Source organism: Leiobunum rupestre, chromosome 10, assembly GCF_980474605.1.
Source record: "Leiobunum rupestre chromosome 10, qqLeiRupe1.1.hap1, whole genome shotgun sequence".
Taxonomy (NCBI): Eukaryota; Metazoa; Arthropoda; class Arachnida; order Opiliones; family Sclerosomatidae; genus Leiobunum; species Leiobunum rupestre.
Genome location: NC_143393.1, coordinates 28,101,030 through 28,173,118, shown reverse-complemented (window position 1 = coordinate 28,173,118; position 72,089 = coordinate 28,101,030). Strand labels below are relative to the sequence as shown.

The window sequence follows — 72,089 nt, the reverse complement described above, 5'->3', positions numbered from 1 at the left end:
GGGTGATTCAATGGTCAGTACAGAAATTTCTGGTGGTTGTAGGGGATGAGCTGAGAATTATGTTTGTTTCAGTCGCGATTCTCTGCGACGAGTTTAAAGAGCGCTAGAGGGCTTCCAAGTTTGGCCTACTAACCCCTGGAAGTAGGCTGCCGTAAGCACTGACCCACGAAGCAGCCTGTATATTTCAATCTATTATTGTTTGCAATATTTTTGCCTTTTTAATTGGTGGTCAAATTACGCTTGTGGTGTGCAAATGGGTGATCTTTTCAGTAAACGGCCATGTCAAACTTAAAAGTGTTTATCTCTAAAAGATAATAAAATCCTATAATACAAAAAAATTACTATAAGCATGGCGATTTCAACCTTTAAAAAGGCTTCCTTTGGGATCACAAACTTGGTCACCGCTGTATTAGACTATAATTTTAAACATCTACTTACCGAATAAAAGTTTTGTGCCTAATTCTTTTTGGCGATGTAAAATACACCCTCGACGCATTCGAAACTGTGATAAGACTCGAGATGAATAAATTTATGTTTGTTCAATTAACTGGTGAAATTAGGTTTAAAAGAATGAAAAAAATAAATCTTAAAAAAATTCTAGAACTACATATTTTTTCGTAGTTTAAGTGATATTTCCTAATTTAATTATCATTGACGTGTTTCACAAATTATGTAACGCCCAAAAATCCCATTCCCCGCCATTGAAAAGGGAACATTAACAACCCGGAAGACTCACATTGGTCGAAAGTTTTTATGAAAGACGAAACAAAGGTCGCGAAATATAAATCAGTGAATGCAGTTTTTAGGAATGCGACATTTGGGTGGAGGACAATTGTTTGTTTAGTTTTTATACGGAAGAAACATGGATATAAGGTTAATTTTAAAGGCATTGAAAGTCTCTAGATGACTTGGACCTAAGGTGGTGCTTTGGAAATTAGCCTAACTACTTATTATTATTATTAGTATACACTGAAACTTCGTTGACCGTAAACTCAACAACCCTAACCATCCTTCTTCAACGTGTTGCATTCGTCAAAGAAACACCGAAACGTTGTGTTCGGTTCGCCTTTCATAAAATCTTTCGATCAATTTGAGTCTTCCTGGTGGTGATTATTCCCTTCTTTTCAATGGCGGGGAATGGGATTTTTGGGCGTTACAAAATTTGTGAAACACGTCAATGATAATTAAATTAGGAAATATCACTTGAACTACGATAAAATATGTAGTTCTAGAATTTTTTTAATTTTTTTTTCATTCTTTTAAACCTAATTACACCAGTTAATTGAACAAACATAAATTTATTCATCTCTAGGGAGTCTTATCACAGTATCGAATGCGTCGAAGGTGTATTTTACATCGCCAAAAAGAATTAGGCACAAAACTTTTGTTCGGTAAGTAGATGTTTAAAATTATAGTCTAATACAGCGGTGACCAAGTTTGTGATCCCAAAGGAAGCCTTTTTAAAGGTTGAAATCGCCATGCTTATAGTAATTTTTTTGTATTATAGGATTTTATTATCTTTTAGAGATAAACACTTAAGTTTGACATGGCCGTTTACTGAAAAGATCACCCATTTGCGCACCACTGGCATAGTTTGACCACCAATTAAAAAATCAAAAATAATGCAAACAATAATAGACTTACTCATCAACATTGTAATTTAAAAAATAAATTATTCCAGAGTTGCGGAGGGATGGGGAAGCACCCCACATAACAAAACCAGTAGCTATGGATGAAAGAAAAAATGGACGAAGCGTTATATTGGAATGTTCCATAGGTAAAATATTTTCGAAAAGATAAATGTACACTCTATATAGATAGATAGATAGATAGATAGATAGAAATATATAATTACAAAGAGAGGGAGAGAGATAAATATTAATAAAGATATAAAGATCAAATCAAATCAAAATCAAATCAAATTGTTTTTATTTACAAATTTGATGAAGATTTAGAGCTTTATATAGATAAATAAAGATTTAGAAAGATAGTTAGAAATAGATATATATAGATAGAAACAATTATAACTTGATAGATAGATAAATAAATTCAGTTATAAAATAAACAACAACAGTTTTAAATAGATATATAGATAAAGCTGAAGATAAATAAAGTTAAAGAAATATTTTTTTCAGATATAATACTACTACCAAATTTCCAAAAAAAATGGTTTTCCAAGTTTGTAAACAAAATGTTTTTAATCAATATAAATAATACACGGTAGCGAAAGTATGCCTTTTAAAAAAAATCGAATCGGCTCTAATATAGTTTAAATTAACGTTAAAATTGAATAATGTTCATTCATTCAATAGTGCAACCTAGATTTCCTTCTCGAGACGCGTATCAACTCACTATCCAAACTCTCAACGCTCATTTCCTGCCACGTCGTCACACCACATATGAGGTGTTCAATTTCCGCCAGGCTAATCAAGGTGCGTCTGAAACTATCGATGAATTCCAAACACTTCTGCGTACTCTTTCAAAAACGTGCGATTTCGCCGACGTCGACATGGAAATAATGCGTCATATTATTCGAACCTGCAATTCGTCCCAATTGCGTCGACAAGCTCTTTGAAACACTAATATAACACTTCATGAACTTTTAGCTATAGAAAGATCTTACGAACAAGCTGATCTTCAGGCTAAAACGATGGAAAACCGGGATAGGCAAGAAACTGCAAGCCTTAATGCTCTAAAAAATGCCTACGTCCCTATTCCTTCCCGTCAACCAACATTTTCGCAGAACCTAGCAACCAAACGATTTTTCAACAGCACCCCTGCGGCTCAAATTCAACAGACACCATCGTCTGGGCAATACTACCCGTCGTCGTCGTCGTTGCATTGCGTTGCGTTAGTTATACTTAACGTTTTTTGTAATTGTCTCTATCATTCTACCGTTGCGCCCGGTTTGTCGTGCTGTAAACCTCAACACATTTTTCAATGGTTTTTTAACTAATTAAAGGCTTTTTGAACACTTAAAAATGACATAGTAACACCAATAAAATTGTTATTGAGCTTTTATAGGTGCAATGTACCTTTCAAAAAGGCATTATCTTACCAAGAGTATTTACACCTTTAAAAGTGTTATTTTACACCTTTAAAAGCGTAATTTTGCACCTTTAAAAAAGTGACTTGGCACCTTTAAAAGCGTGACTTGGCACCTTTAAAAGCGTGACTTGGCACCTTTAAAAGCGTGCTTTTGCACCTTCAAAAGTGTTATTTCACACCTTTAAAAGAACCTATTTACACTTCTAGAGGTATGATTCAACTGTCATCAGATGTAATTTTTATCTTTTAAAGTATGCATTTACACCTTTAAAAGTGTGATTTTATTCTATAAAAATGGCTTATTTACACCTTAAGGTTATATTTAACTCTTACCAGGTACACTCTCACTTTTTAAAGTGCACATTTACACCTTTAAAAGTGTAATTTTAATACTTAAAGGTGTTATATAACTCTTTGAAAGGGCTTGGAACTCCTTCACGGGTGTGATTTTACTCTTGAAAGGTGTGATTTATCGCTTACAAGGTGCAAAATGACTCTTTAAAGGTGTGTTATTACACGGTTATTGAAAATATTTTGTGTCACAAACAAAGAGTGTTTAAATAGTGTGGAAAAGGAGTTATAAATATCATTTTTTACACCGTATTTTTAAGAGATAAATTTTGTGAAGGTGTTAACACCGAAAAGTGGGTAATAAAACACCCCGAACAGTGTCAAATTTCGACTCTTGAAAACGTGTACAAATAGTGTTAAAACGGTTTGAAACAACACCCCAATTTCTTAAGAGTGTAGGAATGTAAAATCTACCATATTATTTTATATCACTCTTTTTATATCTTCATTTAAAAGGAGCTGCCTATAAAATTATAGGAACGAGGAATTGGTTTTTAAAAAGAAAAGGCAGTTAGCCAAAATGTCGGAAGCAAAACGGTTTCAATAAATTTTCGTCATTTTGAATTCTGCATTCTTTAATAAACTTTCCCCACAACAACACTAAATATGGGAGGTAGGACACTGGTAGGCCCTTTCTTAAAAAGCCAAAATTCGTTTAAAACTGTAAAATAATCTATTAACGGGAGGTAGGCCCTTTCTCAAATAGCGAAAATTCGTTTAAAATGATAAAAAAAATCTATTAAAGGGAGGTAGGCCACTGGTAGGCCCTTTCTAAAATAGCGAAAATTCGTTTAAAATGGTAAAAAAATCTATTAAAGGGAGATAGGACACTGGTAGGCCCTTTCTTAAAAAGCGAAAATTCGTTTAAAATGGTAAAATAATCTATTCACGGGAGGTAGGACGCTGGTAGGCCCTTTCTCAAATAGCGAAAATTCGTTTAAAATGGTAAAATAATCTATTCACAAGAGGTAGGCCACTGGTAGGCCCTTTCTCAAATAGCGAAAATTCGTTTAAAATGGTAAAATAATCTATTCACGGGAGGTAGGCCACTGGTAGGCCCTTTTTCAAATAGCGAAAATTCGTTTAAAATGGTAAAATAATCTATTCATGGGAGGTAGGCCGCTGGTAGGCCCTTTCTCAGATAGCGAAAATTCGTTTAAAATGGTAAAATAATCAATTCACGGGAGGTAGGCCACTGGTAGGCCCTTTCTCAAATAGCGAAAATTCGTTTAAAATGGTAAAATAATCTAATAACGGGAGGTAGGCCACTGGTAGGCCCTTTCTTAAAAAGCCAAAATTCGTTTAAAACGGTAAAATAATCTATTAACGGGAGGTAGGCCCTTTCTTAAAAAGCCAAAATTCGTTTAAAATGTTAAATTAATCTATTAACGGGAGGTATGACACTGGTATACCATTTCTTAAATAGTGAAAATTCGTTTAAAATGGTGAAATAATCTATTCACGGGAGGTAGGACGCTGGTAGGCCCTTTCTCAAATAGCGAAAATTCGTTTAAAATGGTAAAATAATCTATTCACGGGAGGTAGGCACTGGTAGGCCCTTTCTCAAATAGCGAAAATTCGTTTAAAATGGTAAAATAATCTATTCACGGGAGGTAGGCCACTGGTAGGCCCTTTTTCAAATAGCGAAAATTCGTTTAAAATGGTAAAATAATCTATTCATGGGAGGTAGGCCGCTGGTAGGCCCTTTCTCAGATAGCGAAAATTCGTTTAAAATGGTAAAATAATCAATTCACGGGAGGTAGGCCACTGGTAGGCCCTTTCTCAAATAGCGAAAATTCGTTTAAAATGGTAAAATAATCTAATAACGGGAGGTAGGCCACTGGTAGGCCCTTTCTTAAAAAGCCAAAATTCGTTTAAAACGGTAAAATAATCTATTAACGGGAGGTAGGCCCTTTCTTAAAAAGCCAAAATTCGTTTAAAATGTTAAATTAATCTATTAACGGGAGGTATGCCACTGGTATACCCTTTCTTAAATAGTGAAAATTCGTTTAAAATGGTGAAATAATCTATTCACGGGAGGTAGGCCACTGGTAGGCCCTTTCTCAAATAGCGAAAATTCGTTTAAAATGGTAAAATAATCTATTCACAAGAGGTAGGCCACTGGTAGGCCCTTTCTCAAATAGCGAAAATTCGTTTAAAATGGTAAAATAATCAATTCACGGGAGGTAGGCCACTGGTAGGCCCTTTCTCAAATAGCGAAAATTCGTTTAAAATGATAAAAAAATCTATTAAAGGGAGGTAGGCCACTGGTAGGCCCTTTCTAAAATAGCGAAAATTCTTTAAAATGGTAAAAAAATCTATTAAAGGGAGATAGGACACTGGTAGGCCCTTTCTTAAAAAGTGAAAATTCGTTTAAAATGGTAAAATAATCTATTCACGGGAGGTAGGACGCTGGTAGGCCCTTTCTCAAATAGCGAAAATTCGTTTAAAATGGTAAAATAATCTATTCACAAGAGGTAGGCCACTGGTAGGCCCTTTCTCAAATAGCGAAAATTCGTTTAAAATGGTAAAATAATCTATTCACGGGAGGTAGGCACTGGTAGGCCCTTTCTCAAATAGCGAAAATTCGTTTAAAATGGTAAAATAATCTATTCACGGGAGGTAGGCCACTGGTAGGCCCTTTTTCAAATAGCGAAAATTCGTTTAAAATGGTAAAATAATCTATTCATGGGAGGTAGGCCGCTGGTAGGCCCTTTCTCAGATAGCGAAAATTCGTTTAAAATGGTAAAATAATCAATTCACGGGAGGTAGGCCACTGGTAGGCCCTTTCTCAAATAGCGAAAATTCGTTTAAAATGGTAAAATAATCTAATAACGGGAGGTAGGCCACTGGTAGGCCCTTTCTTAAAAAGCCAAAATTCGTTTAAAACGGTAAAATAATCTATTAACGGGAGGTAGGCCCTTTCTTAAAAAGCCAAAATTCGTTTAAAATGTTAAATTAATCTATTAACGGGAGGTATGACACTGGTATACCATTTCTTAAATAGTGAAAATTCGTTTAAAATGGTGAAATAATCTATTCACGGGAGGTAGGACGCTGGTAGGCCCTTTCTCAAATAGCGAAAATTCGTTTAAAATGGTAAAATAATCTATTCACGGGAGGTAGGCACTGGTAGGCCCTTTCTCAAATAGCGAAAATTCGTTTAAAATGGTAAAATAATCTAATAACGGGAGGTAGGCCACTGGTAGGCCCTTTCTTAAAAAGCCAAAATTCGTTTAAAACGGTAAAATAATCTATTAACGGGAGGTAGGCCCTTTCTTAAAAAGCCAAAATTCGTTTAAAATGTTAAATTAATCTATTAACGGGAGGTATGACACTGGTATACCATTTCTTAAATAGTGAAAATTCGTTTAAAATGGTGAAATAATCTATTCACGGGAGGTAGGACGCTGGTAGGCCCTTTCTCAAATAGCGAAAATTCGTTTAAAATGGTAAAATAATCTATTCACGGGAGGTAGGCACTGGTAGGCCCTTTCTCAAATAGCGAAAATTCGTTTAAAATGGTAAAATAATCTATTCACGGGAGGTAGGCCACTGGTAGGCCCTTTTTCAAATAGCGAAAATTCGTTTAAAATGGTAAAATAATCTATTCATGGGAGGTAGGCCGCTGGTAGGCCCTTTCTCAGATAGCGAAAATTCGTTTAAAATGGTAAAATAATCAATTCACGGGAGGTAGGCCACTGGTAGGCCCTTTCTCAAATAGCGAAAATTCGTTTAAAATGGTCAAATAATCTAATAACGGGAGGTAGGCCCTTTCTTAAAAAGCCAAAATTCGTTTAAAATGTTAAATTAATCTATTAACGGGTGGTATGCCACTGGTATACCCTTTCTTAAATAGTGAAAATTCGTTTAAAATGGTGAAATAATCTATTCACGGGAGGTAGGACGCTGGTAGGCCCTTTCTCAAATAGCGAAAATTCGTTTAAAATGGTAAAATAATCTATTCACAAGAGGTAGGCCACTGGTAGGCCCTTTCTCAAATAGCGAAAATTCGTTTAAAATGGTAAAATAATCAATTCACGGGAGGTAGGCCACTGGTAGGCCCTTTCTCAAATAGCGAAAATTCGTTTAAAATGGTAAAATAATCTAATAACGGGAGGTAGGCCACTGGTAGGCCCTTTCTTAAAAAGCCAAAATTCGTTTAAAACGGTAAAATAATCTATTAACGGGAGGTAGGCCCTTTCTTAAAAAGCCAAAATTCGTTTAAAATGTTAAATTAATCTATTAACGGGAGGTATGCCACTGGTATACCCTTTCTTAAATAGTGAAAATTCGTTTAAAATGGTGAAATAATCTATTAACGGGAGGTAGGCCACTGGTAGGCCCTTTCTTAAAAAGCGAAAATTCGTTTAAAATGGTAAAATAATCTATTAACGGAAGGTAGGCCACTGATGGTAGGCCCTTTCTTAACAAGCCATAATTCGTTTAAAATGGTAAAATAATCTATTAACGGGAGGTAGGCCACTGGTAGGCCCTTTCTTAAAAAGCCAAAATTCGTTTAAAATGGTAAAATAATCTATTATTGGGAGGTAGGCCACTGGTAGGCCCTTTCTAAAATAGCGAAAATTCGTTTAAAATGGTAAAAAAATCTATTAAAGGGAGATAGGACACTGGTAGGCCCTTTCTTAAAAAGCCAAAATTCGTTTAAAACGGTAAAATAATCTATTAACGGGAGGTAGGCCACTGGTAGGCCCTTTCTTAAAAAGCCAAAATTCGTTTAAAATGGTAAAATAATCTATTATTGGGAGGTAGGCACTGGTAGGCCCTTTCTCAAATAGCGAAAATTCGTTTAAAATGGTAAAAAAATCTATTAACGGGAGGTAGGCCACTGGTAGGCCCTTTCTTAAAAAGCCAAAATTCGTTTAAAATGGTAAAATAATCTATTATTGGGAGGTAGGCCACTGGTAGGCCCTTTCTAAAATAGCGAAAATTCGTTTAAAATGGTAAAAAAATCTATTAAAGGGAGATAGGACACTGGTAGGCCCTTTCTTAAAAAGCCAAAATTCGTTTAAAACGGTAAAATAATCTATTAACGGGAGGTAGGCCACTGGTAGGCCCTTTCTTAAAAAGCCAAAATTCGTTTAAAATGGTAAAATAATCTATTATTGGGAGGTAGGCACTGGTAGGCCCTTTCTCAAATAGCGAAAATTCGTTTAAAATGGTAAAAAAATCTATTAAAGGGAGATAGGACACTGGTAGGCCCTTTCTTAACAAGCCATAATTCGTTTAAAATGGTAAAATAATCTATTAACGGGAGGTAGGCCACTGGTAGGCCCTTTCTTAAAAAGCCAAAATTCGTTTAAAATGGTAAAATAATCTATTATTGGGAGGTAGGCCACTGGTAGGCCCTTTCTAAAATAGCGAAAATTCGTTTAAAATGGTAAAAAAATCTATTAAAGGGAGATAGGACACTGGTAGGCCCTTTCTTAAAAAGCCAAAATTCGTTTAAAACGGTAAAATAATCTATTAACGGGAGGTAGGCCACTGGTAGGCCCTTTCTTAAAAAGCCAAAATTCGTTTAAAATGGTAAAATAATCTATTATTGGGAGGTAGGCACTGGTAGGCCCTTTCTCAAATAGCGAAAATTCGTTTAAAATGGTAAAAAAATCTATTAAAGGGAGATAGGACACTGGTAGGCCCTTTCTTAACAAGCCATAATTCGTTTAAAATGGTAAAATAATCTATTAACGGGAGGTAGGCCACTGGTAGGCCCTTTCTTAAAAAGCCAAAATTCGTTTAAAATGGTAAAATAATCTATTATTGGGAGGTAGGCACTGGTAGGCCCTTTCTCAAATAGCGAAAATTCATTTAAAATGGGAAAATAATCTATTCACGGGAGGTAGGCCACTGGTAGGCCCTTTTTCAAATAGCGAAAATTCGTTTAAAATGGTAAAATAATCTATTCATGGGAGGTAGGCCACTGGTAGGCCCTTTCTTAAATAGCGAAAATTCGTTTAAAATGGGAAAATAATCAATTCACGGGAGGTAGGCCACTGGTAGGCCCTTTCTCAAATAGCGAAAATTCGTTTAAAATGGTAAAATAATCTAATAACGGGAGGTAGGCCACTGGTAGGCCCTTTCTTAACAAGCCATAATTCGTTTAAAATGGTAAAATAATCTATTAACGGGAGGTAGGCCACTGGTAGGCCCTTTCTTAAAAAGCCAAAATTCGTTTAAAATGGTAAAATAATCTATTATTGGGAGGTAGGCACTGGTAGGCCCTTTCTCAAATAGCGAAAATTCGTTTAAAATGGGAAAATAATCTATTCACGGGAGGTAGGCCACTGGTAGGCCCTTTTTCAAATAGCGAAAATTCGTTTAAAATGGGAAAATAATCTATTAACGGGAGGTAGGCCACTGGTAGGCCCTTTCTTAAAAAGCCAAAATTCGTTTAAAATGGTAAAATAATCTATTATTGGGAGGTAGGCACTGGTAGGCCCTTTCTCAAATAGCGAAAATTCGTTTAAAATGGAAAAATAATCTATTCACCGGAGGCAGGCCACTCGTAGGACATTTTTTAAATAGCGAAAATTCGTTTAAAATGCAAAAATAATCTATTCATGGGAGGCATGCCACTGGTAGGCCCTTTCTCAAATAGCGAAAATTCGTTTAATATGGTAAAATAAAATACTCACGGGAGGTAGGCCACTGGTAGGCCCTTTCTCAAATAGCGAAAATTCGTTTAAAATGGGAAAATAATCTATTCACGGGAGGTAGGCCACTGGTAGGCCATTTCTTAAATAGCGAAAATTCGTTTAAAATGGGAAAATAATATATTCACGGGAGGTAGGCCACTGGTAGGCCCTTTCTTAAATAGCGAAAATTCGTTTAAAATGGGAAAATAATCAATTCACGGGAGGTAGGCCACTGGTAGGCCCTTTCTCAAATAGCGAAAATTCGTTTAAAATGGTAAAATAATCTAATAACGGGAGGTAGGCCACTGGTAGGCCCTTTCTTAAAAAGCCAAAATTCGTTTAAAACGGTAAAATAATCTATTAACGGGAGGTAGGCCCTTTCTTAAAAAGACAAAATTCGTTTAAAATGTTAAATTAATATATTAACGGGAGGTATGCCACTGGTATACCCTTTCTTAAATAGTGAAAATTCGTTTAAAATGGTGAAATAATCTATTAACGGGAGGTGGGCCACTGGTAGGCCCTTTCTTAAAAAGCGAAAATTCGTTTAAAATGGTAAAATAATCTATTAACGGAAGGTAGGCTACTGATGGTAGGCCCTTTCTTAACAAGCCATAATTCGTTTAAAATGGTAAAATAATCTATTAACGGGAGGTAGGCCACTGGTAGGCCCTTTCTTAAAAAGCCAAAATTCGTTTAAAATGGTAAAATAATCTATTATTGGGAGGTAGGCCACTGGTAGGCCCTTTCTAAAATAGCGAAAATTCGTTTAAAATGGTAAAAAAATCTATTAAAGGGAGATAGGACACTGGTAGGCCCTTTCTTAACAAGCCATAATTCGTTTAAAATGGTAAAATAATCTATTAACGGGAGGTAGGCCACTGGTAGGCCCTTTCTTAAAAAGCCAAAATTCGTTTAAAATGGTAAAATAATCTATTATTGGGCGGTAGGCCACTGGTAGGCCATTTCTTAAATAGCGAAAAGTCGTTTAAAATGGTAAATTAATCGATTAACGGGAGGTTTTATGGATAAATTTTACGAATTGTTGACCAAGGAAAATGTACCCAAATCACTTGTAAAAAATAAATTTCCCTTTGAATCCCCCATTGATAACGTACCTATTATTTCTAACGATTCACCAGAGAAGGTATACGATAATTTATTTTCCCCCAAGTCCCGAATCAATGTACGGTAATGGATTATTGAGTTGGATAAATTTGAAATAAAGAATATAACCATATATCAAGTTTCAATTCTTTCATTCACGAATTACACCTCAACATGGAAGGTGGCATCGATCCTATTCCGTCTGGGTTGATAACCTCTTTATTTGTTTCTTATTTAAAATCACCTAAAGTTATAACGGCGTTTTTGTTATTATTTATTATTATCGTTTTGGAGCTATTTGAGTTCGCGTACTGGTATAACGAACGGAAACTGAACTGTACGATGAATGGATAGGCTTGAAGAAATATACTTTAGTGTAAAGGACCCCGGAAGTTATGGTGAAATACACGGTCTTTATCGGGCTATCAGAGCAAAGGGTCTTAAAGTTTCCATAAATGACGTTCAGGAATTTCTAAAACGTTAGGATACGTATACTTTACACAAGCCGATAAAACATAAATTCAGAATAAACAAGACAATCGTATATGGAATAGACGAACAATGGCAACTCGACCTGGCAGACCTGCAAGATATCAAAAACCACAATAGTGGATATCGATACCTATTATGTTGTATAGACGTATTTAGCAAATACGCTTTCGCTGTAGCTTCCAAGGATAAGAAAGGAACGACCATCAATCTTGTAATCAGGTCAAAAACCAAAGATTGTACAATCAGACCACGGGAACGAATTCCTTTGCAAAGAGGTACAACGGGAATTAAAACGTAGAGGAATCAAGTTTTTCGCAACGCACTCCGAAGTAAAATCAAGTACTATCTTATAAACCGTCTGGACAAAATTGACTAATTTTCTGAAGTGCTGAATTTCTAGACCCGAAAATTTTACTTTATTTTCAAACCGTCTGGAAAAATTTACTAATTTGCTGAAGTGCTGAATTTCTGGACCGAAAAGTATTACTTTATTTTCGAATACTTAAGTAAAATTTTCGGGTCCAGAAATTCTGCACTTCAGCAAATTAGTCAATTTGGTCCAGACTGTTTGACAATTATAGAAACTATTCGAAAATAAAGCAAAATTTTTCGGTCCAGAAATTCAGCACTTCAGCAAATTAGTCAATTTTTTCCAGACGGTTTGAAAATAAAGTAAAATTTTCGGGTCTAGAAATTCAGCACTTCAGAAAATTAGTCAATTTTTTCCAGACGGTTTGAAAATAAAGTAAAATTTTCGGGTCTAGAAATTCAGCACTTCAGAAAATTAGTCAATTTTGTCCAGACGGTTTATAAGATAGTAGCTTCTATGTAGGATGAATCCTTCAAAATTCAGCGGTGCAGACGTCCAGAAATTCAGCAAATTAGACAATCCCATATTTTATGCATTAAAATTTTAAAATATGGAATCTTGAAATAGCCCATTTATATTATCTAGGAATATAATACGGATTTTTTGTACAAGTTGAAACACCAATATTCTACCTGGATTCTACGAAACTATTTTCGGAGATGTTTATTTAATTTGAAGACAAAATAAATAAATCTTTAACACGATTTTGGAACCGGCACGCATTTCTAAGCAAGTCCCAACGAACACGCGGATGAAATTTTGACTACGGTGTCCGCTAGGTGTCTCTAGTACCTTATGTCCGAATTCCCCATATTGCCAGGCCTATGAAACCCATATTTCCCCTCCAGTATTTCCATCCTCCTAGATATTATGGGTCTATAAATTCTTTAAAGAGAGACAACCGCCCGTCCATAGATATAGGAAACGTATATAAAGGCAAGGAGGGTAGGAAGGGAGGCGAAGTACATGCATGCATCAGATTTATAGCCCGGTGTACCGGTAAGATTGAAACCACACCATCGGAGGTCCATCATAAAATGCCCTACGCCAGCGTCCACACGCCCGGACAGGTGACAAAACCAGCATGAGTAGCAGAACCCTACTACTAATGGTCGCACCCTCGATGCAAGCCGCTCAACCCAGCAGAAGGTGCAGCAATGGGCCGACCAACGCGCCACTCCGCACACATCAGTGGGAATGAGAGCGGATGCTCTGGCAACGCCAGCCGACACCCCACCTAGAAAGGTAGAGAGCCAAGCCCTTTAGAGAGAGCGCCTAAAGGGGAACGGTGGGCACACAGCAGCCCGCATAACCCGGCACAGCTGGAACCGGATATCCCAGTGGAACCCCAAAAGGCCGAGAGATGGGTCCGCCGTGCCCTCATACGGAGGCCCGCTGCCCCACAGCAGGCAACTCAATCCGCCGAGACGGCCAGTTTGCCCGGCCCCTCTCCGTTAGCCTGGGCCAAAGCCCAGTTACCAGCCCACACCGGACCGAAGTCGGAGGCGAAGTAGGAGGGATGAAGGCGCCAGCATCCTTGTAAGAAGCTTAGCGCGCGCTTGGCGGGAAAATTTCGGAAAAATGGCGGCAAGATTGCGGCCGCTACGCTAGTGTTTGCCGCCATTTTTCCGAAATTTTCCCGCCGAGCGCGCGCTAAGCTTCTTACAAGGATCCTGGCGCGCTCATCCCTCCTACTTCACCTCCCTTCCTATCCTCCTTGATAAAGGTCTAGATAAAATATTTCAAAGGGAGTGAATACGGAGGTGACAGCCAGCTAAACGCGTAATTTCTGCAGGCTATCCTTATAAGGCGCTATCTATCGGTAAGATGGACTAATCTACTTATTCGCTAATTATATAATCCTTTACAATGCAGTCCATCGGTGGTTCCTTTTAACTTAACATTGCGTATATACTAAATATCTCCACCACTCTCCCCCTATTCGGCTTTCCATGGAAACCATGTTTTATTGCGCTCCGTGTTTTTAAAGTATTTCGACAGTTAAAAGTGCCTAAGGGCGGCGATTTTTATATTATTTTGCAGCTTGAACTATCCTGCTATTGAATTTGATAGTTATTTTTCCGGTTCGACCGATATTTTTGGTTTTATAACCATTTTTCGGTTTCCCGAAAATCAGTTTTTTCGTTTTTTTAGGCCCGAGTGCCTTTTGAAACTTTTCATTTTAATTCCGCTTGCGCGCGCGTGAATTAAAATTTCAAATCTCGCGCCATGGATTTGTTCCTTCTTCGGGAGCGCAAGAGGAAACTTCATCCCAGCCTACTCTCACTTTTGCGTTTACTACTGTAAACACTTCTACAGCTACTTCAACTTCTCAAAGCGATGCCACCACCGCAGCTACTATCGATGCTACAGTTCCTTCTTCGGAAGAACAGCCTGCTAGTACATCATGGGCTGACGTCACTGCCTCGTCGGAAACCTCTAATTCCGAGCGTATTACGAGGGAGAGATTTCAACTGCCTCATACGTATTCGTTCAACCGACAAGCGAATCCAAACGACAGAGGTATTTCTATCCGTTCAGCCGTAATAAAGTTTTTCGCCTATAAAGCTTAGTTTTCTCCCCTACTTATTGGTCTCTTTACTTGTTCGCGTTTTTACTCCTCTCTCTCTAGACCATTGGTGGTTCTCGTGTTTTTGCTTTATCCGCTCTATTCATCGAAACGCTACTATTGAAGATTATTTAGTGGCCATCTCCAAAGTCCTGCCTTCGAAAAATATCACTGATGTTTTTCGTAATAACGGATTTATTTACGTCTATTTCTCCGATGCTACCTGGGCTCGTCAACTGATTGCTGACGGCCTTGACTTCCGTAACGAGTGCCTGGAGTGTCTCCCTATTGGCATAGCGCCGAAAAGGGTACTCCTCTCTAATGTTTCACCCGCAATCGACGACTCCATGATTGTTTCAATCATGTCGCGTTTCGGTGCCGTGCAGGGAAAGGTACGCACCCTACCTGTCTTTTATCACGTGCCCTCCTTGGCGCCACGCAGTTCAGGTGTGTCAATCGCGATTCATCCTCCTCTTCGTCCTTATATAAATTATTTTTATTCTTTCCGCGATGTTTGCTTATATATGAAATTTAACGCGGGGATTTTCTCTTCGGAGAGCCCAATTCATCTTTTTTGTGTTTACATTTCGTCTTCAAATAATAATATCGCGATTGACACCCTGAACTATATTCAGAATATCGTTGACAAAATTGATCCTGTTGACACTGTAATTCTTTTCCGCGATTTCATTTGTTGTTTATCCCCTATCGATCGTAATAATTGTAATGAGTATCGATTTCCCCTTTATCAAAATTTAAACGATCTCGTTACTGATTTCGATTTAATTGACGCTTTTCGTCATCTAAATTCAGACACCCAAAGTTTCACCTGGCGTGCTAAAAATCACCAAAAACTACTCTCCGCTCGTTTAGACCGAATGTACGTTCGTTCCAATTTCCGCCTAAAAACGTTCGTCATATCCCGTCATTTTTTTCGGACCACGACGCGATTTCGTGTCAATTTTTTGACACTTTCACGATGCCCCGGTCGCCACCGTTTTGGCGTATGAACCAGCGGTGCTTAAAAGACCACGTTTTTCTTTCGCAGTCTCGCGATATGCTTTTGGGCCTTCTTCGTGCTAAGCCGCTCACGGAGTCTTGGACCTCGTGGTGGTTTCGCGTCCTGAAGCCCGAAATTAAGTCCTTCTCCATGTTGTTTTGGCACCGTCGCAATGTTCGCGATACGGCTGCCATTCACCACCACGAAGCAATGGTGACCGCTTGTCCTCCCGGTTCTCCCGAGCACCAGGAACATAGCGAGAGTCTCAAATCTTTTTTATTAGACCGCTCCACGAGAGAATAGTTTTTCAATTGTATAGATACCCCTTCCCGCGACTTCTATAAGCTTGAAAAAACGCTAACGCCGTCAATGTTATCCCTCCCGTTTACGACCCACGTGGTATCACCGTCTCGGACCCTGATACTATCCGCGAAGTAGTCGCTAACTATCACGAGAGCCTTTATACAAAGCCAACCGATATTCGCGACTCTACCATCGATAACTACCTTTCGGGCAGCTTGCCAGCCCTTGAGGCTGATGACGCTACCACCATTTCTGGTACTTTCTCCCTCTCGGAGATTACCAGCGCCTTAAAAGGGTTATCTCGCGGAAAGGCCAGCGGTCTCGACGAGATCCCTGTTAAGTATTACATCGTGTTTTCGGACCTTCTCGGGCCCATTTTAATCGATGTATTTAACGGTCTTCTAACTTGTCCCAATTTTTGGAAAAAATTGTCATGCTCCGTCGTCTCCCTCCTTCCGAAGACGGGAGACCTTATGAACCTTGCTAACTGGCGCCCTATTTCCCTAACAAATTCTGATTATAAGCTATAAGCCAAAGTTTTAGCAAACCGTCTAAATTCTGTCATTTCGAAGTTAATTCACCCTTCCCACACTTATTCAATTCCTGGGAGGTGTATTTATCACTCGCTCACGGTTTTGCGTGACCTTATTAGTCTCGCAAAGTTGAAAAATGAGAAACTTGCAATTGTTAACGTTGATTTTCGCAAGGCTTTCGACCGCATTAATCACGTGTACCTGTTTAAGACGCTCGCTCTAATTTCATTAATTTTCTGAATGTGGTTTACACGGACCCTATCTTTCGCGTTCACGTTAATAACACACTCACCCGTGAAATTCCATTCGCGAGAGGCATTCGACAAGGCTGCCCTCTTTCCGGGCTGCTTTTCATTTTATCTCTTGAGCCGCTCTTATGCCACCTGCGCGCTGCTCGTAGGCCTTCTGGCCCTGGTTATTTTGACATCACCAATACCACTTTCGCTGATCACCTTAATGGTCTTGGTCGCTGGCTTCATTTTAAACACCTTTGTTCCATCAGCTCGCTTCCTCTATTCTTTGGCATCGGCTCAAAATTATCTCACCCCCTCCTTCTTTTATTCACGATTGGCAGTCTAAATTAGTGAATTTCCTTTGGGCGGGAACCCACTGGGTTTCATCACATTATTTGTACCCCCAGGCTATCGCCGGTGGTATTGGTCTCGTCAATATTAACCTTAAAATTCAGGCTTTCAGAGTCCAGCAAACCTCCGATTTTCTGAATTCAACCGATCGTGACTCTCCGAACATTAAGTGTTCTACCGCCACTTTTGATCATTTCCTCCCAGGTCTCCCGTCTCCGGAAGCTATCCTCTCGGACGCTTCTACTCAAAATGCTGATATTCCTTTTTATTCTTCGGCCCTTTCGTCTTGGTTTCGTATGCCGCTTCGTATTCAGACCAACCTCTCTTCCCGTTCCAAATTCTTAAATGTTCCATTCGTAAATTCGCCTTTTCTCAAAACCGTCGACGGTGCGATGCTTCATTATGACGACGTTTCAGTCCTCGCGAACGTTGGCTTTAAACGATTCTCCGCCTTTCTCGATCCCAGAGAACGTTGGCTTCCCCAACACTCTCTCTCTCCGATTCGCTCTCCATCTCGCCTTTTCGTTCAGCAGCGTGGCAAAATAATTAAAACTTTGATTCGTTATTTCCCCGAAACTTTCGACGCTACCGGCATTAAGGACAGCGCGGAGTTTAGCAATGATGACATTTTAACAATCTCAACGGAATATCGTACCGGTCCCAAGATCAGCCGTTTTTGCTTACCGATAACCCTTCTACCCGCGAAATCTATCTATGTCGCGTCAGCAGCTCCTTTCCTGGTAGGCCTCCCGCTGTTCCAGCGTGTGACCCCACTCTAGTTTCACGTGTTACCTGGCTTGGAAAAAAAACTTTCGCCGATCAGCTCAAGGGCCGATCTCTCCTTTCAATGGAGAGCTCTGCATCTCGCGCTTCCCTCTCCGGCTCGACTCTTCCATATTGTGGAAAGTTTGGATTCTCTTTTTTTGCCCTTTCTGTCCAGCGAAGGGCACGGTTAGCCATTGTTACTTCAACTGCCCCTTCGCCAGGAGCGTTGGTGAGAGGGTTTTGGAGAGCGTTTTTCTTTCAACCGGCCATCAGCACTCGTCGACAAACGTTTGGACGTTAGCGAGCGGCGACAACCATAACTTCTGTAATTTCGCTTTCGCGCCATTCAAAGCCGCTTTGGCTGAAATGTACGGCGAGCTCTCCAAAATCTCTCTCTCAACTAACGCTTTTGGCGATTACGTAGATCGAGTACACCGAACGATCGGTAACAGAGTAATCGCTCGCTACCGGACTCAGCGTAAAACCGCCGTAACAGGTGAAACTTTGGATGCCTTTAACGCCCTATGGGGCATTAATCGTGAACCCCAGTGGTTTTAAGTTGTAAATATTTTTCATTTCTCTATTTATTTATTTAATTTTTTTTCTTTATAAAACACTTGTAAATATCGCTTTAATCTCTAAAACTTGTATATAACATATTGCTTTTATATCTAAAATTTGTAAACTTGTAACTTAAGCATTTACGTTATTAAAGCTAGTATATTTCAAAAACTCTCCCCCTATTCGGCTTTCCGTTGCTATGCAACTCGTTTTGAAGTTTTTAATATTTAGCTTAGTTTCCCTATTGGGTGTTATAGTCGCGAGCCAGATTTCCCGCACGTCTTTTTGTTCGCTCGAAGACCTATCGGTACGAGCTATTAGTAAGTTTTTAAATTTCTTCAAATTTGTTTAGGATTTAGCTTTATTATCCCTTTTCATAATGGACTAATCTACTTATTCGCTAATTATATAATCCTTTACAATGCAGTTCATAGGTGGTTCCTTTTAACTTAACATTTCTTATAACTATGGTTATAAGACGACAAAATATCCCCTGGCGGGAAAAATGAAGACTTGCAAAATTTAGGCGATTGGGATGGCCGCTATGGCGCGACAGCGAGCGACAATCAAAGTTGGCCGTGGCTCGAGTTACTGGAATCCAATGACGTCACTATCGCGGGAGAAAAGCTTTACGCTAATTTTCCCCAGCCACGGCCCCCTGCACGCGCTTACGCTGCTCGCGACGATAGCGGCCCCGGAAAAGAATTTCCTCCCCATGTATTTTCGCGACAGCGATTTTCCGTCGCTTGGAGCGCTGGTGTAACAACCGGAATCTATCAAAGAGGCGGGAAGTTCAACATATGTTTCAATGGCGATGAATTTGCATTAGTGAAGTTTTTTTTTTTCAACTGTTTTATCAAATTTGGAGAAGTTTGCGACAAACAATAAATAATAATAAATAAATATTCGATATTTTCAGTGGTAACATTTTATTGCTAAGCCTAACCATAAATGGTTCAAGTTTTGTATTGGCAATGAGTTTTCAAGTTATTAAAACTGTATTTTGTAGTTGTTTAAGACTATAATTATGATAATTACTCATAATTTTTGTCATATTCTCCAAACTTAGTTGTTCTTTATAATTTACATAAGGGTGATCGTACGGAAATGGAAAACTTTAGACGGGTCTCTGTCTTACCAGTGCTTTCAAAACCTATCGAACATTTTGCGCTTCGGCAAATATATGAATACTTCGAAAGAAATAATCACCTTTATAGACTACAATCGGGCTTCAGACCAGGATACTCAACAATAACAAGTATTCTTTATTTAGTTGAAACCATAATAAAATAACTTAACAAAGGCCATTACGTTGGTGTAATTTTCGCTGATCTTAGCAAAGCATTTGACACAGTGGACCATGAAATACTTCTATAATTTCTACATCAGAAAAACTTGACAAAGATATCACTAAATTGGTTTGAATCCTATCTTACAAGCCGTTGCTATAGGTGGCGAAATATCCGGAGATAAAACTGTAAAGAGATGTGTACAGCAAGGTATACTAGGTCCAACCTTGTTCAATACATACACGAGTGATATTAATCAACACTTGCCCCTAAGTATGTCAAAGGAATATGCCGCTGATAATGCACTCTTAAATTCTAGAGCAAACATCGAGGACCCAATGAATGATCTACAGTGTGAAGCAAAAAGCCTCAAATCTATTTTCACTTCTAGGACACTAACATAAAATGAAAAAAACAGAGTTCATGATCTTGTTCTCGAATGGAAAATCATTTAATCAAGATGACTATCCCAAGATAAATGGAACTAAAATTAAGAGAGTTAGTCACTATACACTCTCATGGCATAAATATATTAACCACATCATCAAGAAAACTAACAGCAGACTCGGCATCCTTAGACCGCTATATACGTCCTTAGATTCTGACACCTTAAGTTTATTATACTAAAGGCCTTTTCACACGAGCCAACTTTTTGATCCAACTAGATGAGGCAACTTGAGTTGAGTAAACTAGTTGGTTCGTGTGAATAAAAGTTCGATGAGTTGATCCACCAAAAAAGAACGCGAGAAAAAAATGGATCACTGATCCATTTTTGCAGCCTCAGCATTTTGATTTGAAAAGTTGGCTCGTGTGAAAAGGCCTTTACAATGATACAACCATTTTTTTCGTATGGTGATATCTTTTATAACTCAGCAAAGGAGTCTGATTTAAAGAGACTTCAGGTGGCGCATAATAATGGTGCCCGCTTTGTGGCTAAAAAGAAAAAGCATTCATCAGCCACAGAGGCACGAGAACAATGGTTAACATTAAAGCAACAATATCATTTAAACATTCTCACGCTCATGTGCAAAATTTATCATAATAATTGCCCGGAGTACCTCTTCGATCACTTTAAAAAACCATCCGATGTGCATAAATATCAAACCCGCGGTGCAAATCAAAATATTTATGTTGAAAATCCAAAAGCCTCCTTGCACACAAAAAGTACAAAAACTCATGGTATAAATTTATGGAACAACTTGACCTCTGAATTAAAACAAATAAATAATTATAAAAAATTTAGAGATGATCTTAGAAAATATGTTGCAGCAATGAACCAAATACAAATTAATCATGCAGTTTAATTTAATTTAAGTGTAGGACCTCTTTGTAAATCCGCTGTGCTATAAGAGATATCCGAATAAAAGCCTTCAATTATTATAATTATTATTATTATAAAACATTAATACTTTGCTCAAAAAATGCTATTACCTTGGCTGTGTTACATCCGGTTTTTTTCAATAAGTGAAAATTACCCAATTAAAAAAATGCCAGCAAATTGTTCTGTTCCATTGTGTTCATCTACTTTTAAGAAGACCCAAGTGTCATTTCATCGGTTTCCAGCTGATGAAAATGTATGCAAACTGGATTAAGAGCATCTTTTTTAAAGGATTTTGGAGTCAACGAAGCATACACTTCACATGGAAGAGTGCTTTGTGGTTTGCATTTTAAGGAATCAGGAAGGTAAAGTATTAAGGCAACAACTTAAATGTATTTTTAGTATATGAGACTGTAGCTTTCTTTGGTGACCAGAATGAGTTAAGGGGTACTTCACATGCACAAGTTTTTTATTCACATGAGGTTTTCTCATACATAGATTTTCAACATTGTCCGACTTTGTTAACTGTAAAAATAATATTTTAGTTTTATAATCTGCATTACATTTACTACTTATTTACTTAAATTGAAATCAACTTTGTAAATAAGAAAACAACTTAATATCAAAGAACTGTAATCGAGCAAGTTGGCAAGCCAAAATATACCTCTCCACCTGTACACAAATATACTGTGAAAAAATAAACTCAAACTCAAACTCAAACTCAGAATTGTCCCTAGTGGTATTAATTTCTCGAGACGACCCTTAAAGATATGTCCACAATTCAGAGTTATTTACTAAAAACGTAATCCCGGTTCAATGCCGCCCGGTATAAAATTTTAATTTTAATTAAAATAACTGAGACGAAACAACCGAGTTTTATTTATTCAGAATAATATAAATTAAGTAGTTACAACAGCGAGTTAGACGTACTAAAACAATGCACAATTGAATTTAACCCTATTTACAGAACAAGTTTATCAGTTAAATATAATACGAAGCAAATATTAATGAAAGAAATATCTACAGAGGGTATTTGTATTTTTCTCGCTTACGAAATACTTGCCGCATCTTTAACGCTCATTTTATTTCAACACTCGCCCTTGATTCGACATCTGGTAGTGGACGACTCGTAGACTTCCTGTTGACGTTGTGACACATACCGCATGAAAAAGACCAATACTGGCCAATTTCTAATATCATATAATGACTCGCACACCCAGGAAGTCAATGACTGCATTAGGAATCGTAGATGTCCAAATATCCACACCAATTAACAATGTATTAACAAGAAGCGAAAAACTTACCATTCATAAAGCACTCAAAGCCACTTGACTAAACGACAGCTCGTATATCAATAAATTACCGTAGATGGAATAGTTAGGGCTCTTTATAAATAAAAACAAACGAACCCAATTGATGAACTGCATTAAACATCTTAATCAGTCGAGAAAACGTTTAAAATAAATTACGAAGTAATGACGACCCAGTTAAAAACCAGACCAACATAAGTGTAAGAGTACGATGTATACAACTCGATATTTTCTTCATAAATGAACTATTACGCTTGAAAACTAATACGCCAAACACACAATAGATAACAAGTTGGCAAGCCAAAATATACCTCTCCTAAAACTAACAAAGTGGACCACCCACAGGTTCTACCCTTTAACCCTCTTATCTCTGCTGACTGCGCTAAAACAAGATTTTACCTTTAAAATTTCATACGTAAAAACATAAGCTGAGTTTATAATTTTCAAAGAAGCGTAACATCTATCGGTGGTTCTGTGGTTGAACATTCGACTGTCATGCAGAAGGTCTCGGGCTCGGAACCTGGGCGGCGCCTTCGTTTTTAATCAACAGAGAAGACGCTACATTAGAATATCTTCGATGCAATAATTCAAATGGAACACGAAATTTCGCTCTATTTTAATAAAAACCGAAATTTAATACTCTGTTAATTTGTAATAAACGCTTGCGATAAAGCTGAAGGTCTATTTTTCGATAAAGCGTAATCACTGTCGGTGGTTCTGTGGTAGAACGTCCGCCTGTCATGAATCCCACCCGATGCGATCGCAAATTGATACTAAGGCGAATACCGTAAACATTTAGACGTTTATCGTAACCCTCAGCACTCGGTCCGTCCCAAACGTCAATAAGAAGAAGTCGGAGAGAAAACACCCATACATACTAAACGCATACACAACAAACTCATCACCCACAACCGCCATGACACCAACTCAACATTCCCACACTACACATAAAAATTACAAAAAACAAACTTTCCAATAAAACGGAGTTGAAACCGTCGTCGAAAAAAAACAACCGCACCCAACCCAACCGCAAAATCTACCGTTAACGCTCACCGTCACACGGTGGTTTGGCCTCCCTTTAAACTGCAAACCTGGTTTTTGACTTTGCCCCGGTAACGCGTTCGCAGCACACAGATAGATAGACACGGTGATTGTAAAACCCCTCCTAGAGGACATAGCCCCAGAGGTGGGCATATATTGTGAGCGAATTCTGAAATGAGCGGTCAGACCTTTTTAATTTGAGTGATCCAGTAAGCTAGTGCTCAACACTGGTGATGCTATTTTCCCGTTCAGTCCCATCCAAAGGGGGATGAAATGCGGGAGGGTCGAAACCAAAATGGGGCTATGAAAGTTTTCGAGGGTCGTGCGGGTCCGAGCGAAGGGGGACCCCTGTAGAGATAATCCTTTTCTTAGTTCGCTGGACCGAACAAAGGGCAACTCTTCACTCGTTTAATTTTTTAAACTGGCTAGAATGCGTCCGAAAATACAGTATTGATATCTACATTTGACCTACTGTTTATAAAAACATCGTTGAAATAAGAGGCAATTTTTTGCATATTCTGTGTTATAGAGATTATCAAAAAACTACAAATTTTAAATAAATTCTTCATTTCCTATAAATTATTGGAATTTATTCTGATAGTTTTCGAAAAGCTATAGTTTTGCGTAGTATATATAAATATATTTATTTTTATAGATATTTATATGTGTTTATATTTTATTTATTTATATTTATTTATATATAAAATAATACGGGTCACCTTTCGCTTTTATTTGATTTTAGATCCAAATAAAGTAAATTATATAATTGTAAATATAATAATAATCAGCTAGGCTAATACCCAAGGCACCACCCTAGGCCTAAGTCATCAAGCGACTTTTGAAGCCATTAATTAAGGTGGCCGGGTTACAATGCGTAGGAGGGTGGTGGCAAGCCCTGCATTCCCGTTCGTACTTTGTAAGCTGCATTTCTATTTGACGAGTAATGGTGAAAAAGGTTCATAACATGCTTAGATACTTTCTATATATTTTCGCAAAAAAACGCCACAAAATGCAACTACAAACGGTATTGTTACATCGCAAATAGAAAATTACCTGTAGTATATTTATTGATGCTAAATTTTGTCAAGTTAATAAATCTAACATACGGGTAATTTGATTGTAAATTCCTCCATTACCTAGTTTTTTTAATGGAATATTTACAAAATAACTTTATTATTATAAATTAAAACCACTATATGTATAATACGACCGGTTTTCTTTTACAGGCGGTGGTTTAAATTTATAATAATAAAGTAATTTACGTATAGGTATTTTCTATTTATTTTCGGAACGCGGTTTTAGACTGACGCAAAAGGCTCCTAAGAATAAGTAGGCATTATTTGGTGGTATATCTTAGATTGCTCGCGTTTATTGTCCTCCGTCTAATAATGTAATTTTTATGTGCCTCACTACAAAACAATCAAAGTATTGTAACTTACATCAAGCAAATTGATACAGATAGGAATAAAAATGAAAGTTTTATTGCGTTACGTACAAACTATGCCCACTTGTGCCCCAAATATGGGACATCTGGTGGATTTGGATACTGTCTTCTTACTTTTTCGACATCGCAAACTGGTAAAATGTCTCTTTTGTGCGTTGCGTAGTAAGCGACATTTTGCTGTACACCAGCAAATTTTTTAGCGCGATAACGTGGATCTCTCCATAGCCCTAAATTGGCCAAACATCCCCAAAACTGCTTATATTTATTTTTCCTAATATTGGCGTTGGCGCGATGGGCCGGCTGGCCACGACCTTCCCATTCAAAATTCCTTTCTGTAATGCATGGCACTTGAAAACAATGGGGACATTCTGCGTCTCGAACAGTTTGGATGGGTGGCTCACTTCCCCCTGGAAAATCGTCAATCGGACATCCTAATTTATACGACGAAGTTTCAAACCTTAGCCTAAATTATATTCAATTGAAAGTATTCGAGTAACGAACTTACTGTATTCAATAGACCATCCGTTTTCGAGAAATAATTTCTTTATGGCGTCTTCTTGCTCTACGGTCACTTTTATTGACAACGTTTTTTTGCTCATTATCAAAGTTACTTAGGTACTAAAATTGATTTCTAACCGCTTGTGGAAATTTACCCTCTTTCGTCCACTGGTTCTAACGAAGAATAAAACCTACTACGAAAGCCTCGAGAACGTTACAAAGAATCCGTTGGATTTAGGTTTTTTTGGGGTTCAGCAAAAAGGGGTGGAAAATATTTTTGAAGAGATTCCGGGAAAAACCATAGCGATGTCAAGATTCCGGGAAAAACCAAAGCAATGTCATTTGCAATAACTAAGCGTATTGTACAGCGAAACGGGTTTACACACCTTGCCTCTACTTCACCTCTACGCGAGTCATTCATTTTGTGTTCCGCGAGTTTGAAATTTATTTTAGCGTAATTACCAATCGAATATGTTTTCTAACGCACTAGACGACGTTTCGAATCAAATCAGTCCCGGGAAAACCGTACCTAAATGTAAGAAACGCTTATCCGATGGCAAAATTAAAGAATACACGTATAACCGAAAGGCTCAATTTCGAAAATCGTTATCCTTGTATTTTTCATCTAGCGAAGAAAAATCGAACTTTGCCGAAAAACTGAAGATAGCCAAGGAAAAATACGCGACAATTTCTTTGGCAGGTATTTTTACGAAAGCTGTGATTTATTTGTGTAATTTGACGGAGCCCGTCACTGGTATTGATATTGAAGAAAATTATCCCAACGCAACAACAATCAACGTTATCAAAACTCAAGTTACGTCAACACTTAGTGATGGAACGGTAAAGAAATATGTTTATACGAGAAAAGCACAAGCTCAGAAATCCGTTAGCTTGTTTTTCGAAACCTTGGAAGAAAAGATCTGTTTTGAAGAAAAGTACGAGCAAGCTAAACGAAAACATTTCGGGATAGCCGTTGGCATTTTGTTTACGAAAGCGGTGGAACAACTAAACAATACGGAAGAAAATGACGCCCCGAATACTTCGATTTCATTCGAAAGCTCTTTTCATACGGAACCGAATTATTTTGTACAGGGTGAAGATATCGAAATTGAGAATTCGGAATTGAGAAATGACGAACCGACGGCTATTTCCGAAAATTACCCTCGTTTGCTGATCTTCGAAAACACTGCGTTTTTTCGTGCCCTTCAAAGTGTCGAAGAGCATGCCCGAGGTTGTCATGGTGCTCTCTCAGTTTCAAAAAAACGAGAAGTAGGCCACGTGACCGTGTACGAATGTTCTTGCCCTAAGGGACATTCGGTCGTAATCTCGACGTCTACCCAACTGGGAGAACAATATACGGTAAATTGCCTAATGTACCTAGCCTTCGTCTGTTCCGGCATGTTAGGTATTCAATACAAAAAATTGTGTAATTTTGCCAATATTGGATCATTATCGGAAAATATAGTAAAACCAATCAAAAACTCAGTTAGCGCCATTGTCGATATTCTCAAATATGAATCGGTTTCCGAAGCCATTTTTAAAGAAGCGGAAAGCGAACCGAGAGAAAATTTAGAAACGTCGAATAGCAAGACATTTTCGATAGAATCGGACGCCCGACACGCTTGCCGCAAAAATTCGTATCACTCGGATGTCGTAGCCTTAGGGAAAAATACACACAAAGTAGTAAGCATCATGCACGTCACTAAGCAAGACGATAACTCTTCCCAAAGGTACGAAGCTTTGGGAATCGAAAAAATTTACGAAGAGTTTCGAAAGAAAAATATTGTTATAAAAGACCACGCGCATGACCGCAACACATCCGTAAACAAAATTATAAAATCGAAAGGCGGCTCTACCAGTACCAATGATTGGTGGCACGCTGTAAAAGCCGTCACCAGAGAAATGAAGGTAATTGGCAAAGGCGCGAAGAGCTGCAGGACAAGGTGGCACCTATCAAAAATCATTTATATTGGTGTATAGAAAACTGCGAAAGTGACGGCGAGAAGCTCCGAGAGTTAATTTTACTATGTGTCGCGCACTTTCAAGGAAATCATGAAAAATGTTACGAAGTTTCAGCGTGTAAAAAATCAAATTACGTTCCTTGCGTATTACTTATCACGGAACCAATCGCGGTACAATTGTTAGAGGGTATGTTGAAAAAATCCACTCTGTACAGATACGCTGAAGACTATGCAAAATGCAGAGACACCTTTTTCATTGAAAGTTTTAACAATACAGTTCTTATGTATTTGGACAAACGTATTCACTACAAGTCGTTTTCCTACGAGCTCCGGCAATCGCTCGCTCGCAGTTTTAGATTGGAACGAGCACGTGTGTCGCGCTTTCACGTCACGCTACTCTACTGAAACCGCCGAGAATGAACGCAGGACCAAAGGAAAGAAAAATTACGTCCCCAAAACGTACCGGTAAGTAAGCTCACTGCAAATTTTAGCGTTTTCTATCAAATTTCTCGCAATTCCTAAAACTAATGTTGAATATAATTTTAGTTTTGTGAAATCAATTTGGCGGCTGCTGAAATCTTCGCCACCAGAATGCGCAACTTCAGAGAACCAAGATGAAACCATACACAGTGAAGAAGAACAAAATTAAAACAAGTTAGCGAGCCAAAATATACCTCTCCTCGGAAGAATGGTCCCTAGTGGTATTAATTTCTCGACACGACCCCCAAAGATATCTCCGCAATTCAGAGTTATTTACGAAAAACGTATTCTCGGTTCAAACCCTGCCCGGTATAAAATTTTAATTTTAATTTAAATAATTGAGACGAAACAATCGAGTTTAATTTATTCAGAATATTATAAATTAAGTAGTTACAACAGCGAGTTAGACTTACTAAAACAATGCACAATTGAATTTAACCCTTTTTACAGTACATGTTTATCAGTTGAATATAATACTAAGCAAATTTTAATGAAAGAAATATCTACAGATGGTATTTGTATTTTTCTCGCTTACGAAATACTTGCCGCATCTTTAACGCTCATTTTATTTCAACGCTCGTAGACTTCCAGTTGTGACACATACCGCATGAAAAAGACCAATGCCGTCCAATTTCCAATATCATATAATGACTCGCACACCCAGGAAATCATTGACTGCGTTAGAAATCGTAGATATCCAAATATCCACACCAAATGTATTTACAAGAAGCAAAAACCTTACCATCAACAAAGCACAGAGAGCCACTTGACTAACAGCCAGCTCTTAAAGCAATTAACGTTAAATTATCTCCTTTGAATTAACACAACTATATATAGGTCGTTAAAAATACCCGTAAATAAATAACAAAAAAACTAACAAAGTGGACCACCCACAGGGTCTACCCTTTAACCCTCTTATCTCGGCTGACTGCGCTAAAACAAGATTTAACCTTTAAAAAACCAGATTAGGCCTTCATAAATTAATTAATAAAAAAAGACTTTATTACCTATTATGCTTACGATGCAGTGGCGGATTTACACATTTCCCAAAAGAAGGCTGTTCATATTTTGCCGCCCTTACCTTTACAATTGTCAGTTCCCATTTTTTTTTACAATACAACAACTTGGTTAAAATTGCACAGGAAATAGTTTTTGGGTATATTTTTTTTAATAAAAAAACGACTTTTATTGCCTTATTTACGAGTGGCCCTTCATTCCACGCGAGCTTACCGTCAGCTCCCTACACTCATAGCCGGCTGTATTAGAGAAGGCCGGGAAATCTCGGCGGTTGAAAAAATATTTACTGGCACGCGGCCAGACCCCAACCGCCGATAGATGGTGCTTATTGGAGTAGGAAATATTTAATGATGTCATTGCTTTTTGATTTTTACAATTTTTCTTCCACGGTGAGCGTCTGCTAGCTAGGCGGCGGTGTCAGCTGTCTAATTGTTATAAGTACCGACAAAAAAATGTAAGTACAGTTTTGTAATAATTCGTTTCATAATGTAATATTTATATCTTCCTTTTTTGAGATTATACCGAGATATTTTTTTCATTGTTATGTAAACTATAAGAAAAAGCCTTTATCTAGAAAATATCTTAAACATTAAATTAAGGTTTGTGATATGTGATTTTGTAAATCAAAAACAAATGTTCTTATTTTTAAAGTACAAAGTTCCTGTCCCTAGAATGGGCTTAAAGTTTAATATAATAGCGAAAAAGCTGCATATGCTAAAACTTTATAAAGAAATAATAAATTCCTTAAAAATTAAATGGTTTTATTAAAATAAGTTCAAAATAAAATTATTTTGTTTCATTATTTAAGTAGAACAACACTAACAATATGATAGACGAAAATAGTATTCCTAAATGGGTTTCAAATAGCTTGTTCAAAAACTTACAGGAAAGATAAATATATATAATATTTGAATCGCGCGCCTTTAGTTACTACTCCAATAAGTACCATCTAGCGGCAGGAAAAAATTACTCATGTCGCCGCCTCCGAAAATTCTATTTCCTGGCCTTCTCTAATACAGCCGGCTATGCTACACTTAACCGTTAAACTCCGCAATTTTCAGGGTTTTAAAAAAAAACGCGGGTTTTTTGTATGGGTTTTTTTATTTCGAACCCTGCTTACAAACAGTTAAAAAAAATACAAATTGCATGAAGCTATGAAAGTTCTTACAATACCTAAAGTGCACATGTGATACTGATTAAGCTTTTTTAATTTTTAAGAGAATAAAATTGTTTACACGTGTTTGAATTTTCGGTAAAGAATATAGATAATAACTACAAAGGTGTTAAAAATATATTTTAGTTTAGTTTTACTTTCGGGCGTTTCGGTTATGTAAAATTTTCGATTTCGAAGGTTAATTCGATATGAATAGTGAATAAACTTGGTTAACAATAACAAATACCTATATATATCAATGCCATGTAAAATTAATGCCATAATAAAAAATACAGAAAATAAAAAACTTACAAATTTAAACGTCAGTGTTAATAGCCGCCTGACTCAGGAAAACAAAATTCGTATTTGGAATCTTCGATAATACTAATACAGATGCATTTATATTTATTATTTAATTTATTTATTATTTATATTTAACTCCGTAACTTAATTTTTTAACGTGTATCAGATACATTTTGCAGGATAAATGTTTCTATTTTTTAAATTAAATTAAAACAACTTCCCAACGCTGCCACTGCGCCAACTAAAAAAATTTGCTCACCTAATAGTCCTAGAATTTTTTGCGCCCCAAAAAACCCTGGCGCCCGTACGCAGTTGCGTACCCTGCGTACCCTATTTCGCCGCCCCTGACCAGTTACTATAGTCGGACTTGTATGACAGGGGGTAGTGTAAAATATATTGGCCGCAATTTTGCTCTCTTCTCACTCATACAAAGTACAGGCAGAGACGCAGAAGCCGATTACTGGTTGTGGGCCGGGAACTGGATGTCTTAGCATAGAACTTAGATAACTTATATAAATTTGCGGTACGTTGAATGAACAATGAAATTGAAAGTCACCGGAAAATTTCTTGTAGACTTCTTTAGTTGCAAGACATCAGAAAACCGGCTAAAAAAATTCGGTCCCCAAATTTGCCGCCCTAGGCTCCAGCCTTTTCAGCCTTATGGTAAATCCACCACTGTTACGATGCGTGTCTTAATTTCAGTGAACCTAAGGAGCTATCGGTGGTTCTGTGGTAGAGCGCTCGACTGCCAAGCCGAATGGTCTGGGTTCGAAACCTGGGTGGCGCATTTGTTTTTAATCAATAGAGAAACGCTAAATTAGAATTTCTTCGATGCAATAATTTCAATTTCAATTCTATTTCAATTAAACCAAAATTTCGTACTCTATTAAATACGCTTCCGATAAAGCTGAAGGTCTAATTTTCAATAAGGCGTAACAAGTGTCGGTGGTTCTGTGATAGAACGTCCGCCTGTCAAGCAGGAGGTCTCGGGTTCAAATCCCGCCCGATGCGATCGCAAATTGATACTAAGACGAATACCGTGTACAACTGGTGGAAACCCTGCCATTGGACGTTGAGAGGTAGCGATACACTCATCACTCGGTCCGTCCCAAAGTCATTAAGAAGAAGTTGGAGAGAAAACGCCCATATAAACACAACAGACTCAACATGCACAACCATCAGAACACAAATACAACACTCACAACCTACGTATAAACACTACAAAAACGTAAAACACCAAACCGTCACGGCGGTGAGCGAAAAAACACCATCCAAACCAAAACGCAAATGTATCCGCTAACGCTCACCGTCACACGGTGGTTTTGCAAACCCTTCGAGAAACTGCAAACGCAGAGATCTCGAGAAACTGCGTACGCAGTGATTACACTTTGCACCGAAAATGCGAACGCGTTCGCAGGCCTGACAGACCCACAGACAGACACGGTGGTTGTATAACCCCTCCTAGGGAACTTTGTCCCCTCGGAGAGGTAATTAATAACTAATTTGGGGCACAAGTGGGCATAGTTTGTACGTAACGCAATAAAACTTTCATTTTTATTCCTATCTGTATCAATTTGCTTGATGTAAGTTACAATACTTTGATTGTTTTGTAGTGAGGCACATAAAAATTACATTATTAGACGGAGGACAATAAACGCGAGCAATCTAAGATATACCACCAAATAATGCCTACTTATTCTTAGGAGCCTTTTGCGTCAGTCTAAAACCGCGTTCCGAAAATAAATAGAAAATACCTATACGTAAATTACTTTATTATTATAAATTTAAACCACCGCCTGTAAAAGAAAACCGGTCGTATTATACATATAGTGGTTTTAATTTATAATAATAAAGTTATTTTGTAAATATTCCATTAAAAAAACTAGGTAATGGAGGAATTTACAATCAAATTACCCGTATGTTAGATTTATTAACTTGACAAAATTTAGCATCAATAAATATACTACAGGTAATTTTCTATTTGCGATGTAACAATACCGTTTGTAGTTGCATTTTGTGGCGTTTTTTTGCGAAAATATATAGAAAGTATCTAAGCATGTTATGAACCTTTTTCACCATTACTCGTCAAATAGAAATGCAGCTTACAAAGTACGAACGGGAATATTTACAATTATATAATTTACTTTATTTGGATCTAAAATCAAATAAAAGCGAAAGGTGACCCGTATTATTTTATATATAAATAAAATATAAACACATATAAATATCTATAAAAATAAATATATTTATATATACTACGCAAAACTATAGCTTTTCGAACACTATCCGAATAAATTCCAATAATTTATAGGAAATGAAGAATTTATTTAAAATTTGTAGTTTTTTGATAATCTCTATAATATCTTTATTCATAACACAGAATATGCAAAAAATTGCCTCTTATTTCAACGATGTTTTTATAAACAGTAGGTCAAATGTAGATATCAATACTGTATTTTCGGACGCATTCTAGCTAGTTTAAAAAATTAAACGAGTGAAGAGTTGCCCTTTGTTGGGTCCAGCGAACTAAGAAAAGGATTATCTCTACAGGGGTCCCCCTTCGCTCGGACCCGCACGACCATCGAAAACTTTCATAGACTATATGTTTTCATGAAGGTAGGAAATACGGATTTGAGGAAATCCCGATTTTGTTCTCAGCGGGGAGCTTATTAAGAAACTCGTATTTGGACGTTTTCATGGAAGTCCACTCTTTACTTTCAAACGGGTTTCACACCCCAGAAACCTCTACACTTGGAATGTTCTTACTACTCTCTCCACTTCCTTCGGATAAGGGCAGCTGGCCGGTCGTTTCATTTTGCAGTAGCGCGTGATTACTGTAAACTCCAAGCAAATCGATCCCAGTTTAATGCTAAAAACTGATTTAGCTTTATTAATTTCCCAATTTATTAGCTTAGGAAAATTAATACGTCAACGAACACAAAACTCAATCCTAAGAAGGAGAAGCATTCTTTCGCTAAAATTAAGCTATATTCAGAATTAGGTTCCACTAAGCACTAACTTCTTCAAATGAGCCCAATCCTACTTTCGAGTGGCTCAGTTAACTTGTCCCCCTCCCCCCCCCAAACGCTGTGTTCAAAAATTAACAAGTTGATTGAAAGGCACCCATTTTGCACCATCAGTAAACCATTACGCACCCATGGTGTTAAGTAAGAAATTGCAATTTCAAAGGGGGGGGGGGGCAACTTTATCCGAGCCCACCCCCCACTTCCATTTTTCCCTAACACTTGTTAACCAATCAAACGCACCATTATGCACCACAGTCGAATTAAAAAGTGGGGGCTAGGTTAATATTTGATGTAATGCTATAGGGATAAGGGTGCGTAATGATTCGACTGTGGTGCATAATGGTGCGTTATGGGTGCGTTTGATTGGTTAATAAGTTTTAGGATAAAGTTGGCCCCCCTTTGAGATTGCAATTTCTTACTGAACACCATGGGGGGTGCGTAATGGTTTACGGATGGTGCAAAATGGTGTATAATGGGTGCCTTTCAATCAACTTGTTAATTTTTGAACACAGCGTTTGGGGGGGGGGGGGGCAAGTTAACTGAGCCCTTTCGAGTTCTTATCTGTAGTTTACGTCACTGGGAATTTACCAGGTTACCGCCCCTTTTCCGCGGCTTATTTTAAATAAAAATTTAAAATTTAAACATTGAAATGTTCGCGTACGATTACAAAAACCTATTCGCAAAATTTACTAATTTAATCACGTCAACAATTAAATGTATTGTTTATATCTTTATATTTCTGCTTACATTTATTTTTTTATTTAAAAAGTGTCGTTAAAACCTAGGTTAAAACATGTGAAACCACAACCTTTTAGTAGTGCTCGGAATTATTTATTCATTATCATAAATTGCGAAATTTTTTTCCTCATCGTATTGAAGAAATAAACTTGTTATGTAACCAACGATTTCGTTAATCTACTACTCATTCTACTTATTCAAATAAATAATTGTTTTTATTAAGTTTTAGGTGTATCCACTTTCTTTTATTCAGCTATTTCATCTTGAAATATTACTATTTAAATTAAGGCTAAAAGTATTTATTCGTGAATAAAAAAAGTCCGAGCACTACTTATTAGTAACTACATTTCCAACTAAATAAACCCCCAGTGTATCAAACACGTGTTCGTGCGTTTTCATTCGAAGAAAATCCAGATTTACCAAGGAAATACAGGTGCGTTTCCCGTATTTCAGAAAATACGTGTTTTCTCAAATACGAGCGTTTTCATTCAGCGTAGCACGGATTTAGAAATACGGATTTAGGAAATCCGTATTTCCTACCTCCATGAAAACATAGTCATAGCCCCGTTTTGGTTTCGACCCTCCCGCATTTCATCCCCCTTTGGATGGGACTGAACGGCTGATGAAAAACCGGCCTTTAAACTGAAGCAGCTCAGGCCGAGCGCCGTGAAATTCTCTCATAGCGTTTTCCATTGGGAACCTCCGAGTGTGATCCGGATTTGTAGAATGACGTCACTGATCGCTGTAGGAGGCGCTCGGAGCAGTCGCCCTCGTAGCTCCCAATGAAATACGAAACGTTTTCGGAGCACTCTTTTGTTTCCCTCCGACTCTTGAGTTGGGGCAGCTGGGAGCACTCCGGGAGGGAGTACCTTGGTCAATGGAAGACGATCCTCCCTCTCAGAGTTGCCCCTTTTTTCCCAATGGAATACGATTATGATTTTGGAGCACTCCGGGAGTGCTCGGAGGTTCCCAATGGAAAACGCTATTAGTCACTGACCGTTCACGGTGCGTTGAGCGAAATCGGCTGATCGACACGCTAGCCTGCTCAATTTGAAGCGCCACGTCCTCCAGCGGCGGGATAATTCGTTCACTAGAAAGCGCTGACGGCGGGCTGAATGAGATCGCGCCGAGAGAAGCGGTAGTTTTTTAACATTGGAATTTCTCAACGCGCTGAGCGAAGGGATAGTCTTTTTTCCAAAATTCGCTCGCAGCGCGGTGAGAAAAAAAATATACAAATAATATTTTATTGTCGATTTTTTTTTCAAAGCACTTTTTTACGAAATAATTTATAAGTAATGAAACTTTTTTCTCACAGCGCTTTGAGCGAATTCCGGGAAACAGTCAACCCCGTCGTTCAGTGGGATGAGAAATTCCAATGTTAAAAAACTAGCGCTTCTCTCGGCGCGATCTCACTCAGCCCGCCGTCAGCGCTTTCTAGTGAACGAATTATCCCGCCGCTAGGGGAAGCTGCGCTTAAAATGGAGCAGGCTAGCGCGTCGATCGGCCGATCTCGCTCACCGCGCCGTGAAAAATCACTGACTGAGCGAACTAATCGGCGATCACCCTGAACTCGCTCAATTTATCTTTCTCGCTTAATAAGACCTTCGTATTTGAAGTGCTCACTCGTTTCGAGAGGATTTTCAAAAATGAACGCTCACAATGTTTGCCCACCTCTGCATAGTCCCCTCGAGAAGGTAAAAACAACAGCTGATAAGCGGACACATGACTAGTTCTTTTGTTTACATTATTAACGTTGACAGCGTCTTCTTTGCCTGGTTTTCTCGGCGCGTATTTTGATTTAAAAAATATCCAAACGTATTTTACTTATTTATTAATAAGTAATTTAAAGATTACGGAAAGAAATTATAACTTTAAAATTACACAATTAGTAATAATTAATGAAACCATGGACATTAGTATATCTACTAATGTCCATGATGAAACTCTAAAAATTGGAACGTTTTCGCCATATACTCTAGCCATTTCTTAGTTGTTACGTCAGCGCCAAAGATCGATGTAGAAAAAAAAAGGGAACTAATTTCACTTTCGCAATTTTCAGGCGATTGCTGGGGCCGCTATCGTCGCGAGCAGAGTGCCCCAGCGTAAGTTCTGAATGCGCCCCCGTTGCAGTGGCCCAATCTTGTCCACGTTATTCGGATCACCGAAATAACCTGAAAAAGGTCGAGCCTCATTAATAACGCGGAAAATATAAACTGGAGTACTGTGGTACCGAAAAACACGTAGAACCAGAATAATTTAGAAAATTTTGAAACTGGAATAACGTGGAAACTAAATAAAGTAAAACATTTCAGATAGTGATAACTCGATCTACAATATCAAAATTTTCCTTATCTAGCTAATCATGGTGGGAAATTGTGAGATGATACCTAATGAAATGGTATCTACTGAAATTGTAACGTTTTTGTTTATACTTTCCATTTCATTATAGTTATATAAAAGCCATTGTTTTACAAATAATTTTACTTATAATTTCATTTTCGCATGTTTTTCAGGAGGATGGGAACATGGTTTCATGGAGAAATCACCATAATCACCAATTTAAGCCTTGTGTATGGAAAAAGTCCAGCTCAAACTTTTATTTCCTTTCGTCAATTAATTGTACATAAATAAAAAGGATATTCTACCATTAACTTATTTAGTTGCTTCTTGTTGCTCAAATTTAGGGTAAGAGGCGGCTATTTGTTGCCACTTTTTCTTTCCTTTAGATAAGTCACTAATTATTGGTGCAAGTTCTTCCAACTGCGAAAAAGATATTTTAATTGTGTGTGACTCCAGCTTACCACTAAGACTTTAAAACTGCTAGAAAATCTTACAGGAGCTCTGATTTGCTCCATGGAATCCCTTTCTCTAAGTGTAGCTGTGTGAGGTTCAATTAAGGTATCAAAATCTACCGTTATCCCAAATGGAATTGCTATTTCATCAGTACGGGCATATCGTCTGCCAATAGATCCACTACTGTCATCTACCTTGTGTGATATATCATAATTGGTCAAGGATTGAGCTAGAAAAATTGTTATATTAATATTTCGATGCTGCTCATTCAAGGTATACCTCTCTACTTACAAAGTTTCTTCACAAATTGAGTAAACTCTGTATTGCCACTCAGAGGAAGGACAGAGCATTTTATTGGCGCAATCATAGGAGGCAGAGCAAAATACTAGAGACATTAGAAGTTCCACTTTTATTTCCCACTTTTTAATAGAAAAATATTGATAGGGATAATTTTGGTGTATGAACTTACGGTTCTTTGTTCATCACCTTCTCTCATCCTAAAATTGTGCTCCCAAACAGAGTACATAATTCTTCCAACACCAAATGACGGTTCGATAACTCCAGGCACTATTTCCTCCACTGTAATATGCATTAAATAACCATGATTACTGACTTTAAAGTATTATGTGTAACACGGGATAGATGTAGAGAAAATACCAGGTGTGGTTACAGAAATATATTTTGTATTGCCACACTTTTGAAAGCAGAAGAGGGGGTGAAATGGACTAAAATTTAAAGTATCTAATTTTTGGGAAATCATGAACCAGCCCTTAGAGCCAAGCCTCGCTAAATCAACAAAAAGACGCAAAATATTCTGCTAACCATGAACAGTTTTCTGGTACCTCTTGATAGCTACCATATCCTTGGATATGATGAAAGCATCAACACCCACTTTAAGGTTGTATTCTCTATTAATATAAAATATTGCGTAACTCTTACTGCTAAAAAAAAATAAAATTATCTTCTTACCCGCTTGCATTTAAAGCTGATTCAAGTTCATTAACCTCATCCTCCGATAATGCAGCTAATGCCTCTGATACTATCTTAGCATCCTTTTTAAAAGCTTTTCCCATTACAGACTTTTGTGGCTGACACTCTGTGACATCAATTGTCTTGTAATGGTGGAATTAAGGAACATATAACAGGAGTTTCAGAGTGGCTAATGTAAATGAATAAAAGGATATGGGCTCTTTTAATTTCTTTTCCGCTGCTAGTTTAACTCCAGTAGCTTTTGAATGCTGAGTCAGGTCGTAACAGGATCTATCAGCACAGCCAACACATTCAACCCAGCCCTGTAGGATTTTGTTATTTTTAAATATTTAATAATCCAATTAATTTTTTAATTATCTTACATAGGATGTTTTACATTCAGCATCCCAACAATCACAAGCATAGTGGGCCATTTCATTGCCCATGTGTTGCCTGAATCGAAGCCTTTTGGGATCTATGCCAATTTTAACCATAAACTGCTGAATACGAGCCATAAAGTAGCCGAGTGTTTGGTTGGCTATCATTCCCTGCAATAACATCAGTTTAGGTGAGTTTTGGTTTTACTGAATTACGTCCAACATGAGGGTTATTTTCAAGTTGCAAATGACTTACACTGTCAACTGCTTCTCCGACTGTCTTAACCTCCGCTGGCTTACCATCCATTTGATTGCACGCGGAATAAAGCACCACTTTTAAATTACGTACATAATTAAACTTGGGGTGATCTTTCAAGTTTGGGTCCACAAAATGCTCAATTTCACACATAGTAAATTCCCTTTAATAATATAAATTAAATTTGAACGTTATTGGACAAGATTTATCAGGAAGCTTAATTTAAGGATTTACCTCACTCTAAGTAGCCCAGATCTAGGTGAAATTTCATTTCTAAAGGAATTGCCAATTTGGGCGGCAGCAAAGGGTAGTTTTCCTTGATTGAACTCCAGCAGTCTTTTGAAATTAACAAAAATGCCTTGCGCAGTTTCAGGTCTTAAGAACCCCTTCACTAAGCCAGTTGGTCCAATTGAAGTTTGAAACATTAGGTTAAATTCCATCGCATCTGATAACTCATTTCCTGTGATAGGGGATTTCATGTTGTATTTTCTTAAAATAGAATTCAATTCATCTTTTGTCATCCCGTCAAGCTAGTAAAGATTTTATTTTTATGTTATTCTATGAAAAAGTGTTTAGTTGAATGTGAACTTACTTTAACTATTATATCTTCAAACTGAACTTTATCTTCTGAAGTGACCTTTTTATCTGATGCTAATTTCTCTAAATGGGCTTTGATTAGATGATCTAAGCGGAAACACTCCCCAGTTTTTAGATCTTTAACCATCAGATCAGCGAACCTATCAACATGCCCAGATGCCCTAAAATAATTGTTCTTCAGCAAATTTTGATTTATATATTTTCTACATATTACTTTAAAACTGGTTCCGGCGTTAACATGGTGCAGTCTACTTCTAACATTTGCTCTTCTAGCACAAAATGGCTTCTCCATACATTTAACATGTTGCTCTTCATAGCACAACCCATTGGTCCAAAGTCATATTGGCCAGTTATACCTAATGTAGTTTAATTTTAAACTAAGAGGCTTTGTTTATCGAAACAGTTTATGATATAATTTACCTCCATAAATAGCGAAAGACTGATCGAAAAAAAACCTCCTCCTTAATAAATCTTCCATTCTAGCACGGTCAAACCCTGCTTCTGGTGGAGCTAATTGAAGCTCCTTTATAAAGATATTTGAGCATTAACTTTAATTGAATATGTCAGGGTAACTTTATTAATATCATACCTTATCCTCTAGTTGTTTTTTACGTAATTTAAGTTCATTTACCGCTTTCTTTACATCTAACTCCGGAGCCCCTATTTCTTTCAACTTACGAACGATATCCCCCTGTAATGAAATTGTCCAGAGTACGCATGGTCATTTTAGAGCTAACTGTCAAATATGATACTGGGGTTCATTTGAGCCTACCTGTTCTTTTACAGATTTTCTGTAAGGCTCCAATATACTAATAATTTTGGGATCTTCCATTTTCTGTACAAATGCTAGTTTATATTGGATAACTTTCTTAGATCCCCAATTTGTGGGCAAATTTTTAAATTTTAAAAGGAAAGTGCGGAAATGTCTTTGGTTGCTTACGTGGCTAGCCGAATTTGGAGAAAGCAAATACGGGCCCAACAATTTCCTTAATCGACAGGTGAAATTCATAAAACAGAAAAACTGGATAAGTGACTTATACCGAGGCTTCACAATTGGACGGTACTCGTGGTCACTTTTTATGCGTAGAATTAGAGCTAAGGCAAATGATGCAAGGATATTCCATTATTACGGTAGTTTGTAAGCTTATAACAGAATCTAGCAGATTTTCTACTGCCTTTAAGGCTGTAAAAGATGATAACTTCCGTCCAGTACGTAAGCTTGCGGAAACTGACAAATAATTCTATCAAATCTATCGTAAATTGATTTAACGTTCATCGCAGCCAATGAAACTAGTAGAAAACGTAAACAAACCGGCGTGGGTCATTATTTCGTAATAGTCCTGATTTCTCATTGGACCGGTGAAAAATAATCTCGATTTTATTTACTGCTCTGCGGAAGATGGCGCTATTTTCGCAAAAAATGTTCTTCCTACGTCGTGATTCCGCGTATTTTCGTAAACAAAAATCAAATTTTACGCAGCGCTGTTATGGCGTTATATTCGCGAATAGTAGTTACAAAATTAGTGAAAGATTTTAGATTAATTTCGTCAACGTCGACATGTCAAAGGAAATTAGTATTAGGAATTGAAACTAGCTGCGATGATACGGGTGCAGCGGTAGTTGATGAGAATGGAAATATTTTGGGAGAAGCTTTGAATTCTCAAACAGCTTTTCATGTGAGGTAGCTAAGAAATCAATAATGATGACCTCTGAGAACATGTCAAAGGCGTTTAATGATTTAATCTTAACTTAAATTGGCAGGAATGGAGGGATTATACCACCAATTGCGAGGGACTTGCACAAAAAGTACATTAATGAGGTTGTGGAGAAGGCTATTGACGATAGTGGCATCAGATACTCAGTACGAATGTCGTAAATATAAATGGAGTGCCAACTCTGATATTATAAGAGTACCATTTAAATTACCAGGATTTGGATGCTATAGCTGTTACAGTCAAGCCTGGATTAGCCTTGTCACTTCATATTGGAGTGAACTATGCTAAAGAACTAGCCAAAAAATTTATAAAGCCAATTATACCCATACATCATATGGAAGCTCATGCATTAACAGCTAGGATGAGTAACCGGTATGTGCCTATAATTAAATTGGATATTGTAGAAGGTCAATTTTTTATTTTTCACAGACTTCATCCTCTACCTCTCTTAGACCAAGCAGGAATTTAACCTTGATATGATAGAATAAACTGGTTGTTTTTTTTTCCTGTTAGGATTGAGTTTCCATTCTTGGTACTTCTAGTTTCTGGGGGTCACTGCCAATTGGCGGTTGTTGAAAATGTAGATAAATTTCTGTTACTTGGCAGCACTATTGATGATGCTCCTGGTGAAGCGTTTGACAAGGTATGAGGTGATTAGAAATTGGCTTTTGACTGATAACTTATAAAATTTAAAAATAATTCAGACTGCGAGGAGGTTAAAACTGACCAACATTCACGAATGTTCGCAAATGAGCGGAGGTCAAGCTATAGAATATAATGCTAGATTTGGAAACCCACTAACGTTTGACTTCCCATATCCGTTATATAAGTACAGAGATTGTAATTTCTCCTTTGCTGGTCTAAAATTTACATCGCTTAAAATCATACGTAAACTAGAGGAAGAGCATAGTAAGTAAACTAGACATGGTAAAAGTAATTTATTAATGATTTCAATCCTTTTTTTAGACATTATGGGTGATGAATTAGTTCCGCATTTACATGACTTATGCGCTTCGTTTCAACATGGAATTGCAAATCATTTAATTAAAAGGGTTCATCGTGGTATGGAATTTTGCGATATTAGAGGGCTAATACCTCCAAATAAGCGCATTATTGTTCTATCCGGAGGAGTGGCTTGCAATAATTATATCAGAGGGGCTATTCAACAATTATGTAATCACATGGATTTCCAACTATGTTGTCCGCCCCCTAAATTATGCTGTGATAATGGAGTCATGATAGCGTGGTATGCGATTATGCTTTTTTAACAATGTTTTATTGGTACTATCTCAATTCTCTGCTTTTAGGAATGGTATGGAGAAATTAAAAGCTGGAATTGGTATTGTGCATGATATCGATTCGGTTGACTTTTCCGCCAGGTATTTAAAATTATTGTAAATTAGGGTTCTCACCATTTTGGAAATTTTTTAAAGTTGAAATGTCTGACCCTTTTTCATATTATTATATTCCGTTCCAGGAGCTCTTTGGGCGTTGATATGTCAGCCAACGTTAGACAGGCAGCTATAAAAGGCTTCACATTTAAATTAACTGTGCCAGTTGTGGATTACATTGACCAAACTGAGCAAGAAACTATGAAAACTGGCACCGAAGTACCCATTGACGCAGCAGAGTTGTCTAAAACGGAACCCATAAATAGGGTATTTCACGAAATGGAGGCACCAACGCAAATTAAATCTGAAAATTCCTTGTGAAGATACTCGTGCTTGGGCATCACATCCATAACGATAGTTATTTTTTGAAAAATTTATCCAAACTGTTATATGTAATAGCAGTTATCCAGTTATTACCGTGTGTATGTAGATTTTCACTACACAAAAAATTAGACTGTTTAATACAGTACTTGAGTCAATGTTCGTCTAGACTTAGACCTTGTGCGTTGTTCTCTTTGTTATAACTTAATTTAATGCGCATTTCATTTTTTTCATTGTCCCATTAAAAGCTTAGTCTAATTTCAGTATTCCCAGGCCTGTACTGTAATTCATTTTGGTTACCCTTGTCCCCCTCTCTCCCCCCCCCCCTCCCCTCCGGGAGAGTTATTTACTGTGGTCATTTTATTGCATTTAATTTTGCAAACTCATTTATTGGCTTCTAAGAAGCCTTTCAAATTAAGTTTACTAAAGTTGGTGCTTAAGATAAGTTTAGTAACATTCGTTTTGTACTAAATATTAAATGCGTTTCTAAAGGTATTAACTGATTTTTTTAGTTTTGCAATAACCACGTCAATTATTGCAAAGTAGGCTTAAAAAATGGCTGCTGTTTTTATTTTGTAAATAAATATTTAATGAAATTAAAGCAAAACCGTTTTTGTTGAAATTGTTTAATTGTAAAGCTTCATTAGAAAATACACTTCACTCTTTTGTATCAATAGAAAGACTTGTTCTGGGGATGGTGTCACGTTTACGTCCAAAACACGCCAATTTACACATCCCTTGGAGCTTATAATCATTCCAGATAATATTTTTGAGTATAAGGACATAAATACATTACTAAAATCTGGGAACGTATTGAAGGAACGAAGTTTTCGCACATCCTTATTATTTTGCGAGGTCAATTTCACGCTTTCACGTTGGTGTCTTCTTTACCACGGTTACTACTATCACTTTTCCTACATCTACTAAGAAGACCACGAAATTTATCGTTGATCTTGCCACCAACATGTTGGTCGTCAAACGTTGGACTAATCGGCAAGTATTTGAGGAAAGAAACCTTCCTGACTGCGTCCATACCCACCGGGAACTCGTAACACTTGTTCATATCTCGACGACTTTCGTCCGACATGGGTCTAGAGGACATCTCCGACTCCCGCCACTTTTTTAAACCTCTCTCTTCATCCGTACCTGTTGGTACAATACCGGCTTAGACTAATAATTAGACGAGGCAGAGCTCGAGGGACTTACCTTTCATGGTGTTGTCCATAATGATGGCTATCAAACCACCCACGAATAAGCTGGTACTGAGAAGAACGGTTAGGATTTGATTAATGAAGGGACTTCCAGTCTGGATGATGTCGGGGTTCTTAGCCATATATTTCGGGACCATCATCCCCGTGAAAATTGAGATGCCCAAGATGAAGAGATTCCTGGATGAATTCAGATCCACGAATTGTAGATTGGTCAGTCCAACGCCAGTGATGACGGCGAACATCACGCAGAAGATTCCTCCCAAGATAGGTTCTGGCATGGTGACGAACAGAGCTCCGAATTTCCCCATTGACCCGAAGAAGATCATCAGTAAAGCACCGTACTGGATAACTCTACGGCTTCCCACCTTTAGGTTAAAATAATCATTAGAAACACTCTCGCTCCAGTTGGCGTTCTTAAAGTCGCGTTACCTTCGTAACACCAATGGCTCCGATATTCTCGCTGTAAGATGTTAAACCGTTGCCGGAGCCCCACATTCCAGACAGAACGCAACCGATTCCTTCCATGAATATGCCCCTGTTGATGGCGTGCGTGGGCGGAGGTGGGGCTCCGCACATTCTGGCACACGCGTAATAGTCTCCGACCGATTCAATTGCCGACGAAACCACCCCAGCTACGATTCCGAAGACGGCTCCCGCGCTGATAGTTGGCAATCCCCATTGAAATGGATAAGGGATTCGGAACCACGGACTGTTGTTGAGGGCTTGCAGACGAACGTCGGTTCTGGCCAAGCTACCTTCCTCGAAGACGTTGGCTTTAGTGAAGATGGCGCAAACAACCCAAGATATCACTATCGTCAGTAAAACCTTTAAAACAAATGCAATTCAGTACAATTTATTTTCTTCTAAGATTTGAGCAATCATTTACGGGAAATAGCTTGAAGAGATGGAACTTTTTCCAGCCAACTCCAGTGGCTCTCGAGTATGACAACCTTGGTAGTTCGACGTCTTTCAAATATTCCGAAAATATTATAAGTAAAAGGATGGTCCTATTATTAAATCAACGCTTGAGTTGAGACTTAAGACTGAAGATTTATTTGCCGGCTTACATAATAGCAACACCCCAGTGGTTTCCAGCCGCTCTGGACGCATCTTCGAATAGCGATAGACCAATTAGGGTTATAATTGGCGTCACGCTAATAGGGGTTATGAAACGCAGGACTAGTCCGATTAAACCGGTCAGACCAATGACCACTTCGAATAGCGACGCTACGATGACCGCACCTTGGACCTTAGAAGAATATTTTTTTCGTTACGGACATTGGTTAGGAATTTAAATGGAATAGAACCTCCAACGCGTTCTTTATGGAAGACCCCATCAATTTCCTTTATTCCCTTCACAATCAGCGATTATCAGCGCTGCAAGTGTGAAAAGCCATGGGAGGCAGCGGACAATATTGGAACCCTCGGAGGGCGACAGAAATACCAGAGGTTATATTCCCTTTAATAATAGGACTTACTTCTAGCATTCTAACTTGCCACAAAGTGGTCCATTCTTCTTCAGTAACTGGATGGGTTTGATTGTGTCCGCGTATCTGTGGGCGTGACTCTATTATTTGCTGTTCGGTGGGGCATTGCCATTGAGGTAGACTTAGGATGGCCAGAGTAGGGATGAGGAATGTGAAGGTACTACCTTGGATGATGGGTAGCCTATTTTATGAAAATTTTCTTTTAGTTATTGACCGTAAAATAATTGAATGTAATTTATACCTGATGCCGAATGTCGACTGTATGAAGGTGGCTAACCCTGACACGAAAAAGGTGGTGGAGATGATGTACCCTCTAGCCGGGTCGTCGCTCCTCATACACAGTTTCGGGGTGAGGATGTAAGGGTACGAGATCGTACCACCGAACATGGTGAGGTAATGCTGAAGATACGTCATTTTAGTTTGCGCTTATCGGTCTCGTTTACCTGCGATTTGTGTCGTGGAACCCTTACTTGTAGACCTAATATGAGACAAAGGTACCACGGCGGTATGTCTTCCACTTTGTAAACGACACCAGCTCCTTCGGACACTGGCTTGGGTTCGCTTTTGAAACTTTCATTTGGCGCCGTCTGAAACGTAAAATGTTTATCATTTTGGTAAACCTATTAATTCAGTTTAGAATTTCGTTTAGGGTCAAGTTCCCATTAGGGCCATATCCGTACCTCCATTTCGAGCGCGTGACTTTGTCCATTTTCGTTGACCTGTTTATCGTCATCCTGGAATAAATAAAACCGCGGTGATTAATACGTTGTCGGTACATTTTATCACTCTTTTTCTCGAACGTTGAATAGCGAATCTACCATTTCTATTCGCGATAGTTTGAAGGTTGCAGTTCTTTCGCTGTCGTTGCGTGGAACGGATGGATCGCATTGCTGTCAAACATTGCGCCACCGTCACGCGCTTTGTCTCTTTGTCGTCGAGGAAATTGAAAGATAGACTCTAATTATCATAAAATAGACCATCGTTCTTCCTATAATATTTTAGCCCTTGAAATCAAAACTTAGACTGTTTTTGACCTATGTTGAATCATAAGTAGTATAATACGAATAAGTACGACAGCTATGAATTATAGGCTTCGAGCTTAGTAAGTGTAGCGCCATCTACTTTAATACCTGTCAACTTAATGTGTGAAGAAATAGCAGACGACTTTTGAATATGAATGTTTTTTTAACTGAAACGTTCAGCTTTTATATCGAGAGAATTTTGAATGAGCAGACAGCTTTCACACATTCGATTTAAAACTCAGTCGGTAGGCGGCGATACTTCTGACCAAAGTTTAAACTTCGCACGAAGCTTATTATCAACGAAATCATTTTCAGAGTTGTAGCACCGAGCCCCTAGTGTCTTAGATTGCCGGAAATAAAATATACTACTTTCAAGGACGATAGTTTTCTAGTCAAGTTGAAGCTAGGCGAGAGTGTTAGTGGTTAAAAAAGTTTGTTAAAAAAATTAGCATTACAATAATGGGAAATGTCATACTTATGGTAATATTGTTACTTATGATTGAATGTATTTTATGTTTATGCCAACTTTTCATATTCTCTTTATACAATGCTACCATTCATTTTTATTTCTATTGAAGGGATTATTCAATTTTAATATTGTAATATTTTTGAATATTTTAAAATTTATTAAAATGAATTAAAAAATTAAACGACACTTGTACATTTAAATAATGAGGAAATAAGATTTAAACCACTTAGTATACAATAAAAGTTTTTATTAGAAAAACGACGACTAGTTTCGTTTTTCTAATAAAAACTTGTTTAAATCTTATTTCCTCATTATTGTAATATGCTTGTAATCAAAAGGTTTTATATTATCCATTATTCGCGAACGAAATGAGTCTAGGTGGCGTAACGGCGCTAGCTTCTCCGAGGTAGCGCCTACGATGTAGCGTCTGCTGCAGACAAATTAAAAAGTCATAAGACCTTTTTTTTTTCTAAAATAAACTTATACAAATATAAGCAAACGATTCAAAAATTATTCTAAAATGAAAGTATTATTATTTATAACGTCAAATTTACGAAACACGCTGACGAAAAACTAAAAGCCGACTTTAGCCGCTACCTATCTAGCTAAATCAGTGGCGTAGGAACGTTTGAGAAGTTGGGAGGGGCACAGCAGCTCAAACTCTGTTTTCTGCGGGGGTGGACAGTTTCCAAGCGATCAGTAAATCTTTTGTATTTTGAAATTTAATATATGTATTGAAGTTGATACAAAATATTATCTCTAATTAGACTAATATTTTAGTTTGCCCAACTTGTAGTTTTCAACCGACCAAAAGGTTGGAGGGGCAATTACTTTAAATGCCCCCTCCAGCTAGGTTACTATATGGCGATCCAAAGGAAGCGTAGCGATGCTTTTGGTCGCGAATATCAATATAATATCTTTAGCATTGAAAAGGAACTTTTATATTATATTATATATTTTTTTCTAATTGTAACCGAGTCTCTGAGCCTAACGGTTCTCGAGATAGATTTTGAATGACCTTCAGGACATGGTTCAAGGTCTTTGAGTTTTGTATCAGCGAATGACCCCCTACGCGTGCTAAAATTCCTAAGAAAAATAGCTTTTCAATTAATAATAATAATTATTATTATCAGCCAAGGCACCACCTTAGGCCCAAGTCATCTAGCGACTTACAATGCCTCTTAAACAACTGGCGGGGTTACAATGCATACGAGGGTGGTATAAAGCCCTTCATGCCACGCGAGCCAACAGCTCCCTACACCAACTTTTATCGTTAGCCTCTACAAGAAACCCCTTTAACCAGTGGGGAAAACTCAACGCAGGAGTAGCACCGAGTTCTCACCCAGTGATACAAGTTAGGATTGAACTCGGCTCCTCTTGCTGCGATGCGAAAGCGCTAACGACTCCGCCACCCCCCTTTCATTAGCTCTGGGTCGTTTTTAGTGGACACCCTGTATATCCTTGAAGTTACCTGGTTGGTATTTGGACCCGTATCAACTGATTTCATAATATCTGAACGGATAATCCGATATCTGATCTACCTCAATTAATTCCTCGGGTATCTGAGAACTGGTTGGAAGCGCGAACTCTGTATTCTACCCGGATCCTACTTGTAATTGTTTCTACTCTCTTTTTTATGAACTTCGGTATTTGAAGACCCTCGATTTCGGAGCTCTTTCTATTGTTTGCCGAACCAGCGCATTCCACTGCTTTTCTATTCAAACTGAATACGTTTATTACACGTTTTTGACACGTCGTAGGCGTACAGAATGCGCAATTTTGACGTGCAACGAAGCTTTGAAAGAAACAGGTATAAAAATTGAAGAGCTCAAGCGATGTAAAGTACATTTATAATTTTTTTTTACCTTCAATATGTTAGGTTTTCACTGGCTATTGTTGCTGTTAAAATACTTTGGAAACTACTCCGCGTACGGTGAATTATCCATGCTCGGGTAAACCACCGATACTTATTTGATGCGTCGACAAATACGGTTACGTAGTTGCGGTTTTATTTTATTTTTTCAAGGCTATCAAGGTTATCTAGAATTATGTCGATTGCTGTGACCATAAGTCTATAATATTGTTCCTTAAGTTTGTCACTTTGGGGAATATTTCACTGAGATCTAGTAACGGAGTGACTTCATCACAAGAAGAAAATCTCCCCCTAGCGAGGCGCTGTCAAAGGTTACGTGTGACGCGGGAGCACACTTATGTTACAATATTATATACTTATGCTAAGACTTAGCGTTATGGCCAACTATGAAAATTTTTGGTTCCTTTCGTATTAAGAAGGTCATCTATCGGTTTATATCGATACTACGAGAGTTTTTACGTCATTATTATCGTATACGAAGTTAAATCAATAATCAGGGTTGGAAAAAAACCCGGTTTTTTAATAAAAACCCAAAAAATCTCTTTTTTTTTGGCTTAAGCCAGGTTTTTTTCTGGTTTAAATCAGGTTTTTTTTAAAACACTGCTTTATTTTACTTATAATCTATTTTTCGCTTTTGTTTAACCGTACATACATATTACCAATCAACTAAAAATTAATATGAGTATTATTACAAGTCATATTTAAGAAATGTGGTCACCTTGTAAATGATTTAGAAATGTAATCATTCCCATAAGAAAATGTACGAACATAATAATAATTTTTAGTTAATTAAAAAACCAAATTATTAAAAAAATCTATTGTTTTTTTTAAATCACTTGGTTTATGCCATGATTTAAACCATGGTTTCCCACCAGCCCTGGCAATAACTATTTATTTATACTGTCGAGACGATCCAAGGGCGCCATGCTCTAGTTTTCAAGAGAAAGCGAAAATGTTGTCAGCGTGTTTTTCAATCGTCAATTTGATTAATGTGAAGGGGCCCTAACACCTAAGTACAAATAAATATATTCTTGAATCAAAAATTTCACAAAATAAGTGACTTTGTAAATATATTCTTAAGAATATCCACACTGTCATATCAGGCCAGTAACCAGCCGCCAAAACTCGGGGCACTCAATTTCTTTTTGGGGGCAGTGCCTTGATACTAAAAATCGGAATTTTTAACTCCCACTCCTGCAATTAGTAAATATACCGATATGGTTCTATTTTGTTCTTTTTCAAATTATGAATTTCGACTTCGTTGAAAACATAATTTTTTATTCAAAATACAGGTAAACGATGTTATATGATATTAGTTGGTAGTTGAGCAATTGATTTTTTTTCGGGTCATTCGGGTTGGGGATGCTCAAGTATTTATTTCGGGGCGCTGAGCATCCACTGGCTCCCACCCCCCCCCCTCCCCCCCTATACGGGCCTGTGTCATATGAATAATAAAACCTTAAATTTATAAAACAAATTTATGTTACGGCAGAAAACTACTTTGTTTGAAAGGTGGAAAATCAATGAATTAATTTTTAATAATTTCTGTAGCAAAAAGAAAGTTTTGAAAGACAAGCGGATAGTTTAAAAAAAAGCCTAACAACACTAATATTTATGAAAGAAAATACTCCGTAATTGGAAAGAAAAAGGCTTTACGGGCGAACAATTTAAGAGTAATAAAGTTTAATTTTCTGCCAAATTGTTTACGTTTCTTAAGTTGCGTCTACCAATGATCTCAAATTAAGATCACAAAGATTATCTTTACACATATTCTAGTAAAATTCATCAACTCATTAATTATTCAGCGGAAATAAGTTTAGAAATAATCATTTTACCGAAATTAGTTAAATTACGGACATGCGACCAAAATAAATATTGACTTACATCCAACTGCAATGCCGGATTATCCATCAAGAATCACGTTCACCAATATTCCAGTCGCGTTGAAATTCCCCTTCAAACCTCAATCGCGCCAACAAATTTAAATTTTCAATCCTAAAAATTGCTTATCATCCTCTTCTGAGAGAATTTCGTGAATAAACCTTTTTATTGAGAAGGACTACAATAAAAAGGGAGTGAAATTTCCTAGAATGTTTTAGAACAGGTGGGGATTACAGACTAACCAGCTCTTCTAAGCTACTGGGACTTCCCCTGTATATGTAAACTAAATTTTTTCGCGTACCTTGAAAATAAATGCTGGTAATACCTTCTACGCCAAGCTCAAAATTTATATAATTGGATAATTTAGTTTCTGTCGTTTTAAATTTTCAACCAATCGTGGAAGAGTAAACTTGTATTTGTCCCAAATACTTGAAAACTTTTTTTTTTCCAATATTTTAGCTGCCAGTTACGGAAGTCAAACATTCGATGATAATGCGCCTTCTGACCTCGATAATTTGACCGGTTTTTAAAGCTTGTCTTATGAAGGGATTTTTCTGAATGTATAATCACCTTACGATTTGATTTGGCGATAAATTGTACATTGTTTTATATTAAATTTTGGAAATAAGAACTCTAACTTTTGTTTTCTGTGTTATTAGTTCACGCTAATAAGTTGACGATACGTATTAAATTAGAAGAATTATAGAAAATTAGGTTTTCTTGAAAGATAAATTACGAAAACAATGAAAGGTTAATAGAGTTATACGATTGTTTCGAAATTATTTCACATTGTTCTTTCAAACACCGTATTTATTTGTACTCAGGGAGAATGACTATATGTTGAGACGGTTTTTTAGTTTTTCTATCAAACCACCTCAAGGTACCAATACCACCTTCAAAATTTAATCGATTCTTTAAGCCCTTTAAGTCTAAGAAAGAATTTATAGCGTGGTTCCCAATCGTGTCTCACGCTCAAACCGTAAGCAAGTAAGTAAGTAAAAATAAAATCTCCTTAAAACTGACTTCTTCGGACGCGACTGAAGCAGAGGTGGGCGCGCTCTGAGATCTAAAGAGTGCACGAGCTAATTTTGAGCGCGAGCTCCACTCTCGGGCCAAAAAAGAGAAGAGCGCAAGTGCGAGCTCCACTTTCAGGCAAAAAAAAAGAGAAGAGCGCGAGCTCCACTCTCAGGCAAAAAAAAAGAGAAGAGCGCGAGCTCCACTCTCAGGCCAAAAAAAGAGAAGAGCGCGAGCTCCACTCCTAAGCAAATAAAAAGAGAAGAGCGCGAGCTCCACTCTCAGGCAAAAAAAGAGAGAAAAGCGCGAGCTCCACTCTCAAGCAAATAAAAAGAGAAGAGCGCGAGCTCCACTCTCAAGCAAATAAAAAGAGAAGAGCGCGAGCTCCACTCTCGGGCCAAAAAAGAGAAGAGCGCAAGTGCGAGCTCCACTCTCAGGCAAAAAAAAAGAGAAGAGCGCGAGCTCCACTCCTAAGCAAATAAAAAGAGAAGAGCGCGAGCTCCACTCTCAGGCAAAAAAAGAGAGAAAAGCGCGAGCTCCACTCTCAAGCAAATAAAAAGAGAAGAGCGCGAGCTCCACTCTCAAGCAAATAAAAAGAGAAGAGCGCGAGCTCCACTCTCGGGCCAAAAAAGAGAGAAAAGCGCGAGCTCCACTCTCGGGCCAAAAAAGAGAAGAGCGCGAGCGCGAGCTCCACTCTCAAGCAAATAAAAAGAGAAGAGCGCGAGCTCCACTCTCAAGCAAATAAAAAGAGAAGAGCGCGAGCTCCACTCTCGGGCCAAAAAAGAGAGAAAAGCGCGAGCTCCACTCTCGGGCCAAAAAAGAGAAGAGCGCGAGCGCGAGCTCCACTCTCAGGCAAAAAAAGAGAGAGAAAAGCGCGAGCTCCACTCTCAAGCAAATAAAAAGAGAAGAGCGCGAGCTCCACTCTCGGGCCAAAAAAGAGAAGAGCGCGAGCGCGAGCTCCACTCTCAGACAAAAATAAAAGAGGTGAGCGCGAGCTCCACTCTCAGGCAAAAAAAGAGAAGAGCGCGAGCGCGAGCTCCACTCTCAGACAAAAATAAAAGAGGTGAGCGCGAGCTCCACTCTCGGGCCAAAAAAGAGATGAGCGTGAGCGCGAACGCCGCCATCTAGCTCAATATTAAAGAACGCGAGCTCGGAACATTTTGTTTCTGCCCATCTCTGAACTTAAGCGCTCGCCAGCTAGGAGCAACAAACGCAGCACCCCACAATCGTGATTGCTACATATTCCATAGTTATTTTTCATCATTTCCGGTTTAATTTTGGCAAGGGCGATTTGATTATAGATCGCCCATCCCTGGATCAAGTCGTGTGACAAACATTTAAGTTTAGAGGCCAAAATTCCCAACTAATTGGTACACTTGTTACTGCGAAATATTGTAAATCGAAAGTTTTTGGAATTCCTTTAGAGAGGCCCGCTTCCGAATTTGGAAAATAAATCTTGTAAATAGAAGGCTTTTTTTGAGGACAAGGTTTTCTAGTTTCCAGAAATTGTAACCTACATAAGCGGATCAGACTGTGTTTGGTCTATCTTAACGAAATATTTCCTATTTATCGGCTAATGTAAATACTCTAAACAGAGTATTTTCCGTAGGCTTACTAATTATACGATAGTTAATTAAATGGATATAATCTCCACATTTTTGTGGTTTTTTGTTAAAACGCGTGACGTTGTTTCATTTTAATCCGGAAACCATCATTTTTCAAGGTGATTTAGCCGTCACCATTTCTTATTTTTTAAAAGAAGCAGAATTTTTATCCTTTAATTATTTACTTAACGCCATCTATCGTTGTGTATTTCTGTCTACAATTACTAAAACATTTTAATTTTGCAAAACAATTTTAACTGTTTCTTTATAATCATTTGTTTTAACATTTTTCGTTACGGTAATTGAGATTGTTTTATAAAGATTATGAATTTGATGGGTAGATGGCGGTAGTGTTTGTAGCCGGCTTTTCCTTACTTGGTGTGCTCTATTTTTATATCTCTTTATATCTTTAGAGATATACGGTCTGTGATGGAATGTAGTAAAATGTTTTTAAACCATATTTCAGTTTAAAATAATTTTTTAATTTTAAAATCTTTTAAAGTATCGATATTATGTGATCGGAAAAATTTATTTAATACTAATTAACTTCAAGTTAGGATGTTATACTAATTAACTTCAAGTTAACGATAATATAGTAGCTTGAAATTAGAATATTATAGTAGCTTCAAGATAGGATATTATTATAACGTCCAGGTAGGATATTATAGTAACTTCAAGATAGGATAATATAGTAACTTCAAATTAAAGATAGGATATTATTATACCTTCAACTTAAAGATAGGATGTTATAGTAGCTTCAAGATAACATATTATAGTAATTTCAAGAGGGGATATTATAGTAACTTCAAGGTAGGATATTATAGTAACTTCAAGATATGATATTATTTAACTTCAAGATAGGATGTTATAGTAGCTTCACTATAGGATATTATTGTAACTTGAAGTTAGGATATTTTTTTTACAGTAACGTTTGCTTAGAACTACAGTAACTATAAAATGTTTCTTAGAAAAATTGAGTTTAAAGATAGTAACTCTATTGTCTCCATTATAATTTTTTAGATTTTCTAAGTCAACTTATATCATATTATTGAAACATTTATACCATTTATATTGTATATTGATTCGTTATTCCTGATTTGCGAAACCAATTCAAATCTTCATAAGTTGATTTACTCAAAACTGGTTTTTTAAAGTTAAGACGTTTTTAAACTCAGGTAACGTTTTTCTACAACCATGAAAAGGGCATCGTGTGGGAAACCAGTTGGAAGGCTGAAACGGCACTAAAACAATCCTCACGTGATTCGTGAAAAGTCATTAATATTTTCTAGGAATACAGATGGATATTTCAACAAATATAGAGTAGTTAGGTTAAGCTGTGAACGGGTACTTGTATTCTTTATTGGATTTGTGTATATAATAGTTTCTATTCAAATTGAAGTAATATGGACTTTTGTAAAATATAAAAACTACACTAGTAAATTTAGTTATTTTGTTCTCGATATAATAGTTTAGAAACTCGCTATATTACGTATTTCGCCAGGAAATAAAATTGTAAATTGAGCTCGGGGAAATGGATAAATATAACCGCCAAAATCTCAATTAACTATAAAAAATTCGATTAACTGTTTTTTTATGGATATTATTCGCGACTATTATACGATTTTATATGCAATAAATAAGTTTTTATTCGGATAATTTTCGGATATGAATATAAAAGAAATGAACGGAAAATTTCTTATCCAAACGCCGAGCCCTAATTATAAGTTTTCGATAGATTCCATCGCCTGTTAATAAAATTGCTGATCTTAATTATTTTACTAACCGCATAATTTTAAAGATGTCCCGATGCCGATAAAATATTCACGTAAAATTGTAACTTTAATATGAATATCAAATTTAGTACGTGAGTGATTTCTACCTGATCATTTTGATTGAGAAGCCACGGGCAGCTTTCCTCGGCGTCTTCGGAAACGGACGATTTTCTGTTAGCTCCGAAACCTTTTACGAAAGGGTTCGTCGCTTCTGGCATGATTTTCCCGCGGTAAATTCCTCCTTTAAACAAATTAAGAAGTAACAATCCATTAACTTAACCCACTTATAAATTGAATTTAAATAAAAGTTTCTTTATTAACTCAGTGATATTATATTAATCATCATGCAGTCTTAAATATTAGAAGTTAAATAATCCTAAATAAATCGAACTAAGAAATTAACCGCAATCATCTGGCGTGCTTGAAAATGAACTAACATTTTATAAAAAGTAACCTACCTTTTTTTTTTTTAAAGCAATCTCGGCATCAAACGTTAGAGGACAAGTTTGGTGCAACTCTCACGAACCGTTTCCCCCCGCAATAGAAATTCACGTGATTTTCTACCAAATTATTTCTCTTTACTTTCCAACGAGTCGTATAAGGTCAACTTATGTTTTACGATATTGTAATGACTATAGAGAGGGCAAATTTTATTTATAGCCTTACGGATTTTCGCAAGTCGAATTTCCTCCGGATATTAGAAATAAATGAACCAATCTAACAGCAAATATTTAGAGCCAAATAAACTTGATATTTTTAGGGGATTGGCACAAAATATAACATCACGTGAGGTCTGTAGTTTTTCCTTCAATAAATTGTAGAATTATGTAACGCTGTATTATATATATATATATTATTTTTCAATCAAAACTTTACGTCACGGCCTTCTCCATACCAATGCGCAATTTCTCGAAAAACAACTTTTAGTAGAGTTAATTATTTTAGAGAATGAATTTCTTTGTCTTAAGTGGTTTGATTTGAAGGCGCGCGTTATCGGTGTCGGGTTTTATAGTCGCGATTACACCTTTTAATCTATTTGTCGTTTTTACAACAGTCCCGGTATGATGTGGAAATTTGCCTAGTTTCTGAACGATAACTGTCGTTTGATTTTTTCGCATCAGTTGATTCGCCGTTCGGTTTTACGGTCTTCTTGACAGATATTGTTTATGATGACAAGTTTCCTGTTTGACGATTAGCGCGGTGTACAACGGGTACTTTTGTTTGGATTTTTTCTTATTTTTCCTGATTATTCAGATTATTAAAGGCTAGAAGCTCTTGATACTTCAAATACGCAGTTATTCGTTGTTATAAAATCCTTGGCGCCTTTAAGTCCCTTTCTACAAATTGTGATATTCCAGAGATTCCATCCATATTCCTATTACTATAAATTTAATCTTTTAAGTAACCTCTAACTTGATATTTTTAACAACAATATTTAAAAATGCAAACTTTGTTCACGCGTTGTTCGAGCTGTTGGGGTGGCGAAGTGGCTAGCACTTTCGCCTCGCAACATGAGGAGCCTCGTTCGATTTAACTGGGTTAAATCTCGGAACTACTCCTTCCGCGTTGAGTTTGAAAGTTCTTTTCCTAGTGGTTAAAGGAGTTTCCCCCGAGTTCTTCGGTTTCATCTTTCCATCGAAACTTGGCGAGGTGAACGGTAATAGTTAGTGTAGAGAGCTGAAGTGTGAGTGTCGACAGCTGTTGTCTCACGTGGCATGAAGGGCTTGCCACCACCCTCCTACGCGTGGCCCTAAATGGGTTAGAGTGTGCAATAACTGGTGGCATTACCGGGGAGTCGGGGTCCGGCTCTTGTAACCCATAAGGGCGGTGGCGCACTGGGAGATGTTAGCTCTGATCAAATGGTCCTATCTCCACCTCCGACTTCGGTCAGGTTTGGGCTGGATACTGAACTTCGGTTCAGGCTAACGGAGAGGGTCCAGGCAAACTGGCCGCCTCGGCGGATTGGGTAGCCTGCTGTGGGGCGGCGAGCCTCCATATGCGGGCACGGCGGTCCTGTTTCCCGGCCTTTTGGGGCCCACCGGGATCTCCGGTGTCAGCTGTGCCGGGTCACTTGGGCTGCTGTGTGCTCGTCGTTCCCCTTTAGGAGCTCTTTCCAAAGGGTTTGGCTCCTTACCTTCATAGGTAGGGTGTCGGCTGGAGTTGCTATAGCATCCATTCTATATCCCACTGCTGTGTGCGAAGTGGGGATTGGTCCACCCATTGCTGCACCTTCTGCTGGATTGAGTGGCTTGCGTCAAAGGTGAGACCATCAGTAGTGGGGTTCTGCTACCCATGCTGGGTTTGTCACCTGTCCGGGCTTGGGGACGCTTACGTAGGGCACTATGATGATAGGCCTCCGGTGGTATGGTCTTTGTTACACCGGGCTATAAATTCTGACACACCCTCCTACGCGTTGTAACCCGGCCACCTGAATTAAGGCAATAACAAGACGTATAATGGTCAGAATACACACAATCCTTCTAATGTGTTAAGTTTGTTTGAGCTATTCACAGCAACCTGCAACGCCGGTATCAAAACCAAAATATATCCACGGTCACACATATATACAAATTTACACTTATTTGTTACTTCTAGTCATACTTTGAAAGCATCGAAGATTCCTTCGATCAGTGTCACTCTTATTTTTTACTTCTGATAACACTTATTTGTTACTACTAGTCAGCCGTTGAGTGTCACACTTATTTCTTCTGGTTATACGACAAAGACTAGTTCGATCAGTTTCATACTTATTTGTTACTTCTGATCACACTTATTTGTTTTTCTGATCACACTTATTTGTTACTTCTGATCACACTTATTTGTTACTTCTGATCACACTTATTTGTTACTCCTGATCATACTTATTTGTTACTCCTGATCATACTTATTTGTTATATCTGATCACACTTATTTGTTACTTCTGATCACACTTATTTGTTACTTCTGATCACATTTATTTGTTACTTCTGATCACACTTATTTGTTACTTCTGATCACATTTATTTGTTACTTCGGATCACACTTATTTGTTACTTCGGATCACACTTATTTGTTACTTCGGATCACACTTATTTGTTACTTCTGATCACATTTATTTGTTACTTCTGATCACACTTATTTGTTACGTTGAGTGTCACACTTGTTACTTCTGATCACACTTATTTGTTACGTTGAGTGTCACACTTGTTACTTCTGATCACACTTATTTGTTACGTTGAGTGTCACACTTATTACTTCTGGTCATACGGCAAAGACTAGTTCGATCAGTTTCATACTTAATTGTTACTTCTGGTCATACGTTGAAAAAGCGGCGCACTCTGAACGGCCTTGAAAAACGCTAGAGGCATGGAATAACGAGAGAGGGTAACGGGCGCGTAGACATCTATAAACACGCAGATTTACAATATTGGAAATTGCGGGGGTCCGTATACGCTGCCTAAAAAACCTTACTTAGAATTAAATTTAAGGAACGTTTTTGCAATTCTAGGTTATACGTAAACCACAGCTATTCAAATATATAACTTTCATGAAAATCGGACTTAAATTAAGGAACTGTATGTAGATTTTTAGGCGAAAATATAAAAACACGAAAATTGGGGTCCCGTAAATTACCCTGAAAACTATACTTAAATTTAATATTTACTGATATAACCGAAGTTGTAGGTCCGCTGAATCCTAACCTATCCAATAAAAGTTTTTTTGACATTATCGGACTTAATTTTAATGAAAATATCTACCACATAAAGCGAAATCACCGAAAATAGTAAATTGGGCAAATGCCCAACTTCTTGGGCTCCGATTTGAAAACTTTATGAGAGGCTATCAATGGCAATGTATGTAATTCGAACGAGATATCATTGACTCTTCTAGTTATAACCGTTGAAGAGGTATGCGCGACACGGCGCATCGGCGGCATCGGCGGCAACGGCTACACTGTACGTGAGACTAATACACACAAATCCTTAAGATTGTGTGTAAAAAACGCTAGTTGACTTGGACCTAGGGTGGTACTTTGGGTATTAGCCTAGCTGATTACTATTATTACAGTTCTTTTTAATTTGTGAGGCGCAAAAAAGGTATCTCACTGGGTGGTTTCTTTTCGCCTGTTCTCGGACTAAAAGTGTACTCTCTTTACTCTAAAACGATTTATTCGCCTGTTCCACGGAAGAGATTTACTCTGTCCAGAAACTAGCCACTTATTTTGGAGTGTTAGGCCTACTCTTTCTGCTCCTCCTCAAAAGCGGATGTAAAGAAAGTAAACAGATAAAACCGTTTGATTATCTAGAATTTATCAGCTAAACAGCCACAGGCAGCCATTTTGGGAAAACCTTTTTACCCGATTTCAATTCTTTTTTGTCCACCCAGTGGCGCAGACCAGGGGGGGTTTCCGGGTCCAGACCTACCTTTGACTGTACTAAATTTAAACCCCCTTCTCGACCCCCTCGTAACATTCACATAGTTCGACCCCCCTTGACGAATTTTTGGCTACGCCACTGTTTTGAATCGTGCATTTCTTTTCAGAAATACTAAACACAAATTGTTTAGACTCAAACAAACATTTAGAGCGAAGCCATTATAGGTTCGATTTAATGCATTTATTTATACTAATTTAAATCTTTTAGCGCAATTATTAAATAATTATAGTTTCTACGTTTCAGACAGTTGGCGCCATCTAGGTAAAATCGATCTCTACCCCTGTGAAAGGACTCTTTTGTAAAATGTGTATCGCTCAATTCTGTACCCGTTCGTTGTGGTCGGAAATTTCAAAATAATAGTAATTTGAAAATGTCTTCGGCCGTATAATATAGTGCCATCTGTTGTACTATTTGTAAATTAAAATTGGTAAAAAAGACTTTTGGATTTTAATGTATCTAGCTTAAACTACTATAAATTCCATTTAAAACTCGTCCAGTTCCGGAGAGTCCAAAATTTTTACGTACTTTGGTTCAATACACTCAAAAAATAAATTCGAGTTAAATTTGTTCGAATAGATCCCTGGAAGATAAACCACGCCCAATCTTTCCCCCATTCTGTTGGTAAGGGGGAAGACAATCCGGCACGATCGCACGCTCTCTCCGTGAACGCGGGGAATATAGCCAGGTAATCATGGATACAAGACTGGCAGTCAACTGTTTTCTGTTAGCCTGAATACGTTCTTGATACGTATTGCGTAAATTGGAATGCACCACTGATATTCATTTATCAATTTAGTCAAATATGAAAATTTCATCTAATAGTGCATGTTTTGAGACGATTTATTTCAAAATGTGAGGTTCCAATAATTTCCTAGAACATTTCACCAAATTTGATACCAGTCCTGCGATCGAAAAAAAATCGGTGTTTATTCCTTTTAAATAGTATATCAAGGGACAGATATTAAAATTATTACGCGAGACTTATTTAACAAAGTAACAACCTCAATTAAATAATAAGATTTTTTAATATTGCTGTGTATATTTCTGTGGAATTTTGATTTATTAGGCCTAGCCATCAAAATGTCACATAAATACCCAGATAAATAATAAAAAAATCTTATTATTTAATTGAGATTGTTGCTTTGTAAAGTAAATATCGTGTAATAATTTTAATAAATGTCCCTTGATAGCTGTACTATTTAAAAGGAATAAACACCGTTTTTACAGGATTTGTGTGTATTAGTCTCACGTACAATGTAGCCGATGCCGATGCCGATGCCGCCGTGTCGCGCATATCTCTTCAACGGTTAGGGCTAGAAAAGTCAATGATATCCCGTTCGAATGTACATACATCGCCATTGATAGCCTTTCATAAAGTTTTCAAATCGGAGCCCTAGAAGTTGGGCATTTGCCCAATTTACTATTTTCGGTGCTTTCGCTTTATGTGGTAGATATTTTATTTAAAATTAAGTCCGATAACGTTAAGTAACAAATAAATGTAAATACAATTATGACCGTGGATATATATTGGTTGTGATACCGGCGTTGCAGGTTGCCGTGAATAGCTCAAACAAACTTAACACATTAGAAGGATTGTATATGTATTCTGACCGTCGTACGTTTTGTTGTATAATACTTGTCCCTTTGTAAAATTGGGGCTACGGTACGTTTACGTGTCATTCGATCGATATAAATGTTATAAATAACTATTGAATGAAATCAATTGAAATACTTTTTTTTTAACGTGACGTGTCTTGAGAAAACACATTTTGGCATAGTCTAAATTATTTTAATAGACTTTCTAAAACTTTTTATGTATGTACAATACCTTGTTATATGAGCCTCAATTGCCTTCCGACATAAATCCGAGGCTTAACTTGAATTTAGCACCTTTGTACAAACGTTAGTTTCTGCGAATTTAGTTTTATTTTCCGTTTTCGAAAATCCGAACTTTGGCCTCGCCGCTTGCCCCGTAACGACCTTTGCCCCTCTGTGTCTCCCACTTTTCTTCAATCCCTGTGAACGGTTATCCCCTCGTGGTCTTTCCTTTCTAGGCGATACACCGTTGATTTTTACGGGAGCCGTTAAAAATATTCTAATCATTTTAAATCAATGATTATGCACAGTGGCGCCGCCAGGATTTTTTCCCACGTAGGCACTACAATTTGGGGCCCACTCTTGCCCACCAATTTTTAATATATTTACTTTAACCATAAGTAACATAATAAACATAAGTATGGCACTACCTATTTACCTAATGCATTTTTTTATAATGGTCTGTTTCGCCATTTTAAATTATTATGTGACTAAAGACTAATAACTCTCGGCGAATTCCTCTTAGTCTTTGGAAATCAAAACTGTAAATAACGCTTACTATGTGTGAAAATATTTATGCATTATTATATAAGGAGATAAAAATAACTATTATAAACATTAAACATAAGCTAGTTATTTTCGAGTTTAAAACATGTGTTTTCGCTGGTATGAATAACCATCTGAAACTATGCTACTACTATAACTAACAAAGTTACTTTGTCAACTTATATACAGGGTGATTCAATAGTCAGTACAGAAATTTCTGGTGGTTCTAGGGGATGAGCTGAGAAGTATGCAGGTTTTTGTCGCGTTTCTCTGCGACGAGTTTAAAGAGCGCTAGACGGCTTCAAAGTTTGACCTACTACCCCCTGGAGGTAGGCTGCTGTAAGCACGCACCCACGAAGCAGGAAAAAAACTATTTCAGGGCTTATTACCTACCCATTCGAAACTATCACGAGATTGAACGGCATCGCTAGTCATTATAGTAGATTCAAAATATCGTTTAATAGATCCAGATTGGCTCTTAATTAGAGTCTCTTCCATTTTGCGTTTTCTCCGCTTTTGGAAACCAGACGGGCTTTTTCTCAAACTCATTTTAAACTAGGTTGTCTCAATGGAGGTCTCAAAATTAATTTAATCCTACACTATTTTACAATATTTAAATGTAGATAATTCAACTATGATCGCGAGTTCTAAATTGCTGCTTTATCGTACGAAAACAGACTGGAAAATGAAGATATATGAAAATGGTAAAGGATTTTTGAAATAGGTTCTACAAACCTAAAAACAGACTGTTAACAAATAAGAGAAAGTGAGTCACCCTTTTTTTTCTTTGAAATAATACACTACATGTCTACATCTCTGCCACTGACAGTCATTTCAAAATATAGAGAAGAGAACTATATACAAGCCTTAAATCTAGTCACAAGATAGCTTGTTGTTTGTTTATTTTCTCTGTCGCCCCTGTGCGATTTCGTGTTTCATCTAGCCACGCACGTAACTCCCCCTCAGCGGGAGGAGAAGTGACCGCCGCGTAAGGCACCCGTTGCGTTTTTGCTTACGCGCTTAACCCCAGGTATTATACAATGTGTATTATCCTTTTTAAATGGAGTAAATATAAACCCATAAAATATGTGCATTAATTGATAGTCACAAGTTTGATATTTTTCAGCAATTTCTCTATTAATTCGGCTACGGAAAATTTACCAATATGAAAAAATAGGCCCCCCCTTTTTTTACTAAATTTGGGGCCCCCTCTAGTTTTCCACGTAGGCAAGTGCCTACTCGTGCCTATTGCTGGCGGCGCCACTGATTATGCACTTAAAATTAAACGTAATTAAATTGAAACATTTGTAAGGCAGGAATCCAGTGGCGATGTCAGATTGTGCCTACGATAAGTAGTTTTGTCTCTAGATTCCGCTAATTAAATGAGTGTGGTTTTCAGAGCCGAAATATTATTTGTATTTAATGATTTCCCAATTAAAACTAACTTTAATTGACTTGAAATATAGAACAGGTGGAGGATTGAAGTGTCAGGAATCCGATGGTGGTCTCAGAATTTGTCACCGATTTGTAGTTTTTTCTTTAGATCCGCGGGATTAAATGGGTGTCAAAAATTTCGAAATCCAAAAAATCATCGAAAATTGGGCTTAAAGATCCAGTATAATTCAAACCCATGTGATCCGTAACAGTTTGCGTTCTTTAAAGCATAGGCTTACAGAAGGCAGGGATTGAGTCTAGGAATAAACAGTAAACCTATCGGTTAAGACTAAATATTTGCGGTCAATAAAGTCTTCTATATTTTGTAGTAACCCCATTATTCAAATTAGTTTTGGATCTTCGAAGAAAAACTTTCGAGGGTATATTTTTGCAATCTTAATCTATAAAAAAGTGAAAGTATAAGTATACTAGACCTTCTCGAGAAGTTGTCAAGCACGGATTAGATAAACTTGACAAACAACGCTCTTTTCACTGTATCTAAAGTACGGCCCTCGTGCTCGAAAATCAATTCAACCCGGCAAGTCATTGGTCCTCTAAAACCTACGTCTTGCGACGTCATTGAAGCACGCGCCAGTGACGTTTTCCCTACCCCCTCTTGTGCCTGGAAAAACTAGGTCATGATATCCCCGGACCGTCTCAACATTGACATTCTTAATAAATAAATGCATGATTGTGCAGACAAAAAAGGATAAATGATAACGATAATTAATTCATTTCGGTAATTGTCTCGAGGGGCTTATACCTCTATAAACAATTTACGTCAAACACTTTTTTTTCGCCACATCGTTTGCTAATCTTCGAAGTTTCGATTGAAAATTGTGGGATGGACGAACTGCTATCTTGACACACTCTTAGGTCTCCTTACCAATAGGTTAGTAATTATTTGTCTGTGTTTTTACTCAATATTATTCGTGAAGGTTATTCTACGCCTAGCTCTTCCGCCCTACTCCCCCCCTTAAGACTGAGTGTCGACTATGGTCAAGTCCCCAGTTTCTGACCACGTCCCACTGGGATGGTGCCAGAATCATTGACCTCGATTCCACACACGTTTTCCCGATCTTCTGGGAATCTTGCTCGTCTCTGCATCCCAGTCAAAACATTCTACGAGAGGGTTAAATCGCAAAGGTCAATTAGTGTTTCCCAGAATTTCGGTTGCGTTTTCGCCTTTCAAAATATAATCATTAAATTATTCGTTTTCTAATTCATAAAAGATAAGGTCAGTTATTCTTCAATTTTATTAAGCGTAAAAAATCAATCTGTTATTAAAGTTGGCGCTTTTTGGATTTTTTTAAAATAAAAATCAAATTAATTCATTTCTTATTTCAAGCTTGTTAATTAAATGCAATCTTAAATACATTGCTTTATATCGGAACTAGTTTTAAACATTTTTACCTCTCCGAGGGGACAAAGTCCCCTAGGAGGGGTTATACAACGACCGTGTCTGTCTGTGGGTCTGTGGGTGGGTCTGTGGGTGGGTCTGTGGGTGGGTCTGTGGGTGGGTCTGTCTGTCTGTCAGGACTGCGAACGCGTTCGCATTTTCGGTGCAAAGTGTAATCACTGCGTACGCAGTTTCTCAAAGGGTTGGCAAAACCACCGTGTGACGGTGAGCGTTAACGGATGCATTTGCGGTTTGGCTTGGATGGTGTTTTTTCGCTCACCGTCGTGACGGTTTGGTGTATTACGTTTTTGTAATGTTTATGCGTAGGTTGTGAGTGTTGAATTTGTTGTGTTTGTGTTCTGATGGTTGTGCATGTTGAGTCTGTTGTGTTTATATGGGCGTTTTCTCTCCAACTTCTTCTTAATGACTTTGCGACGGACCGAGTGCTGAGTGTAATGCTACCTCTCAACGTCCAATGGCAGGGTTTCCACCAGTTGTACACGGTATTCGTCTTAGTATCAATTTGCGATCGCATCGGGCGGGATTTGAACCCGAGACCTCCTGATTGACAGGCGGACGTTCTACCACAGAACCACCGACACTTGTTACGCCTTATTGAAAATTAGACCTTCAGCTTTATCGGAAGCGTATTTAATAGAGTAGGAAATTTTGGTTTAATTGAAATAGAATTGAAATTGAAATTATTGCATCGAAGAAATTCTAATTTAGCGTTTCTCTATTGATTAAAAACAAACGCGCCACCCAGGTTTCGAACCCAGACCATTCGGCTTGGCAGTCGAGCGCTCTACCACAGAACCACCGATAGCTGCTTAGATTCACTGAAATTAAGACAGGCATCGTAAGCATAATAGGTAATAAAGTCTTTTTTTATTAATGAATTTATGAAGGCCTAATCTGGTATTTTTTAAAGGTTAAATCTTGTTTTAGCGCAGTCAGCCGAGATTAGAGGGTTAAAGGGTAGACCCTGTGGGTGGTCCACTTTCTTAACGACCTATATATAGTTCTGTTAATTCAAAGGAGATAATTTAACGTTAATTGCTTTAAGAGCTGGCGGTTAGTCAAGTGGCTCTCTGTGCTTTGTTGATGGTAAGGTTTTTGCTTCTTGTAAATACATTTGGTGTGGATATTTGGATATCTACGATTTCTAACGCAGTCAATGATTTCTTGGGTGTGCGAGTCATTATATGATATTGGAAATTGGACGGCATTGGTCTTTTTCATGTGGTATGCGTCACAACGTCAACAGGAAGTGAACGAGTCGTCCACTACCAGATATCTACGGTATCTTCATCAAGGGGAGTGTTGAAATAAAATGAGCGTTAAAGATGCGGCAAGTATTTCGTAAGCGAGTAATTCCAAAAAGCCTCTGTAGATATTTCTTTCATTAAAATTTGCTTCGTATTATATTTAACTGATAAACTTGTTCTGTAAAAGGGTTTAATTCAATTGTGCATTGTTATAGTACGTCTAACTTACTGTTGTAACTACTTAACTTATGATATTCTGAATAAATTAAAATTGGTCGTTTCGTCTCAATTATTTTAATTATAATAAAAATTTTATACCGGGCGGGATAGAAATGGGTTAATATTTTTAACAAATAACTCTAAATTGCGGAGATATATCTTTAAGGGTTATCTCGAGAAATTAATACCACTAGGGACAATTCTACCGAGGAGAGGTATATTTTGGCTTGCCAACTTGTTATTACTACATCGAAATAAATTGTTATTCAATTATTTTTCACTTCGGTTTTTTATTTAAATTTAATATCTAGATTTAAATTTTTAATTATTGTAACTAGTTTTTGATTTATATCTTAAATCTTGATGTAGATCTTAAATTGTGATGTAAATCTTAAATTTTGATGTAAATCCTAAATTTTGATGTAAATCTTAAATTGTGATGTAAATCTTAAATTGTGAAGGAAATCTTAAATTGTGATGTAAATCCTAAATTTTGATGTAAATCTTAAATTGTGATGTAAATCTTAAATTGTGATGTAAATCTTAAATTGTGATGTAAATCTTAAATTGTGATGTAAATCTTAAATTGTGATGTAAATCTTAAATTGTGATGTAAATCTTAAATTGTGATGTAAATCTTAAATTGTGATGTAAATCTTAAATTGTGATGTAAATCTTAAATTGTGATGTAAATCTTAAATTGTGATGTAAATCTTAAATTGTGATGTAAATCTTAAATTGTGATGTAAATCTTAAATTGTGATGTAAATCTTAAATTGTGATGTAAATCTTAAATTGTGATGTAAATCTTAAATTGTGATGTAAATCTTAAATTGTGATGTAAATCTTAAATTGTGATGTAAATCTTAAATTGTGATGTAAATCTTAAATTGTGATGTAAATCTTAAATTGTGATGTAAATCTTAAATTGTGATGTAAATCTTAAATTGTGATGAAAATCTTAAATTGTGATGTAAATCTTAAATTGTGATGTAAATTTGAAATTGTGAAGTAAATCTTAAATTGTGATGTAAATCTTAAATTGTGATGTAAATTTGAAATTGTGATGTAAATTTTATATTGTGATGTAAATCTTAAATTGTGATGTAAATCTTAAATTGTGATGTAAATCTTAAATTGTGATGTAAATCTTAAATTGTGATGTAAATCTTAAATTGTGATGTAAATCTTAAATTGTGATGTAAATTTTATATTATGATGTAAATCTTAAATTGTGATGTAAATCCGAAATTGTGATGAAAATCTTAAATTGTGATGAAAATCTTAAATTGTGATGAAAATCTAAAATCGTGAAGTAAATCTAAAATTGTGATGTAAATCTTAAATTGTGATGTAAATTTGAAATTGTGAAGTAAATCTTAAATTGTGATGTAAATTTGAAATTGTGATGTAAATTTTATATTGTGATGTAAATCTTAAATTGTGATGTAAATCTTAAATTGTGATGTAAATCTTAAATTGTGATGTAAATCTTAAATTGTGATGTAAATCTTAAATTGTGATGTAAATCTTAAATTGTGATGTAAATTTTATATTATGATGTAAATCTTAAATTGTGATGTAAATCCTAAATTGTGATGAAAATCTTAAATTGTGATGAAAATCTAAAATCGTGAAGTAAATCTAAAATTGTGATGAAAATCTAAAATCGTGAAGTAAATCTAAAATTGTGATGAAAATCTAAAATCGTGAAGTAAATCTAAAATTGTGATGAAAATCTAAAATCGTGAAGTAAATCTAAAATTGTGATGTAAATCTTAAATATCGATTTAAATAATGTTGATCAAACTGAGTCACCCTATAGACAACCCTGTCGCGTAAATTCAAGCAGCAATCCTCCGATGACGCATTTAGAATTCGGCAGATGGTCTAATTTCCATAATCATTTCTTTTTGGCCAATGAATTAAAAAGAGAGTAGAGAAATGATCCTTTCATAATGATCTCCGTCTCGCCGATGTTGTAGAGGGTGGATGGTTAGATTGAGTGAGATATTACAGGAATAGGTTTGGTGGTAGGCGATCCAATTGGGCCGCTTTTAATTTATGGCAAGCGAAGAGGGTAGTCCAACGCGGAGGCAGCGCTCATTGGGCCCATTGTTAGTGAGATCCCCTTCAATTAATCAAAGTCCTTATTGAATACGTCGCGCTCTCTCACTCTCGTTTCGCCATCATCTTTCATCCGTATAAAAAGATGGAGATCACTAATTCTCTTTCCACTTTAGTTCTCTCCCAGAATCTCATTTTTCACTGCCAAAAGGAAATCCCGGAATTTTAATTCGAAAAGAAACAATACAAATCGTTTCCGTTTACTATCTCCTCAAGATTTCGTCTTCCGTATCCGCGTCTTTGCCCCATCCCAGCCCAAATAAATTTCATCCACCCCATTTTTCATTTTTACTTTTTGCGTCGAAAATTACGAACTAGAAGTATCGCTTCATTGAGTACTTGGCTGTCTGGACGTAATTTTATTTTCGCATTCGTAACGCTAGGTGGTGTTCCAACTTCTAGCTTGTGATTTCAAATATAAATGCGATTAAATTGGATTTAAGTTTTTTTTTTGGAATCGACTATGTCCTCTAATTGGTTGTTGTTTAATATTTGGCGTATGTTGATTGGAGGACCACAGAATCGGGATCATTTTAAACTTTTGTACGAATACTATGTTCAGAGCAAATCAATAAATCATCTTAACATGGTCATTCAAAAAGTTCTGTAACGGGTAATGCGAAAAATGGTGGCCGAGTGATGAGAAAATGTTTACCCTTATTCGTTTCAGAATGCAGAATTGCAGTTATTTCCCAGCTTTTTCTACAATGCGCTTTTTTTAAAGTAAAATCACTAAAACTCAAATGCTAAATTTTATTTGAAAGTAAAATTACTAAATCTCGAATGCCAAATTTTACTTTAAAGTAAAATTACTTAATCTCGAATGCCAAATTTTATTTAAAAGTAAAATTACTAAATCATGAATGCCAAATTTTATTTCAAAGTAAAATCCCTAAATCAATCTCGAATGGCAAATTTTACTTTTAAGTAAAACGACTAAATCTCGAATGCCAAATTTTACTTTAAAGTAAAACCACTAAATCTCGAATGCCAATTTTACTTTAAAGTGAAAGAACTAAATCTCGAATTCCAAATTTTATTTTAAAGTGAAATCACTAAATCTCGAATGCCAAATTTTATTCAAAAGTAAAATCACTTAATCTCGAATGCAAAATTTTATTTAAAAGTAAAATAACTAAATCTCGAATGCCAAATTTTATTTAAATCACTTCATCTCGAATGCCAAATTTTATTTAAATCACTTCATCTCGAATACCAAATTTTATTTTAAAGTGAAATAACTATATCTCGAATGCCATATTTTATTTTTAAGTGATATAACTATATCTCGAATGCCAAATTTTATTTAAATTACTAAATCTCGAATCCAAATTTTGCTTTAAAGTAAAATTACTAAATCTCGAATGCCAAATTTTATTTTAAAGTGAAATCACTAAATTTCGAACGCCAAATTTTAATTAAAAGTAAAATCACTTAATCTCGAAGGCCAAATTTTATTTAAAAGTAAAATTACTAAATCACGAATGCCAAATTTTTTTTCAAAGTAAAATCCCTAAATCAATCTCGAATGCCAAATTTTTTTTCAAAGTAAAATCCCTAAATCAATCTCGAATGCCAAATTTTACTTTTAAGTAAAACGACTAAATCTCGAATGCCAAATTTTACTTTAAAGTAAAACGACTAAATCTCGAATGTCAATTTTACTTTAAAGTGAAAGAACTAAATCTCGAATTCCAAATTTTATTTTAAAGTGAAATCACTAAATCTCGAATGCCAAATTTTATTCAAAAGTAAAACACTTAATCTCGAATGCAAAATTTTATTTAAAAGTAAAATAACTAAATCTCGAATGCCAAATTTTATTTAAATCACTTCATCTCGAATGCCAAATTTTATTTTAAAGTGAAATAACTAAATCTCGAATGCCAAATTTTATTTAAATCACTTAATCTAGAATGCCAAATTTTACTTTAAAGTAAAATTACTAAATCTCGAATGCCAAATTTTATTTTAAAGTGAAATCACTAAATTTCGAACACCAAATTTTAATTAAAAGTAAAATCACTTAATCTCGAATGCCAAATTTTATTTAAAAGTAAAATTACTAAATCTCGAATGCCAAATTTTACTTTAAAGTAAAATTACTTAATCTCGAATGCCAAATTTTATTTAAAAGTAAAATTACTTAATCTCAAATTCCGAATTTTATTTAAAAGTGAAATCACTAAATCTCGAATGCCAAATTTTATTTTAAAGTTAAATAACTAAATCTCGAATGCCAAATTTTAATATTTCCTCGAACAATCTTGTCGGGCATCCGTCCCTCCACGTCTTCATCCCTGATCCGACCCATCTTGAACTTTTTATCTTTCGTAAAATTCGGGATGATTTGTTGGATAGAATTTCCCCCGTCGCTCTCTTCCAGGAATTGTTATCTCCTTGTCAAAAGGATCTTTAAATTTTGAAATGAAAGAATGAGTGGGGAATATTATCGATTCCTTTTTTTTACTCTCTCTCGAATAAAATGATATTTGTTTTTTTAGGTAGTCGTTTTTGAGGACTTCTAAAGAAGCTGTTTTCCAATGGGGCCTTTTTTTCGTCTTATTGGATCAAATATCGAAACCGGACCTTCCTTCCAGGCTGTTCGATGAAAAGCCAGGGAAACACTCCTTCCGTTTTGAGTTTGACAGTTCTCTCTAATGGGTTTGCTTCCGAGTACTTCGGTTTCCCCTTTCCATAATAACTTGGGAAGGTTTTAAAATTAATTTTCTTCTTGTTGGTTACAAATGAAATTTAAATTTACATGATTGTCAGTAGGTTTAATACTTTTTAAAGATAAATGAAATGGGAATAAATTTTGGAAAGACCTAAAAATAACGGTTTTTAAAATTTTGGAAAGACCTAAAAATAACGGTTTTTAAAATTTTGGAAAGACCTAAAAATAACGGTTTTTAAAATTTTGGAAAGACCTAAAAATAACGGTTTTTAAAATTTTGGAAAGACCTAAAAATAACGGTTTTCAAAATTTTGGAAAGACCTAAAAATAACGGTTTTTAAAATTTTGGAAAGACCTAAAAATAACGGTTTTTAAACGGCTAATTATTCAATTAAACGCAGTGTCTAAATCTTATAAGTATAATCGTTATTTGCAGAAGAAGAATTTTAATATATTTGGTTATGAGAAAAGCGCCTTCCAAAACGTCTCTATAATGAATCCATAGTCAAAACTGGGCTATAAGGAGAATTCAAGGTGAGGTCATCATCGCTTTAGCGCCATCCCCTTTCCATTGCACACCCTGCCTTTGAACCATAGGCGCCATCTTGTCTAATTTGTTTCCCGAATACCACGCGCGAGGAAAAATTAAAATATTCCTAATTTGGTCAAATATAATAATGGATAGGCCTTTTCGCTATAGCTGTCAAATAAAGCACCTTCGAAATGATTTAAAGGGTCACTCAACTCTCGCCGAGAGTGGGCGGGGCAGTTTTTAAACGTCGACGAGATTCATAGCCGTTCGCGTATAGAATATTATCTCGATGGCGACTTTATAATAGTAACCGGGGTGAGCCGCTGAATAAGTGATGAAAGTTCCCGGCAGAGGGCGTACCTCCGCGGAGGTGAGCGCGGCGGGGGTGGGAAAGGGCGCGAGCTTGATGAATCGTCCTCGTCGCCTTTTATCGTTGCCATTTTTTTCCGCTCTTACGCGACGACACCATTAAAAAGCGCTTTAAAGCGGCCAGGGCTGACGGGACCCAGAAAGAAATAATCCCGGCCCACTTTCGTCGTAAATAAATCTTCGTTAAGAAGGATGAAATGATCGTCTCGTCCGCTCGCTTCCTCTCGAGAGGTTCGCCTGTTGACACATATATTACGGATAATGTTCCCAGCAGCTTTTAATCTTTTATTTGTGTATTTTATTTTTATGAATTATTCTACACGTAGAGTTTGGGTTTACTTTCAGAAAACATAACTTTCAAAATAGACCGATTCGCAAATTATTTACAGGGAAATTTAGAGGTTCTATTTGAATTGTTTTTTTATTTATACTAGATGGCGCTAATTTTAATAATTAATAGGAAAGATAATTAGTACCAATAGCTCTTTATATAAAATACGAGAGGTCACGTGATTACGTTAGATTCATCGTGCAGTTAAAGTTAGAGAGCGCGCGCATATTTTTGGTTTTTGTTGAGCTAGCGCGAACACGCACGAGACCCTCTACATGGAAATATTCG

General features: G+C 37.0%; 3 protein-coding genes across 6 annotated transcripts; 1 reads left to right on the top strand and 2 right to left on the bottom strand.

Moving 5' to 3' along the window:
• Positions 1-36,479: 36,479 nt before the first annotated feature.
• On the bottom strand, positions 36,480-40,014 carry GlyRS (glycine--tRNA ligase). Its single transcript, XM_090160605.1, has 15 exons — positions 39,682-40,014; positions 39,499-39,600; positions 39,330-39,432; positions 39,124-39,265; positions 38,905-39,070; positions 38,547-38,842; positions 38,313-38,475; positions 38,063-38,227; positions 37,890-38,002; positions 37,680-37,820; positions 37,533-37,618; positions 37,180-37,289; positions 37,002-37,095; positions 36,752-36,939; positions 36,480-36,677 (listed from the first exon to the last, which is right to left on the bottom strand). Exons 1-15 carry the CDS (start codon positions 39,916-39,918, stop codon positions 36,570-36,572), a joined length of 2,214 nt encoding a protein of 737 aa, XP_090016731.1. The 5' UTR covers positions 39,919-40,014; the 3' UTR covers positions 36,480-36,569.
• A 344-nt stretch (positions 40,015-40,358) lies between these two features.
• On the top strand, positions 40,359-42,597 carry Tcs4 (Threonyl-carbamoyl synthesis 4). The gene is made up of 8 exons (XM_090162075.1): positions 40,359-40,590; positions 40,671-40,770; positions 40,839-40,996; positions 41,138-41,267; positions 41,329-41,533; positions 41,591-41,870; positions 41,932-42,003; positions 42,102-42,597. Exons 1-8 carry the CDS (start codon positions 40,397-40,399, stop codon positions 42,334-42,336), a joined length of 1,374 nt encoding a protein of 457 aa, XP_090018201.1. The 5' UTR covers positions 40,359-40,396; the 3' UTR covers positions 42,337-42,597.
• Positions 42,598-42,946: 349 nt separating this feature from the next.
• Positions 42,947-55,643, bottom strand: LOC149925335 (solute carrier family 23 member 1-like). Of its 4 annotated transcripts, none has more exons than XM_090162073.1 (11): positions 55,128-55,643; positions 54,777-54,907; positions 45,715-45,768; positions 45,505-45,621; positions 45,276-45,433; positions 45,026-45,215; positions 44,615-44,796; positions 44,434-44,554; positions 43,977-44,372; positions 43,543-43,912; positions 42,947-43,482 (listed from the first exon to the last, which is right to left on the bottom strand). In XM_090162073.1, exons 2-11 carry the CDS (start codon positions 54,885-54,887, stop codon positions 43,199-43,201), a joined length of 1,983 nt encoding a protein of 660 aa, XP_090018199.1. In that variant the 5' UTR covers positions 54,888-54,907; positions 55,128-55,643; the 3' UTR covers positions 42,947-43,198. The 4 variants fall into 4 exon arrangements, with proteins under 4 accessions (XP_090018199.1, XP_090018198.1, XP_090018197.1 ...); XM_090162072.1 differs by having other exon boundaries at positions 54,777-54,914; positions 55,134-55,643; XM_090162071.1 differs by lacking the exon at positions 55,128-55,643 and adding an exon at positions 54,991-55,030 and having other exon boundaries at positions 54,777-54,910.
• Positions 55,644-72,089: the final 16,446 nt, after the last annotated feature.

What these genes read in the sequence shown, in the direction of transcription:
- GlyRS (XM_090160605.1), bottom strand. Translation starts at nt 39,918, where the DNA reads ATGAATTTCACCTGTCGATTAAGGAAATTGTTGGGCCCGTATTTGCTT. An exon ending in GAAAATCTGTAAAAGAACAG is followed by an intron (nt 39,601 to 39,681) that starts GTAGGCTCAAAT and finishes ATTTCATTACAG; the next exon opens with GGGGATATCGTTCGTAAGTT. An exon ending in TCGGAGAAGCAGTTGACAGT is followed by an intron (nt 38,228 to 38,312) that starts GTAAGTCATTTG and finishes ATGTTATTGCAG; the next exon opens with GGAATGATAGCCAACCAAAC.
- Tcs4 (XM_090162075.1), top strand. Translation starts at nt 40,397, where the DNA reads ATGGCGTTATATTCGCGAATAGTAGTTACAAAATTAGTGAAAGATTTT. An exon ending in ACAGCTAGGATGAGTAACCG is followed by an intron (nt 40,997 to 41,137) that starts GTATGTGCCTAT and finishes TTTTCCTGTTAG; the next exon opens with GATTGAGTTTCCATTCTTGG. An exon ending in AATGGAGTCATGATAGCGTG is followed by an intron (nt 41,871 to 41,931) that starts GTATGCGATTAT and finishes CTCTGCTTTTAG; the next exon opens with GAATGGTATGGAGAAATTAA.
- LOC149925335 (XM_090162071.1), bottom strand. Translation starts at nt 55,015, where the DNA reads ATGATGATTAATATAATATCACTGA. An exon ending in TTCTCAATCAAAATGATCAG is followed by an intron (nt 45,769 to 54,776) that starts GTAGAAATCACT and finishes TATTTATTCCAG; the next exon opens with GATGACGATAAACAGGTCAA. An exon ending in CACTGGGGTGTTGCTATTAT is followed by an intron (nt 44,555 to 44,614) that starts GTAAGCCGGCAA and finishes ATTTAATAATAG; the next exon opens with GACCATCCTTTTACTTATAA.